The sequence below is a fragment of the Artibeus jamaicensis genome, unplaced genomic scaffold (assembly GCF_021234435.1).
Source record: "Artibeus jamaicensis isolate MK-2021 breed Jamaican fruit bat unplaced genomic scaffold, CSHL_Jam_final contig_2486, whole genome shotgun sequence".
Taxonomy (NCBI): Eukaryota; Metazoa; Chordata; class Mammalia; order Chiroptera; family Phyllostomidae; genus Artibeus; species Artibeus jamaicensis.
Window position 1 is genome coordinate 1 of NW_026521531.1, and position 70511 is coordinate 70511.

General features: G+C 40.0%; 1 protein-coding gene across 1 annotated transcript; it reads right to left on the bottom strand.

The window, feature by feature from the left end:
• Nucleotides 1-5161: 5161 nt before the first annotated feature.
• Nucleotides 5162-49937, bottom strand: LOC119056719 (cytochrome P450 3A12-like; the record flags this gene model as incomplete). Its single annotated transcript, XM_053662445.1, has 11 exons — nucleotides 49746-49937; nucleotides 47201-47294; nucleotides 45247-45299; nucleotides 43348-43447; nucleotides 24202-24315; nucleotides 23851-23939; nucleotides 22128-22276; nucleotides 15397-15524; nucleotides 14071-14137; nucleotides 8225-8385; nucleotides 5162-5388 (listed from the first exon to the last, which is right to left on the bottom strand). Coding segments are annotated over exons 1-11 (1253 nt in total), but the record flags the coding sequence as incomplete, so codon positions are not given.
• Nucleotides 49938-70511: the final 20574 nt, after the last annotated feature.

Consider the following 70511-nt stretch of genomic DNA (forward strand, 5'->3'; position numbering starts at 1 on the left):
ACAATTATATGTCAAGAAATTTGAATACCAAGGTAAAATGGACAAATTTCTAGAAAAATATAATCTCTCAAAACTGAATGAAGAAGAAACAGAAAGCTTGAACAGACCAATAACAGCTGATGAAATTGAAGCAGTAATCAAAAAACTCCCAGCACACAAAAGCCTTGTACTGGCCAGTTTTATGGGACAATTTTACAAAACTTTTAAGGAAGAGCTAACTCCTATTTTTCTCAGATTATTCCAAGAAATCCAAGAAGAGGGAAGACACTTAAACTGTTTTTACAAAGCCAGCATCATCCTAATTCCAAAACCAGATAAAGACACAACAAAAAAAGAAAACCACAGGCCAATATCATCGATGAACATTGAGGATTTAGATGCTTAAATCCTCAACAAAATATTGACAAACTATATCCAGTAGTACATTAAAAAGACCATACACCATGATCAAGTGGGATTCATCCCAGGGATGCAAGAATGGTACAATATTCACAAATTAAGAAACATAATACGGTCTTCAGGCCAAGATGGAGGCATGGGTAGATACACTGTGCCTCCTCGCACAACCAAAATAAGAACAACAAAAATTTAGAAACAAAAAAAATTAACCAGTACTGACAGAAAGTTGAACTGTATGGAAGTCCGACAACCAAGGAGATAAAGTAGACACATTCATCCAGACCAGTAGAAGGGGCAGAATCCAGTGGCTGAGTGGAGAGGGTCTCAGCACAAAAAGCTGTGGCTGGAGGACCCAGGAACCCAATGGCAGCTGGTGGACCCAGTGAGGTGGCAAATTGTGGAGGGGCATGGCACACAACATAGCTGGCAAAATGGGTGGTCCCACATTCTCACACAGATAAACCAGGCAAAACTGGGGAATGAGATAAACCCCACAACCCAGGGATCCAGTGCCGGAAATTAAAGCCTCAAGACACCAATTGAAAACACCTCCTGGACCCACAGAAGAGTGTGTTAGAGAGACCTTCAGGGATTCAGGACATACACAAACCCACCCATACAGAAATCAGCACAAGAAGGACCCAGTGTGCTTGGGGAAAGCAGAAGAAGTGACTGAAATCCAGCAGAGAGCTGAGCAAGCACCATTGTTCCCTCTCGAACCTCTCCCCCACATACAGCATCACAACCCAGCAACTGGGTTGCCCCCTGGAATGCCTAAGGCTCCACCCCCCACTACATAACAGGCATGTCAAGGCAAAAAAAAAAAAGGCCCAAATGAAAGAACAGATCAAAGCTCCAGAAAAAATACAACTAAGTGACCAAAAGATAGCAAACCTACCAGGTGCACACTTCAAAGCACTGGTGATCAGGATGCCCAAAGAACTGGTTAAATTTGGTTGCAAATTAGATAAAAAATGAAGGCTACAATAAGTGAAGTGAAGGAAAATGCACAGGGAACCAATAGTGATGGAAAGGAAACTGGGACTCAAGTCAATGGAGTGGACCAGAAGGAAGAAAGAAACAACCAAACAGAAAAGAGTGAAGAAACAAGAATTCAAATAAATGAGGAGAGGCTTAGGAACCTCCAGGACATCTTTAAACATTCCAATATCCAAATTATAGGGGTACCAGAAGGGGAAGAAGAGCAGCCACGAGTGGAAAACTTATTTGAATGCATAATGAAGAAGAACTTCTTCAATCTGGCAAAGGAAATAGACTCCCAGGAAATCTAGGAAGCTCAGAGAGTCCCCAAAAAAATTGAACCCAAGGAGGAACACACCAAGACACATCATAATTACATTACCCAAGATTAAAATGGACAGCATCCTAGAAGCAGCAAGAGATAAGGAGGCAATCACTTACAAAGGAGATCCTATCAGACTGTCAGCTGACTTCTCAAAAGAGACCTTACAGGCATGAAGGGGCTGGGAAGAAGTATTCCAAGTCATGAAATCCAAAGACCTACATCCAAGATTGCTCTATCCAGCAAAGCTTTCATTTAGAACGGAAGGGCAGATAAAGTGCTTCTCAGATAAGGTCAAGTTGAAGGAGTTCATCATCACCAAGCCCTTATTATATGAAATGTTAATGGGACTTATCTAAGAAAAAGAAGATAAAAAACATGTACAGTAAAATGACAGCAAACTCACAATTATTAACAACCATACCTAAAACAAAAACAAACTAAGCAAACAAGTAGAACAGGAAACAGAACCACAGAAATGGAGACATAGAGGGTTATCAACAAGGGAGTGGGCAGGGAGAGAGAAAAAAAAGGTATAGAGAATAAGTAGCATAGATGGTAGGTACAAAATAGACAGGGGGATGGTAAGAATAGTATAAGAAATGTAGAAGCTAAAGAACTTATGTATGATGCATGAACATGAACTAAAGGGGTGGGGGAATGTGGGTGGGAGAGGGAGTATGGGGTGGTGGGGAGTGAAGACAACTGTAATAGCATAAACAATAAAATATATTTTAAAAAAAGAAACATAATACATCACACAAACAAAATGAAAGGCAAAAATCACATGATCATATCAATAGATGAGGAAAAAGCATTTGATAATAAGGCACAGTACCTGTTTGTGATTAAAAAAAACTCAGCAAAGTGGGAGTAAAAGGAGCATACTTCAACATGATAAAGGCCATACATGAGAAATTACAACTAATATCATATTCAACAGGGAAAAAGTAAAAGCTTTCCCACTAAAATCAGGAACAAGACAAGGATGTCTGCTTTCACCACTTCAGTTCAACATAGTATTGGAAGTCCTAGCCACAGCAATCAGACAAGAAAGAGAAACAAAAGGCATCCAAATTGAAAAGGAGGAAGTAAAACTGTCACTGATTGTAGATGATATGATAGTGTACATAGAAAACCCTATACGCTCCACCTAAAAACTACTCAACCTATTAAGCAAATTTGGCAAAACAGCAGGGTTCAAAGTCAATATTCAGAAATCAAAGACATTTTTGTACACCAACAGTGAAATACCAGAAACAGAAATCAGGGGGAAAAAATCCCATTTGCCATAGCAACAACAACAACAAAAGTAGTAAGGAATAAAACTAACAAAGGAGGTAAAAGACCTGTACTTAGAAAACTAATCAACACTGAATAAAGAAATTAAGAAAGACACAAATAAATGGAAGCATATACTGTGTTCATGGATTGCAAGAATCAACATTATCAAAATGTCCATACTACCCAAAGCAATTATAGATTCAAGGCAGTCTCTCTTAAAATACCAATGACATATTTCATAGATATAGAACAAACATTTAAAAATTTATATGGAATCATAAACAACCTCAAATAGGCACAGCAACTTTGAGAAAAAAAGAACAAAGTAGGAGGGATCACAAACCTAATATCAAACTATATTATAAGGCCACTGTAATCAAAATAGTATGGCACTGGAATAAGAACAGAAATGCAGATCAATAGAACAGAATAGAGCCCAGAAATAAACCCAGGTCTTTATAGTCAATTAGTATTTGACAAAAGGGGAGGAAGCATAAAATGCTTGAAGAGTAAAAAATAACTTCTTCAAGAAATGGTGTTAGGAGATCTCTACAGCTACATGGTAAAAAAAATAAAATTTCACCACCAAATTCCACCATAAACAAAAATAAACTCAAAGATGGATAAAAGACTTAAATATAAGTCATAACACCATAAAAGTCATAGAGGAGAACATATGCAGGAAAATGTCAGCTATTTCATACAGCAAGATTTTCACCTATATGTCACCTAGAGCAAGGGACATAAATGAAAGAACAAACAAATGAGAACTCATCAAAATAAAAAGCTTTTGTATGACTAAAGAAAACATTAGCAAAATAAAAAGGGAATCAAGTGTATGGGAACATATATTTGCTAATAATACCTCTGACAAAAATTTGATCTCCAAAATACATAAAGAATTCCACTCCAAGAAGACAAATAATCCAATTTAAAAATGGACAAAGAACATGAAAAGACACTTCTCCAATTATGACATATATAAGGCCCAGAGACATATGAAAGGATACTCAGCATCACCAGCTGCTGAGACATACAAATTAAAATTACAATGAGACACCACTTCTCACTGGTCAGAATGGCCATCATAAACAAATCAACAAATGACAAGTGTTGGTGAGGTTGTGGAGAAAAGGGAATCCTAGTGCACTTTTGGTGGGAATGCAGACTGGTGCAGCCACTGTGGAAAACAGAATTTCCTTAAAAAAAAAAAAAACAACTTAAAAATGGAACTGCCTTTTGACCACGCAATTCCACTGCTGAGATTATACCCTAAGAATCCTGAAACACGCCTTAGCTGGTGTAGCTCAGTGGATTGAGCCAAGGCCTCTGAAGCAAAGGGTCGCCGATTCAATTCCCAGTCAGGGTAGATGCCTGGGTTACAGGCCAGGTCTCCAGTAGGGGACACATGAGAGGCAATACCACATTAATGTTTCTCTCCTGCTCTTTCTCCTTCCCTCCCCCTCTCTGTAAAAATAAATAAATAAAATATTTTTAAAAAAAGAACCCTGAAACACCAATGAAAAACCCTCTGCACCCCACTGTTTATAGCAGCACAATTTACAATAGCCAAGTGCTGGAAGCAACCTAAGTGGCCATCAGTGAATGGGTGGACCAAATAACTGTGGTACATTTACACAATGGAATATTATGCAGCAGAAAGAAAGAAGGAGCTCCTACCCTTCGAAACATGGATAGACCTGGAGGGCATTGTGCTGAGTGAAATAAGCCAGGCGGTAAAAGATAAACATCATATGATCTCACTTATAAATGAAACCAATCAACAAAACAAACAAGCAAGCAAAATATAACCAAAGATATTGAAATAAAGAACAAACTAACAGCAACCAGAGGGGAGGGCGGTGTGGGATAATGGGGGAAAGTAGGGTAATCGTCATCAAGGAACATGTATAAAGGATCCATGGACAAAGCCAATAGGGGAGGGGAGGGTTGAGGGTGGGAGTTGGGGGTTGGTGGCATGGGGGAGTGTGGTGAGGAAAAATGTAGACAATTGTACTTGAGCAAAATTAAAAAATCAAAAAAGAAAAGCAAAGTAAAAATGTGTACATATAAATGATTGTATGACCATAAGTTTGTCATCTGTACTAACAGACATCAATATATGTCCCAAGCAGCCCAGATCAGGAAGGTTTCCCTTTCTGAGAGGCCCAGTACCTTTCAGGTTGGAACTCCTCAGGCTCTGACCAGTACTCTGGGTCTCGGTGAAGAATAAAGCTTGGCACAATCACCACTGTCCCTTTGGGAATGAGCACCCCATTGATTTCCACATCTTTCTTACATACTCTTTCAAGTCTGCCAAGAACTGGGAATAATCGGAGAGATTCATTCAACACCATGTCAAGATACTCCATCTGGAACATGGCATCATAAGTGGGAGGTGCCTGGGAAGAAAAAAGAGATTTTGATAAATTGAGGTTTGAGATTAACTTTCAACTCAGTCTATGTAGTTCTATAGAAATGTTAGGAGCTCCAAAGGATACCTTGTATTGGTAAAGGGCTTTAGGATTTATAGACATTTTAATATCTATCATGTCCTTTTACTTGCTTAATAGTCCATTGAGATGTGTGGAGTAGTTATGTCTATGGGAGACTTTGGGACAATACTCTGAACAGGACCTGAAATCCCTCTTACTCTTAACTGAAATATGCCAACGTCACTGTACCCTTTCAAAAAGAGAGGTCACACTTCTGTACCAAGGAAAGAGAATATGTAAAAGAGCAAAATTCCTATCTGACATTAAGGTTTTTCGTTGAAAAATTATGCTTGCACAGGCATGGACAATGAGGGTGGGGATTGACTGTGGGAGTGCCAGGGTGAGGACAGAGGAGAGAAATGGGGAAAAAGGCAGGAGAGCTATAATGAAACAACAATAAAAAATAAAAATAATAAAACTTAAAAATTCTGCTTGCTAACTCTTTAGATGATATATATGATGGAACTGGAGAGCATTATGCTAAGTGAAATAAGCCAGGTGGTGAAAGACAAATACCATATGACATCACCTACAAGTGGAATCTAATCAACAAACAAACAAGCAAGCAAAATATAACCAAAAAACATTGAAATCAAGAACCAACTGACAGTAACCAGAAGGGAGAGGGGAGGGGATAATGGGGGGAAAAGGTTGAAGGGTTTACAGGAACAACTATAAAGGACACATGGACAAAACCAAGGGTGGGGGTGGAAACAGGGGAGGGAGGTGGGGAAGCCTGGGATGGTGGGCAGGGGTTGGGGGAAAAGGCAGAAAACTGAACTTGAACAACAATAAAAATTTAAAAAATTTCATTAAAATTTGGAGAGAAACACTATATTATATAGTTATAGAAACTATAAATAATTTGGAGAAAAATGAGTTCCTTTCTAAAGCAAATATGGCAGAAGGGTGGCACTGGATGCTAGCTACCAGAGCAAACAGTTCATTCTAGTAAAAGTTATAAACAGGTGGAACCCCACTCAGCCCCATGATATCTTGCTGGAGCAGTCTCCTAGTTGTTGCTTCAGGGGTTGACTGGAAACTGTGAAGATCTCAGACAAGACTCTACAGCCCCAGAGGCTAGTCTCTTTCAACCACAAAGAATTCCAGGTTTGTCAGATATCTGAAAACAGATATTTGGTGGGCAATATTTGGTATCACTTGGTGTTATATTGAAGAGGCAATATTGTAGAGGCTAAGGTGTGGTTAGTGGCCTCTTCACCACTAACTACATGACCCATGTATGAGTTATTTCACCTCTCCATAGCTCAGTTTTCTGATATGTTACATGGAGATAATTAGAGTTGACACTTCATAGATTGTGTGGCAGAGTATTCACAGCTTGCGCAATACCCATGTAGTCTCCGCATCTCTCAGCCCACTTGAAGTCAGGGAAAACCAGCTTTGAGAATGGGCTGTGAGCTGAGGTGACATATGTCAATTCAGGGTCAAAACATATGGAAACCTACTGAGCAATTACTCTAGTTCTTTATTCTTCAAACAACATGAATGGCTTGTATCCTGGAGAGTGCAGCAACAAGAAAGTGGGGCCTTTTTAGCTTATTTTTCCTAGTAACTATGTGGAGCAGAGATTCCTACTCCCATGCTCCTCTGACAATCCATGCTGGACATATAAACATTAGAAGTTACATCTTGCTATGTAAAGCCACTGAGAATTGAGGACCAATCTGTTACTGAAACATAACCTAGCCTATCTTGAGTAATACAGAATTTTTTAAAGATTAGATTCACATTAAAACAAGCCACTTGGAGACATGTATATCAAGATGCAAATTTAGCTATTAGTACTGTTTTTGTTGTTGTATTATCACTATTTAAAAGCAGAACACAGTGCTTTAGCTAGTCTCTTTCTCTTAGCGACCTTTCCATGTTATTGCTATCAAAAGAATCCCAATATGGGCTTTCCTAGAGAAGAAATATACTTTCAAAGTAGGTAGCACCTACAATCTTTACCTTATAGCTGAAAGACCTGTGGCTCAGAAAGGTCATATAACCTGTCCAAATTAGTCTGGACACAAACCCTTGTCTTCTATTTCCTACCCTATGCTCTTTCCTGTATACCAGGCTTCTCCAAGTCTGCAATGTGTACCAAGGGTGGTTGTGCCAATTCTCCACCCTTTCCTGTGTCCATGCCCTTAGCCAATCTCATTTTGTGGTACCCTCCCACTATAATGCTGGCATTGGCCATGTGGCCTGCTTTGAAGCAATGGAATGTGGCTAAGTGTGATGCAAGCAGAGTTCTGGAAGGTACCCATATGACTGGGCTTCTTGCTCTTTCCCTTGACCATTACTTGAGAACACACCCAGGTTAGTTATCTGGAGTATGGGAGACATGTGGAGGATGTATAGAGCAGCATCACCCAGCCAGATCAACTGAGGGCCAGATCAAAGAAAATCCAATCAGTATCAACACAGCTAACTATTCAGACACCTGAGCAATATATGTTTATTGTTAATTGCCACTGAGGTTTTTTGATTCTCACTTGACATTTATTGTGGTAACAGATAACTGATATGCCAGAAAAAAAGCTTTTTTCAAAGATCTTATTTTCTATAAATAGCATACATTACCCATATTTCTTTATTTTTGCTTCTTTATATCCTTCCTAATTAGCACAGGTAAAAGAATTGATGCTTATGCTCTTTGCAAAAATTTTCCTAGGAAGTGGTGAGGAGAAACTCTTTCACTTTCTCCCTCCCTCTCCAGGTATCACCCACTCACCTTATTGGGAAATGTGGCATCAATCTCCTCCTGCAGTTTCTGCTGCACATCAGGGTGAGTGGCCAATAAATACATAAGGAAGGAGAGAGAAGTGCTAGTGGTCTCATAGCCAGCAAAAATAAAGATAATAGATTGGGCAATGAGCTCCAGATCAGACAGAGCTAAAAGGAGAAGAAAGACATTTTAGGTAAATGTACATTCTCACAACTTAGATGATGATAAATCCATATGAAACTCCAAATTGTTGGTAGAAAAAAATGGATATTAGTTCAGATCAAATTGGAAGGGGTTTACACTCTCATATTTATTTTATGGATCTAGAAAAAGAAAAAAAGTCAATCTAGTTTTTGGAATGTCTGCATTATTCTTGGCCATCTGCTCTTAGTCATGTCAGTCTTGCCACTAATACAGCTGGGCAGTTCCAGAGATAGAATTTTTCTGTAACATATGCAGTACATTACTGAAAAATCCTAAAAGTAGCTCAGCTACAAGTAATATAGGGTAGCATTCTCCCCCGGGGAAAAAATTGAGATTGTTTACAATACTAAGGCTTATGTGGAGAAAAATTAAAGGATCTTTTTTCTTTGTTTGTTTCACAGAGCTTGATTTTATTTTTACTTTTAATATAGTTGCATTTTAAAAGCTTCAATAAATTCAATTATTTATATATTTAAATTTATTTAATTATTGTTCAAGTACAGTTTTCTGTCTTTTACTCCCAACCCGGCCCAGCCCCCAGTTCTCCCCACCTCCCTCCCATTTCTACCCCCCTTAGTTTTTGTCCATGTGTCCTTTACACTTGCTCCTGTAAATCCTTCCCCTTTTCTCCTGAAATTCCCTCCCCTCTTCCCTCTGGTCACTGTCCCCCTGTTCTCTATTTCAGTGCCTTTGGTAATATTTTGCTTCCTTGTTTGTGTTGTTTAGGATCCTGTTAAAGGTGAGATCATATGGTATTTGTCTTTCCCTGCCTGGCTTATCTCACTCAGCATAATGATTTCCAGTTCCATCTGTGCTGTTGCTAAGGGTAGGAGCCCCTTCTTTTTTTCTGCTGCATAGAATTTCATTGTATAAATGCACCACAATTTTCTGGTCCATTCATTTACTGATGTGTACCTAAGTTGCTTCCAACTCTTGGCTGTTGTAAATTGTGCTGCTATGAACATTGGGGTGCATAGGTTCTTCTGGATTGGTATTTTAGGGCTCTTGGGATATAATCCCAGCAGTGGAATTGCTGGGTCAAAAGGCAGATCCATTTTTAGTTTTCTGAGAAAATTCCACACTGTTTTCCATAGTGGTTGTACCAGTCTGCAACCCCACCAACAGTGAACTGGGGTCCCCTTTTCCCAACAACCTCTTCAACACTTGTTGTTTGTTGCTTTGTTTATGATGGCCATTCTGACTGGTGTAAAGTGGTATCTCACTGTGGTTTTAATTTGCATCTCTCTGATAGCTAACGATATTGAGCATCTTTTCATGTATCTCTGGATCCTCTATATATCCTCCTTGGGGAAGTATCTGTTCAAGTCCTTTGGCCACTTTTTAATTGGGTTGCTTGTCTTCTTAGAGTGGAGTCATGTAAATTCTTTGTATATTTTGGAGATTAAACCCTTGTCTGAGGCATCATTGGCAAATGTATTTTCCCATACAGTTGGTTCTCTTTTTATCTTAATACTGTTTTCTTTAGCCATGCAGAAGCTTTTTATTTTGATGAGATGCCATTTGTTTATTCTTTCCTTTATGTCCCTTGCTCTAGGGGACATATCAGTAAAAATGCTGCTGCATGAAATATCTGAGATTTTCCTGCCAATGTTCTCCTCTAGGACTTTAATGGTTTCATAGCTTATATTTAAGTCTTTTATCCACCTTGAATTTATTTTGATGTGTGGCGTAAGTTGGTACTCAAGTTTCATTTTTTTGCACGTAGCCGTCCAGTTCTCCCAACACCATTTGTTGAAGAGGCTATCTTTACTCCATTTTATGTTACTGCCCCCTTTGTTGAATATTAATTGACTGTAAAGAGTTGGGTTTATTTCTGAGCTCTCTGTTCTGTTCCATTGGTCTATGTGCCTGTTTTTATGCCAGTACCAGGCTGTTTTGATTACAGTGGCCTTGTAATACAGTTTGATATCAGGTATTGTGATCCCTCCTACTTCGTTCTTCTTTCTCAAAAGGGCAGCTACTATTCAGGGTCATTTATGGTTCCATATAAATTTTTGAATTTTTGGCTTCTCTGAAAGTTGAACATGTCACCTAAAATGTCATGTGGTGTGCTTGAGTGTGATATTGTTATGGTACAGAATTACACGCTTATGATTTTGTAATAAAGGATTTTGTAATAAAAAGGGGTGTTATTTGTGCTGGATGCTGTATATGAGATCATATTGATATAAACAAAACACAAATAAATAAATGAGATAAAATGAAAAGCTCCCCCTTACAGTGGAACATAAACTCATAAAAGTAGAAGAAATGATGAAATTAGAAAGTCATCATTTTGCAACAATCACAGTAATAATAATTCCATCAAAAACAATCTATGGATGATAAAGCTAGTAAGTGAAGGTTTGAAGAGGAACAGAATATTTTTTTAGTTCTAAAGGCATCCCCACAAGTTACTTGTTAATTACAAATAAAAAATAAAACTTTACAGCAGCTTAAGCTGGTGAACACAATTTTAATCAGTCATTAAATCAATGGAATATAATTTAGAGTCCAAGTAAAGGCACCCACAATGTGCAATGTGTGCAATGTGCTTCCTAATGTGATGAAGTCTTTTTTTCCTCTTTGTGAATAATTTTTTTAAAAAGATTTTATTTATTTATCTTTAGAGGGGAAGGGGAGAGGGAGAGAAACATCAATGTATGGTTGCTTCTAGTGCGTCCCCTGCTGGGAACTGGCCTGCAGGGAACCGACCTGCAACCCAGACATGTGCCCTGACTAGGAATTGAACCGAGATCCTCTGGTTCGCAGGCCTGTGCTCAATCCCCTGAGCTACGCCAGCCAGGGGTCCTTTTTGTGAATATTGTATGTTTTCTGGCTAGTAGCATCCTTCCTACCCTCTTTTTTATTTTATTTTATTGTTGTTCAAGTACAGTTTTCTGCCCTCTCCCCACACCTTTCCCCCTACCCCAGCCATGTCCACCATGATCCCCTGATTTTACCACTCCTTAGTTTTGTCTGTGTGTCCTTTATTGTTGTTCCTGAAAACCCTTCATCCTCCCCTGCCATTATCCCCTCCCACCTCCCCTGTGGTTACTGTCTGCTTGTTCTTAATTCCAATGTCTCCGGCTATACTTTATTTGCTTGTTTGCTTTGTTCATTAGGCTCCACTTAAAGTTGAGATGATATGATATTTGTTTTTCACCGCCTGGCTTATTTCACTTAGTATAATGCTCTCCAGTTATATCCATGCTGTTGCAAATGGTAGGAGCTCCTTCTTTCTGCTGCATAGTATTCCATTATGTAAATGCACAAGTTTTTCATATGTTTTATTGATTATGCTACTATAGTTGACCTATTTTCCCCCTTTATTCCCCTCCACCCTGCACACCCCCTCCCACCCACATTCCTCCCTTTTAATTCAGGCCCATGGGTCATACATATAAGTTTTTTGGCTTCTACATTTCCTATACTATTCTTAACCTCCCCCTGTCTGTTTTCTACCTACCATTTATGCTACTTATTCTCTGTACATTTTTCCCCTCTTTCTCTACCAAATCCCCCACTGATAACCCTCCATGTGATCTCCATTTCTGTGATTCTATTCCTGTTGTAGTTGTCTGCTTAGTTTGTTTTTGTTTTCATTTTAGGTTCAGTTGCTAATAACTGTGAGTTTGTTGTTGTTTTACTGTTCATAGTTTTGATCTTCTTTTTCTTAGATAAATGTCTTTAACATTTCATATAATAAGGGCTTGGTGATGATGAACTCCTTTAACTGGACCTTATCTGGGAAGCACTTTATCTGCCCTTCCATTCTAAATGATAGCTTTGCTGGATGGAGTAATCTTGGTTGTAGATCCTTGCCTCTCATGACTTGGAATACTTCTTTCAAGTCCCTCCTTGCCTGAAAGGTTTCTTTTGAGAAATCAGCTGACAGTCTTATGGGCACTCCTTTGTAGGTAATTGTCCCCTTTTCTCTTGCTGCTTTTAAGATTCTCTCTTTATTTTTAATCTTGGTTAATGTAATTATGATGTTCCTGTGGGGTGTGCGCTTCCTTGGGTCCAACTTCTTTGGGACTCTCTGAGCTTCCTGGGCTTCCTGGAAGTCTATTTCCATTTCTGGGTTGGGGAAAGTTCTCCTTCATTATTTTTCAAGTAAGCTTTAAATTTCTTGCTCTTCCTCTTCTCCTTCTGGCACACCTATGATTTGAATGTTGGAATGTTTAAAGTTGTCTGGAGGTTCCTAAGACTTCCCTCATTTCTTTTGAATTCTTGTTTCTTCATTCTGTTCTGGTTGAACTTTTTGTTCTTCCTTTTGTTCCAAACTGTTGACTTGAGTCCTGGTTTCCTGCCATTCACTGTTGGTTCCCTCTACATTTTCCTTCATTTCAATTTCCATAGCCTTCACTTCTTTCTCTATTTTTTACCTGTACTCAACCATTTCTGTGAGCATCCTGATTACCAGTGTTTTGAACTGTGCATCTGATAGGTTGGCTATCTCTTCGTTGCTTAGTGTTATTTTTTCTGGAGCTTTGACTTGTTCTTTAATTTGGGCGATTTTTTTTGTCTTGGTGCACCTGTTACTTAGTAAGGGGCAGAGCCTTAAGTGTTCACCACGGCAGGGCAACCAATGTTGCTATATTGTGATGCTGTCTGTATGGGAGGGGTCCAAGAGGGAACACTGCCACTTGCTCTACTCTCCACCGATTTCCAGTCACTTCACCTGCTACCCACAGTCAAATCAGGCCCTTCTGGTGCTGATTCTCAGGTGGGTTTGTGTACATCCTAGGACCCTGTGGGTCTCTCCAATGAACTATCCTGTGAGGCTGCGAGTTTCTCCTGCTGTTGCCTCAACTCCCACTGGTGTTTTCAGTCAGAGGTTTGAGGCTTTATTTCTCCATGCTTGAACTCTTGGTTGTGTGGTATGTCTCACTCCCTAGTTGTTCCTCCTGGTTTATCTGCACATGAATGTGGGACCACCCATCTGCAATCTGTCACCTTGCCTGGTTCACCAGCCACCACCTTGCCCACCAGCCACAGTCTTGCCCACCGTGGTCTGCCAGCCGCTGCCTTGCCATGAGTCCTCTCCACTTGGCTGCCTGTCTCTGCCCCTCCTACTGGTCTGGTTGAATATTTCTTCTTTAACTCCTTGGTTGTCAGACTTCCATACAGTTCAATTTTCTGGTTGTTTTTGTTTTAAAATTTGTTGTTGTCTTTCTTTTGGTTGTGTGAGGAGGGCAGTATGTCTGAAGTCCCTTTTTTCATAATTAAATTTTAGTTAATAATTTAATACTTACTAATACTTAATAATTTCATCATACATTTATTTTTTTTTGTTCAGCTACAGTCGTCCTGCCTGATGTGATGAAGTCATAATGCAAATGTCCATGCTGCTGGATGAAGCCAGAGACTAGACATTGGAAACAAGCTCCACAGAGGTCCTGATATAGGTGACCACAGGCCACTGACTGACTTCTGGGCATAAAATTCTTGTTTATGGTACCCTTCAATATTTAAACAAAGTCATACCTTCCTGCTTCTAGAAAGTGCCTCTGGCTACCATTTATACCCAAGTATCTGCCATTCTTCAATTTGGCAGAAATTCTTATCTGCATAGAAAACTTCATGCACATTTTCAGAACATTTGAGTGTCCCCATCCCTGGCCCTCTGAACATGCCTTGTTTACCTTTATGGGAGTCTATTTCGTTGGCATTCTGCGAGTTAATCATCAGCTGCAATAAATCCACTCGGTGCTGAAAGCAGAAGGAAAAATTACATTGACGTAGTCACTTGTGAAGTCAGAAATAAATCAAGAGTGCAGTACTGTATTTTTTTCTAATATTATGATCCCTGTATTTTTCTCAAATGTATTTTTCAATTACAGTTTATATTCAATGCTACTTTGTATTATCTTATGCATGCAACATAGTGGTGAGACAATCATATACTTTACAAGGTGTCCCCCTGAACATTTCCAGTACCCACCTGGTCTACAGGTATTGCTATGTTATTGACTATATTCACTATGCTGTATAATAGGCCCCTTTAAGTCCAGAAGTCTTACTACTGCTGAGTTATCAATGAGCACAAACATCCAGCTACCAATCTCGGAGAGCAGGATATTCTTCTGGGAGAAATTCAGCCAAAATTCAACTGCTTTCTGGTCCTCACTCTTTCTGGTCTCTGGCTTCTCTCACTTTTGAACACAGCTCCCTGGTCAAAAAGTTACCCCTTGTCACACCTGCTTGCTCACAAAAAAAAGTAATTGCTGACCTCAATTGTTTTCTTTAGCCTTAATTTTTTCATTAATGGCCACATAGATTAACCTCCCAACACTTGAAGAGTTTATTGGTGCTTTTTCTGTGATCAGTTTCAAATGCCCCACCATCCCAGAACTCTCCACAATGTTCAGTGAAATCCTGGGGTAACTAACCCTATCACCATGACTTGCAGACATTCTTGTGCTGGCCTCCAGGTCCATGAAGGCAAAGCTGGGTTGGCCAGCTTGTAACCTCAAGGCCCAGAGAAAACTCCTGCCCTCTCGGTCTCTGAGCAGGCTCAGACTTAACAGAGTGAGTACACTCTGTCAGGTGCCTCATGGGGCCTTCATTGCAGAATGTGTAAAGTAAGAGGCTTGGAAGTGATGATTCTGTGCCAGTTTAAGGCCTGGGGAAATGAGAATACAAGAAAAATAATTGTAAAATAGCACTTCTTTTTTCACAGTTTATTGAAAGGAAGTTGTATGTTTTATGTGAAAAAAAATCCCAAACATTTTCATGTGGTGACATACTAACCATTGTTATATTTCAAACATTGTCTCTCTGACTCATTTTCCCTTTTCCTTTCCCAAACTCTACCTTCTTTATTCCCTACAAAATTTTATATAACTTTCATCCTATAAACCTAGAGTTCTCTACCCATCCAAAATAAGAGAAGTGCACAAATTATATGTATACAGCTCAATAAATGATCAGAAAGGGAACACTGTCATGTAACCACTACCAGATTTTACCTTTTGTTTATCTTGGAGGCGACTTTCTTTCATTCTTTCTACAGATTTTATGAAAAAATCCATAACACTTTTTGGAAACAGATGAATATTTAATACTTCAAAAATTGGGGTAAGGAATGGAAAGAGCACTGTAAGAAAAAAAGAAAGCACAATGAAAATACAAATACACCTGGAGCAATTATAATTTTCTCTTCTAATCTGAACAGTAAAAGACACCAGGCTTCTTAGCAAGGAGCCATTCCCTCTATGACCTTTGCTCAGACTTTCAAGCCCATGGCTGAGCAAGGGCAAGTCCACATACAAGGACCATCACTGTAGCAGTGAGATCGGCAGCCTCTTTCTCATCTTTTGGGTGACTAAAGAAACAGTATTACATTCCTGAATGGCTTTGCATTTTATCTATTGAACAAGACTGTCCTTGAATAAACCAGACCAGAGTCTGATACTTTAATTAATCTCAGTGTTCAAGAAGTAGTCAGATGCACATGCATGGACACAGTAGAACACTAGACACCAAAATGTCAACAATGATTGTATCTGAGTGTTTAATTATAGGTGAGAAACCTATAATTACATTTTTGTTTAGGACTTCCACCAAGATGGAGGCATGGGTGGATGTGCCGTGCCTTCTCACACAACCAAGTTTAGAGACAACTAAATATTAGCAATAGAAAACACATCCAGAACACGGAAAATTGAACTTTTCGGAAGTCTGTTAACAACAAATTCTTCCGCCTGACCGGTAAGGGGAGAAACCAGCGGCTGGTGAAGCGGGGTTGCACAGGAGGACACGGTTAGATGGACTCAGGTGCGTGGAATCCAGATGTGCGGAATTTAGGCGCAGGGTTGGACCTAGTGAGCGACTGAGCGAGCGACCAGGCGAGCGACCACGGGGGAGACAGTGGGGGAGTGGGGCTGTGTGTTGACTGTGGTTGCGCATTTGTGCGCGGGTGGACAGGCGAGGAAGTGGGCGATTGGACCAGGGCCCGGCAGTCCTCACGGTAAGCTGCAGTGGAGGGCGCCCCCAGTTCCCTGCTCTGACCCAACCTCCACATACAGCATCATAACACAGCGACTCTGAGTGGCCGGGCCCAGGTGAACCACCTAAGGCGCTGATCCTCACCCAGCTGTGAGAAACAGCAGAGGGGGTAGCCATTTCCCTGCTCTGACCACGCCCCCACATGTAGCGTCACAACCCAGCGACCTGGGAGTCCAAGGCGACGCTTCTCACACTTAAAGGGCGCAAACAGACCAAAAATAGGGCAAGAAGATCTCAAAGCCCCAGAACCTATAGGTCTAAGTGATGAAGAAATAGCAAAACTCTCAGACACACAGTTTAAAACACTGGTGATCAGGATCCTCATAGAACTGGTTGATTATAGCCACAAATTAGACAAATATATGAAGGCAAAACTAATTGAAATGAATGGAATTGCACAGGACACCAATAGCAATGAAAAGGAAACTGGGACTCAAATCAATGGAGTGGACCAGAAGAAAACAAATAATGGCCAAACAGAAAAGAGTCAAGAAGCAAGAATTCAAAGAAATGAGGAGAGTCTTAGGAACCTCCAGGACATCTTTAAACGCTCCAACATCTGAATTATAGGGGCACCAGAAGGGGGAAAGGCACAGCCACCAGTGGAAAACTTATTTGAACAAATAATAAAGGAGAATTTCCCCAAGCTGGCAAAGGAAATAGACTTCCAGGAAATCCAGGAAGCTCAGAGAGTCCCAAAGAAGTTGGACCCAAGAAGGAACACACCAAGGCACATCATCATTACATTAGCCAAAATTAAAATGAAGGAGAGAATCCTAGAAGCAGCAAGAGCTAAGGGGACAGTCACCTACAAAGGAGTCCCCATCAGACTGTCAGCAGATTTCTCAAAAGAGACCTTACAGGCAAGAAGGGGCTAGAAAGAGGTATTCCAAGTCATGAAATCTAAAGACCTATAACCAAGATTGCTCTATCCAGCAAAACTTTCATTTAGAGTAGAAGGACAGATAAGGTGCTTCTCAGATAAGATCAAATTCAGGGAGTTTATCATCACCAAGCCCCTATTATATGAAATGTTAAAGGGACTTATCTAAGAAAAAGAAGTTAAAGAAACATGAACAGTGAAAGGACAACAAACTCACAGTTATTAACAACCACACCTAAAATGAAAGCAAACTAAAAGGACAGCTAGATCAGGAGTGGAAACATAGAAATGAAGATCTCAAGGAGGGTTAGCAACAGGGGAGTGGGAGGAGGAGAAAGGGGGAGAAGGTACAGAAAATAAGTAGCATAGACAGTAGATAGAAAATAGATGGGGGGGCAAGAATAGCATGGAAAATATAGAATCTAAAGGACTTGAGACACATGGTCATAAACTAAAGGGGGGGTAACGGTGGGGATGGGGGGGTAGGGTGGAGGGGAATGAAAGGGGGAATAGAACAACTGTAACAGCATAATCAATAAAAAAAATTAAAAAAATAAATTTTTGTTTAAATTTAATTATTTTTTAAACTTTTTAAATTTAAAAAGTTTTAAATTTAAAACTTGTTTTTTTGTAGAAGATAAGGTTTTATTTTTTAAATTTTTTTATTTAGTTATTTTTCAAGTACAGTTTTTTTGTCTGTCTAAATAAACTTGTTTTTAAATTTCTTTTTGAAAATTTTATAAGAAATATGCATTTATAATAATATATTAGCCAAAACATATTTTTTAATGAATTGGTAGTTAGGATAGTAATATATGGTGTATGTCTTTTGACCACAATGGAATGGAATTAGAAATCAATAGCAGACAGAAAATTGGGAAACTCACTAATACATGGAAATTTAAAAAATAGCCTTCTAAAAATCCATGGGTTGTAGAAGAAATCAAATGAGTAACTTGGAATTACCTTGAGATTAATACAAATTGAGACATAACATACCGAAATTCATAGATGTAACAATAGTGGCACTCAGAGAGAAATTTATAGCTATAAATGCCTACACTTAAAAAAAACAAACAAAGATCTCAAATCAATAACCACATTTCCCCCCTTAACACATTGAGAAAAAAGAGCAAACAAAACCAAAGAAAACAGTTAAAGGAAATAATACAGATGAGAGAAAAAAACTAATAAAATAAAGAATAAAAACAATAGACTATACTGAAATCAAAAGATGATCCTTTAAGGACATTTAGATAAATTGACCAAGAATAAAGAAAAAGAACATTTCAATTACTAGTGTGAAAAATGAAAAAAGGGAGATTACTAGTGATATTTTTAAAAGAACTATATAGAAGTATTATGAACAATTCAGATAATTTAGATGATATGGACAAATTTCTATAAATACACAAACTATAGAAACTGCCTCAGAAAAGAAATAGACAATCTGAATAAACCTATAGCATGTAATAAGATTGAATTAGTAATCAAACAACTACCCATCAAGAAAGCTAACGTCCTGATGGTGAATTCCACCAAATGTTTAAGGAAGAATAGACACTAATTTTTACAAATTCTTCTAAAGGTAAAAGGGGAATGAACACTTCTAAACTCATTGTACAAGGCCAGTATTACCCTGATACTAAAACCAGACAAAGATATCACAGGAAAAGAAAGCTACAGATGGGCATATCTTATGAACATAGATGCATTAATCCTTAACAAAATACTAGCAAACTCAATCCAGAAATATGAAAAGAAGTATACACCATAATCATTTGGGTTTATCCCAGGCTAGCAAGTTGTATAATATACTATATCAATAGAATAAAAAACAAAAACCATATGATGTTCTCGGTAGATACGGAAAAAGCATTTGACAAATTCCAATACCATTTTGTAATTTTTAAAAAGCACTTAACAAAATAAGAATAGAAAGAAATTTCCCCAGCCTAATGAAGGACATCTATGAAAAACCCATAGCTAACACCATACTTAATAGTGAAAGCCTGAATGCTTCCCCTAAGTTTAGGACCCAGGCAAGGATGCCTCTCTCACCTATTCTATTTAACATTGTACTAGAGGCTCTGACCAGTGGAAACACACAAGAAAAAAAAAAGGTATTGATATATGAAATGAAGGAGTAAAACTATCTCTTTCATCAGATAGTGTAATCTTGTATATAGAAATCCTTAAAAATCCACTAAAAACCTATTAGAACTAATTATAGTTTCAGTAGAAATTCAAAAAACAAGATCAATATGCAAGATCAATTGTATTTCTACAAACTGCAATAAACAATCTAAAAGTGAAATTAATAGTTCAATTCACAACATACAGAAAAACAGAATACTTAGAATATATACTTAAAACCAATACTTAGTACTTAAAACACTTAATTTTTTCCATTTTAATTGTTGTTCAAGTACAGTTTTCTGCCTTTTAGTAAAAAATCTTTAATGAAACAAATGCAAAACTTGTACTCTGAAAACTGCAAAACATTGTTGAAATAAATTAAAGATCTAAGTAAATAGAAAAACATCCATGTTCTCCCAACAGGAAATTTAATATTGCCAAAAAAGGCAAAACTCCCTAAATCAATCTACAGTTTTAATGCATTTCCTATTAGAATCCTAGCTTCTACAATTCTTTGTACAAACTAACCAGATAAATTTTAAATTTTATGAAATTGAAAGGGACCCAGAATAGTTAGAACAAATCTGGGGGAAAAAAAACTTTAAGTAGCAGAACTCCAATTCCAGATTTCAAATCTTACCACAAATCTATAATAATCAGTGCAATGTGGTACTGGCATAAGGACTGGCATACAGATCAATGGAGTATAATTTAGAGTCCAGAAATAAACCCCTGTGCTTATGGTCAACTGAACTCTGAGCAGGGTTCCAAGATGATTCATTATGAAAATATCATTTTAATAAATGGTGCTGTCACAACTAGATAGCTACACACAAAAGAATGAAGTTGAACTCTTACATCATATATAAAAACAATATTAAAATGGATCAAAGAACTAAAAATAAATGCTAAAATATATACATTTATAAGAAAACCAAAGGAGTAATTATTCATGACAGTTTTGGCAGTGGATTCTTAAATATGACACCAAAGCACAGTCAATGAAAGAAAAAAATATATAATTGTACACTATCAAAATTAAAAATTTTATCTTTTAAAGGACACATATCAAGAAAGTAAAGGACACAGAATAGGAAACACTTTTCAAATCACATATCTAATAAGAAATTTTATCTATAATAAATAAAGAACTCTTATGATTTAACAACAAAAAGAAACAACCCAACTAACTATATGTGGGCAAATAATTTTAATACACATTTATCTAAAAAAGATATAAAAATGGCCCCAAAACATGTAAAAAGTTACTCAATATCCTTAGTCTTTAGGGAAATGCAAATCAAAACCACAATGAGATACCATTTTATACCCACTAGAATGGCCATAATCAAAAACAGAGAAAATGTCAACCAAGCATTGGTGAGGTTGTGGAGAAACTGGAACCTTCATACATTACTGATGGGACTATAAAATGGTATAGCTAGTGTGAAAAAGAGTTTGGCAGTTCCTTATTAAGTTATATACAGAATTACTATACCATTCAGAAATTTCATCCCTGAGTAGAATAATCAAAGCCAAGAGAAACCCAAAAGAATTGAAACAGGTACACACAAAAAAATTATTGTACATAAATGTTCACAGTAGTACTATTTACAATAGCCAAGGTAGAAACCACCCAAATATCCATCAACTAATGAATAGATAAAAAAATGAGAATGTTAGAATATACACAATCCACTAGATTGTTATTTGGCCATAATAAGAAATGAAGTACTGATACATGCTACAACATGGGAAACTTTGAAAACGTTATGCTAAGTTAAAGAAGCCAGACACAAAAGACCACAAATTATGTGATTCCATATATATGAAATGTCCAGCACACACAAGTCCGGAGAGGCGTAAACTAAGAAAGTGATTGCTAATAGCTAAAGGTAGCAGCAGGTGAAAATGAAAAGGTACAGGGTTTCTAAGTTGGCAAAAATGTTCTAACAAATGATGCCATGATGGTTGCACATATCTTTGAAAGTATAAAAATTACTGTTTATTGAGTAATTGAAATACAGTACTGTATAAGTTTAAGGTATACAGCATACTAACTTGACATACACAGATTGTGAAATAATTACCACCATAAGTTTAGTTGATATCAATCACCTTATATAGTTAAAAAATTGTTTTCTCCCTTGTGATGGGAACTTTTAGAATCTACACTCCTATTGATTGTATAACTGAAAATTTATACCTTTTAACCACCTTCATCCAATTCTCCCACCCTTAACCCCTGTCTTGATAATCACAAATCAGTACTCATTCTTCTGAGTTTGGCTATATTTTTAGATCCCACATATAAGTGAGATCACACAGTATTTGTCTCTCTCTTACTTAGTCAACTTATCATAATGTTGTCAAGGTCCATTCATGTTGCAAATGGCAGCACTATAGCTGAATAGTACTCTATTGTGTGTGTTTACATATGGTATTTTTAATACATTTATCTCTTGATGGACACTGGGTTGTAAAAATGATAGAACTGCACATTTTAAATGGATGAATTATGTAGCATGTTAATTATATCTCAATAAATTTTTTAAAAAATGAAAGGAAGGGATGCTGGTAGGGTGGGAGAGGAGAGAAGAGAAGGAGGGGGGTGTGGAAGGAAGGGACATAAGGAGGGAGAGAGAAAGAGAAACATAGTAGCCCGCATACTTATTGAGAGACGCAGTGGATCAAATGAATTAAATTTTAGGAGTCTCTTGATATGTTCCACAAAAGGATCTCGTGGGTTGTTGAGGGAATCGATGTTCACTCCAAATGATGTGCTAGTAATCACATCCATGCTGTAGGCCCCAAAGATGCTGAGCAGAGAAACAAAGACATGGAAAATTAAAATCAGCAAATCTTTACTAGCCTTATTCAACACGTACAACAAGGAGGGAATGTAAATTCATATACTCAGGAAAGACAGGTAAAGAGCCACACAACTGTCAAAACCATCAACTGGATCATCTGAAAAATCTATGCTCCTGACACAATCATGAGGTACTTATCAGGTGTGAGTGATGCAGCTGGTCCTGTGCTGGGGTTGTGGGGATACCAAGGCAACTTAGACCCACCTGTGAGCACAGGGAGATTAGTCAGAGGGATGGAGACCCATAATCAGACAAACTACAATAGTATGTTTTGAGTCTGGACAACAGCAGTTGTCCTGTGTTTGAGTAGAACAAAGGGTAGATAATGAGCTCTTCCTAGTGGAAGCAAAAAAAGTGACAGCGATCTAGGTCTTGCCCCATTGTGGTATGTATATTCAAAGCTGATTCCTCTTCAGCACATTACAGAAGAGCAGCACCCTGGTCTGAGTTGCCAGAAATGTCATCCCTGCTTCTCTACACTCTTGCTAAAGCTCTAGAAAGACTCACTCTCCTGAACTCCAGTGATCTGAGGTTGCCCCGAGGGCAGATTCATTTCTTTTTTTTTTTTAATGAATAATTTGTTTGATTTTTTCCTACAAGTTTTATTTCTTTTTAGTAAGAGGGGAAGGAAGGGGGAACTAAAGGAACACATCAATGTGTGGTTGCCTGTTACACACCCCCTACTGGGGACCCATCCTGCGACCCAGGCATGTGCCCTGACTGGGAATCAAATCAGTGACACTTTGGCATGTAGGCTATCACTCAATCCACTGAGCCACATCAGCCAGGGCTCATTTATGTGAAATATAAGAACTAAGAATGATCCTGGTTTTAAAAGTCATAATAATAAGTCACTTCAAAATCAATTTGGGGAAATCCCATAGGTAAGTGATCATATGTCCCCAGGTTTCCCAGACCAGTCTCAATTTACATCTGTTGTTCCTGCATAATTTTTTTAAAAGCCTTACTTTAGACAATAAATAATATGGCCACCCTACCCCATAGTCTGTACAGGACCTTCTCTCTTTTAGATTAAAGAAAGAAGTGGTGGTAAAATTTAATGTTTAGTATTTTGCTGGTGTCCTCACCAAACTCATTAAGGGGTTTAAGTTGTTCCAATTTCCACATTGTAACTTCCCTGCCCCACCCACTGCCCACCAATAGGCACCAGTATCTTCCCCTGGTACTACTATTTCACACTCTCTACACTGGACCCTTTGGTATAATCACATTTCTTCTTTCTGAACCATGTATCTTTGTCTTCCAGAATATCCACGGTGACAATCAAGCAGACACACTAATCCTGGTTCACATACACAAGAGAAGGCATTTCCCTCCTGGCTGACCTGCCTTTATGGGTGAGCCACATCTTCTTGGGTAGCCCACTGTAGTTCTAACACCACACACCTACTTCTATTTGGTCATAGAGTAACTCAGCAGTGGGAATTTTGGCTCTGTGGAAGGCAGCTGGAGGGTCTTGGGGAAGAGCTCAGAATCCTAGCATCTGGGCTCCTACTCACTCTTTCAAGTTGATGGGTTTGCCTTTCTCTGCTTCCTTCCTCAGATTCCTCACCAACACATCTCCATACTGGCCAATGATAGGGAACATCTAGACACAAAAAATAACACTACTTGTAGTTAAACGTGAAGACCCAAGTCCTAGAAGGACCTGGCTTTCACAAGCATGGAGCAGTAAGAAATATTTTATAATGAATTTTATTAATGTCATTTCTAGGACATAAAGATAAAAGACCTTTTTTTTAGGAAGCTCAAATTCAGTAGGTTACCCTTAGAAAGAAATTATCTTATTTTCTACTTGTCTCCAGACACATTCTTTAAGTTTCAAATTAAATGTCCTCTTATACACTTACCTCCTTGAGCTTTCCACTAGTGAAGGTTGGAGACAGCAATGTTCTTATTCTCTTCCAGTTTTCATTCTGAGCCACAGTGATGGCACTTTTCATAAAACCCACTGGACCAAGAGTCTAGAATTGAAAGCAAAAGACATTTTGTCTTATATAAGTTTTGGAGGTCTTAACAATTGTTAAGTGGGCATCACTTACTCAACAAATATTTAGTGACTGTCTACTTAGTAACAAGCCCAATGCTAGATACTCAGAATACTTATCCCAAATGTCTAGGATCTCATCAAGGTGCAGGAGATATCCAGTCACTTGATGTGATATCCAGCATTTATATTCCAATCTCTTTTTCAAGGCAAATCGCCCATGTGGTAGGGAAACTGCTCTTGCAGAGGAATAGATAGGAGTTAAGACCTATTATTGGGTTGGCCAGAAAGTTCACATGTGTTTTTTCTGTAAAATAAGACACATTTATCATTTTCACCAATAACTTTATCGATTTGGGTATTTTCACTATGTTGGCTATCTCCTGTGTGGTATAATATTGACTGTTCTCAATTAATGTCTCGATTTGGTCACTATCAACTTCAACTGGTCTACCTGACCACGAAGCATTGTCTGTTTAGTAAGAAATCTCCAGCATGAAAGTCTGCAAACCACTTTTGACACATTCGATCTGTTGTGGCACCTTCTCCATACACTGCACAAATCTTTTGCCTGTGTTTGAGTTGCATTTTTACTTTTCTTCAAATAATAAAGCATAATATGCCAAAAAGTGTTGCATCTTTTCTTCCATCCTCAATATTAAAATGGCTACACAAAAATTCCCCAATTTTGATAAGTTTTTTTGAAAATGCATGCTGATATGACAGCTGTCACAATACAATCTAACAAAATTGTTTTGAATCAAGTTAAAGACAACCAAACACTACCAGAGCCACCTAATGGGGAAAACCTAATGAACTTTTTGGCCAACCCGATACATTCTCCAGAGCTGTGCGGGATAAAAAGGAATTCTTGACAGATAGCCAAGGAGCCCTGTCAAACTCAATCAGTTCTATCTTTACTTATATCTACAGCATGAACAGCTTGAAAAGGGGATAACTAATATGGTGACTTCTTATAAAATAGAAGAACATACTTAAAAGATAAGGAATCGTTTTCTATTCTGGAAAAACATATGATACAATACATGGAAATCCTCTTCCCTTATATTTTCCCACCAGAGACAGAAGAAAAAAGAAAGAGGTAATTCTATTTCTCAGTTTGGGACCGGACTATCAAGCCAACCTGCTTGACACTTTTCTTTTGTTTTTCTAACACTGTATTTTTTTAAATGGACATCTCAAATACACATTTATGATTTTTTTAAAAACCCTGGCCAACTAGAAAAGAAGGGAAACTCCCTCAACTTGATAAAAGCCATCTACAAAACCTCTGTGTAATATCATAATGAGAAAAGCCTGGAGTAACATCACTTTGTGAAGTAGAAGCCTCCTGCCTTCAATGCCCAACCTCCCCCTCAAAAAAAAAAAACCCCAAACAATTAGACAGCTATTTATACACACAAAAATAGATCTGGAAGAGCTCAGGAGTTTACTCTAGAAAATCAGCAACAGAATGGAGGAAAAAAAAACATTAGAATAACTATACAAAATGAACAGGAAGTATAGTTTATTTTGCCTGCATCAGCTAGCTCATCTCTCAGGCCCACACCACTCAGTGACAGGAGGGAACTCCAAAGCCTGGAAGACTTCCCCTTGCTGAGAAAAGAACAATAGGGTGAGTGACAATTTTCCCCACTCATTCAGGGCCTTGAACAAATGACCTGCTATGGATTCACTATACCCACTATATAGGTATAAGTGAGAAGTCTAGACACAATTAAGAACTAAGAAGAGCAGGAACTACAAGTATCAGTCATATGGCATGAGTGACCATGATTTTTTTGTCCTGCTGTGCAGAAGACCCCAAAAGCCTTTGCTGCTGAGGAAACCAATAGCCAGCACAGCCACTGTGAACATCCTGCCGATTTTACTGCTGATAGCCCCACATTTACAAATTCTAAGAGTCTGAGTGTGCCCAACCACACTCCACCCTCCAGGTTGCTGCCAAGGGCATCACTGATGTCCTGAGTCTCAGGATATGTGCCAGGAGCCAGCCCTGGCCTCTGTGACTGGCCATGTGCATAATACCAGACCAGTCCCCTGAAGATTTTCAGGTGCCTAGAGTCAGTTCTGATTGCTATTAGTGGACTACACTGCCTCATATGCCTACAGCTAACCACTATAGCCACATACCTGCACACTTTTAACCTCAATTCCATTTACCAGCCCCCACAGCTGTGCACGTGCTTGTAGGTAACTGCTATAGCTACATCAGTATACACTGATAGCCTGAACACTCTAAGCTACTATTGTGCCCACAGTTGGCCCTAGCCCATTCCACTAGAACTAGATCTCACCATTGGACAGGTAGGCTGGCAATTAGCCCCAAGAATTTACATACTGCCAAATTTGGCCATCACTGCTGCCTGCCCCAGTCCATCAACACTAGACCTGTTGATTCTGTTGAAGACCCCAACAACCCTTGCAGCCACCACAGACCATACACAACTCTTGCTGTCAAGGATCATATTGTGAACCACAGCTATATGTCCAAAAATGCCCCCAGACCTGGAGCCCCCATACACCCCTATGAGGCATCCTGTACCACTAAATGAGGGTCACAGCATGCTCCAGTGTACTCCAAGCCACAAGTAAAGATCTTTCCTTACTCAAGTTACTTTATAAAATCTGTAAGAGGACTTTATAAGTTCTGCAGCAGGACACAAAAAATCATGGCCAATCATGCTACATGGCTCATACTGGTGGTTCCTGCTCGTCTTTGTTCTTAATCGTCTCTAGACTTCTCATCTATGCCCATATAGTGGGTATAGTGAAACCACAGCAGGTCATTTATTCAATGTCCTGAATGAGTGGGGAAAATTGTCACTCACCCTATTGTTCTTTTCTCAGCAAGGGGAAGACTCCTGGGCTGGGGATTTCTCTCTTGGCACCACTGAAAAACTATAGTAATCACAAAGAATCAGGGAAACAACATCACCAAAGGAACGTAATAAACTTCTTAGCAATAAATCTTCCCACAATGGAGATCACAAATTGCCCTAGCAAAGTATTCAAAGTACTTGTTCTCAAAGCTCAGAGAGCTAAAGAAAACATATAAAAAATTTAACAAGATCATCTAGTGTCATATTCCCTGACTCTTCATGACCCCTGTAGTCTCACAGTGCTGTCTGTGTATTGCCATTAATTTTACCTCAACAAATTTAATTTTTGAAAAATTTAACAAAATCAGAAAAAAACCAAAAAGTTCAACAAAGAGATATAAAGCATAAAAATAATAAAATTTGAAGCTGAAGAGTACAATGACTGAACTCAAAAATTGCAATGTAGAGCCCTAGATGGTGTAGCTCAGTGGATTGAGTGCAGGCTGCAAACCAAAGGGTCTCCAGTTCGATTCCCAGTCAGGGCACATGCCTGGGTTGCGACCAGGTCCCTAGTGGGGGCAACAGGACACGCAACCACACATTGATGTTTCTCTCTCTTTTTCTCCCTCCTTCCCCTCTCTCTAAAAATAAATTTAAAAAATCTTTTTTTTTAAATTGCAATGTAGAGCTACATGATCAGACCAAATCAAGCAGAAGAAGTAAATTTAATGACAGATCACTTAAAATTATCCAGATACACTCTACACCTACGTGTGGTGGATAAATGTCAGGAGGGACATCTTAGCTGTGAGGGTCTCCCCTGAGGAGCAAGTGGTCTCAGCCCTACCCCAGTACCTCCAGCCCAGGGATCCAGTATCAGGAAGAGAAGTCTCCATAATATCTAGATGTAAAAACCAACAGGGACTGAGGCTGAGGGAGATGGAGGGCTTCTAGAGTCCCAGGCAGTTCCTCTGAAAGGGCTCAGAGGAACATGGACTCACTCCCTCTGAGTTCCAGCACAGAGACAACAGCTTGAAAGGCACCAGAGGCATATGGGGAGGAACTGAATTGCTCAGCATCAGGATGAGAGCTGGAAGGGGCAGCTTTCTTCCAAATAGCAGTGCTGACAGAGTTCATTGTTCCTTTGATGAGCTGTTCCCCCACAGAGTCTGCAGATGGGTGCCATATCTGAGACTCCATCTATCTGATTCACAATGTTAGCCCGTTCCTGGTGATTTCCTGATGCCCTTCCCCACCCAAATTTGGGCACACTCAAGCTGTTTCCCGAGGCTTTTTTATATGAATGGACTGTCTTGGCTAACATTTCAGATTTTTTTCTATAATCTCTCAAATAAGAAGCATCTCGACTCAGCAAACCTTGTATCACTTGCTTAGTGGCTGCAGGCCAAGCACTAGCAACAGTCGGCCTTGGTTCACAGCTTGGCCTCTCCTGGACACCTCCAAGCCCAGCACAAGTGGCAGCCATCTGCACATCACTTTGTAGCTCATGTCAGGTAGCCCCGGGGTAGAACACAGACAGTGGTTAACCATGGCCTGTACTTAACAAGATGCCCCAGAGCAAAAACACCCAGTGAACAGCTAAAGACCACACTGAAGCATCACCACCCAACTACCTCCACAAGAAACATACTCAAGAGGCAGACTCAGCAGGCAACAGAGTCCTGCTAAAGTCCTGCTCTGTGGGGTAAGCCCCAGCACAACGGATCCTCCACAGTGGTCAGAGGTGAGTGGTCAGTGGTTGTAGCCATTCCTTGTAGGTAATCAGCATGGGTGGGTAAATACCCTCCAACCATGTGCCAACAACAATCAATACTTAACTACAATAGGAGGGTGTATACAGCCCACAAAGGGGGCACATCTGGAATGCCCAATCTGGTGAATAGAAAAACAGTACCTACAGAACACCTACTGCATTAGACCACTCTACCAAGCCCAGGAGACATAGCAGCTCTACCTAATACATAGAAACAAACACAGGGAGGCTACCGAAATGAAGAGCCAGAGAAACATGCCCCAAATAAAAGAACAGAACAAAACTCCAGAAAAAGAACTAAACAAAATGGAGACAAGCAATCTACTAGAGACCAAGTTTGAAACACCAATTATAAAGATGCTCAATGAACGTAGCAGGAACTTCAACAGCATAAAAAAAGATCAGTCAGAAGAAATGAAGGGTAACAATCCAAGATGGAGGAGGAGTAAGGGAAAGCTACACTAACCTTCTCCAGAACCACTCTGGAATTAAAACTAAATTGTACAGAAATCATCTGGAATAACCAACTGAGCACAAGCTAGACAGAAGTCTTATAATGAAGGTCAGAAAGAAGAAACCACTTCACCACAGCAAGACTGGTAGGGAATGTGGAGGTGGTGGAAGAGGGCTGGCTAGGCTCCCACAGGTGGCAGCTGAAGTTCTGGAGGGACATTTCAGTGGCCAGGGGTTCCCCCTGAGAAGTGTGAGGTGTAAACCCTAAGCTGGGCTCCCCAGCCTATAGCAACAGAGCTGGAAAGGAACTCAGATAACATCCAGTTGTGAAAAGCAGCAGGGTTTCTGTCTGCCAAGAAGAGACAGCTGGAGAAAAAGAGAGCCTCTTAAAGTGCCAACACACAAAATTTCATTTGCAGACATTTACCCTGGGCTCTGGAAGAGGGAGGGCAGAGTGGACTAGAAACTCTTGAGGAGAGTCTTGGGCCAGTGGCTCTGGGGAGAGAACACAAAGAACAGCTACCAGGACCCCTATGCTGAGTCATTCCCCACACTGTAGAAGCCATCCTTCTCAGGCAGAGCACTCCTCTTCAAGTAAAGATCTTTCCTCTTCAAGTGGCATCACTTCAGGGAAAGCAATAGCCTCACTGAGGAATTACTCTGCCCCACCCTGAGATGCTTAAGTCCAGCTGCAGATTACAGCTTGATTATATCAATAACTAATAAGTTTAACAGCTGATTAGTTTAGCAGCTAAGGCAAAAAATACAAAGCAGCAGCCAAAATAGGAAGACAACAACAAAAAAGACCCCAAATGAAAGAACAAGAGAATCCTATAGAAGAACTAGATGAAATGGAAGCAAGCAATTTATCAGATAGAGAGTTTAGAGCATGATAAACTCTCTATCAACAGCATGATAAAATACATAGAAACAATAAAAAAGAACCAGTCAAAAATAAAGAATGCATATCTGAAATAAATAATACACTAGAAGGGGGAAAGCGTTTTCAGGAACAACCATAAAGGACACATGGACAAAACCAAGGCAGGGTGGGATCACAGAAAAGAGGTGGGGATGGCTTGGGTTGAGGGTAGTGTTTGGGGGTAAAATGCAGACAACTGTACTTGAACAACAATAAAATTAAAAAATAAAATAAAAAGATGGAGAAGAGAATCTTTGATTATCATATTTTTCTGTGTATAATGTGCACCCATGCTTTTGGCTCAAACTTCCAGGAAAAAAATCTTATACTTTGATTTTTTAATTTAATTTTTAATTTACATTTAGATACTTGTTTTTCTGTATTATAAAGGAATCTTAGCATTTATTTTTTAGCATATTATGGTACAAAATTTTTATGTAACAAATAACTACATAAAATTATTTGTTACATAATAACAAAAATCATTACAAAATAACTACATAAAACACAAGAACAGATACAATGTACAAGAAATTTTATTTATTTGTACCACCCATGTATAATATGCATCCTTATTTTTCCCTCGAAAATTTGAGCAAAAAAGTGCACATTATACATAGCAAAATATGTTATATTCTTTTCTTATGATAAAAATCATTACTTTAGATAAAGTGCAATGGTTTTCAAGTTTGGTTCTCAACTGGAGTATGTAAGGAGTGACAGATTCTGCTTTGTTAGGTGTGAAGTAGAACCTAGAACTTTATCAAATAATTATGAGTGAACCCAAGAGGATTCTAATCACCTCAATGATCAAGAACAATGCAGGTGTGGAAAACTCACTAGATTTAAAGTCAGGAGGCTTGATTGTATGGTACTTATCTTTGCCTGGCTTATTCACTTAGCATAATGCTCTCCAGTTCCACCATGCTCTTGCATACTTAAACAACAATTTTTAGAAAAGCAAAATAAATAAATAAATTGCATTCTGGAAAGATTATGAGACATTACCTTCCCACTTCCAACTTATGAGCTTGTCTACTATAGCACACTGATCACAAAATTGAGAATTTTTATTAAAAATAATTGTATACTGAATATTAAAAAAATAAAGTCAAGAAAAAATAACACACTAGAAGGTATAAACAGCAGGTAAGATGAAGCAGAGGGTCATCTGAGGATCACTATTTCGAAAGACAAGATAGAAAAAACACCCAAGCACAGCAGCAAAAAAATAAATAAATAAATTTAAAAAATGATTCCTCGACTTCTGGCCAAGACGGAGGCATAGGTAGACACACTGTGCCTCCTCACACAGCCAAAATAAAGACAATAATAATTTAGAAACAAAATAACAACCAGAACTGGCAGAAAATTGAACTGTATGGAAATCAGACAACCAAGGAGATAAAATAGACACATTCATCTAGACTGGTAGGTGGAGCAGAGTCAGGCAGCTGGACAGAGAGAGGTCAAGGCACAAAAAGCAGTCAGGCGCAAAAGGCACCTCGGGTGCGCAAGACAGCAGCAGGCAGACCCTAGCTGCACAGGCAGTGGCTGGCAGAACCCAGGAGCAGGGTGACAACTGGCAGACCCAGCAAGGTGGCAATTGGGAAGGGAGGCACTGTGCGCAGGGTGGCTGACCAGGCGGTCCCACATTTGCACACAGATAAACCAAGCAAAAATGGGGAGCGAGACAGACCCTGCAACCCAGGGTCCCAGCATAGGGAAATAAAGCCTCAAAACACCAATTGAAAACACCTCTGGGGGTTGAGGTGCTGGGAGAAACTCCCAGCCTCACAGGAGAGTTTGTTGGACAGACCAACAGGGGTCCTAGAACATACACAAACACACCCACATGGGAATCAGCACCAGAAGGGCCCAATTTGCTTGGGGAAAGTGAAAGAAGTGACTGAAATCTGGCAGAGAGCAGAGCAAGCAGCACTGTTCCCTCTTGAACCCCTCCCCCAAACACAGTGTCACAACCCAACAACTGGGTTACCCCACCTAGGTGAATACCTAAGCACCCCTCACTACATAACAGGTGTGTCAAGACAAAAAAAAATGGCCCAAACAAAAGAACAGATCATGGCTCCAGAAAAAAACACAACTAAGCAACAAAAACATACCCAACCTATCAAATGCACAGTTCAAAGCACTGGTGATCAGGATGCTCAAAGAATTGGTTGAATTTGGTCACAAATTAAATGAAAAAAATGAAGGCTACAATAAGTGAAATGAAGGAAAATGTACAGGGAACCAATAGTGATGAGAAGAAAACTGTGACTCAAATCAATGGAGTGGACCAGAAGGAAGAAAGAAACAACCAAACAGAAAAGAATGAAGAAACAAGAATTCAAAAAATTGAGGAGAGGCTTAAGAACCTCCAGGACATCTTTAAACACTCCAACATCCGAATTATAGGGGTACCAGAAAAGGAAGAGGAAGAGCAACAAGTGGAAAAGTTATCTGAACAAATTATAGAGGAGAACTTCTCCAATCTGGCAAATGAAAATAGACTTCCAGGAAGTCCAGGAAGCTCAGACAGCCCCAAAGAAGTTGGACCCAAGGAGGAACACACCAAGGCACATCATAATTGCATTACCCAAGATTAAAATGAAGAAGAGAATCATAGAAGAAGCAAGAGCTAAGGAGACAGTTACCTACAAAGGAGTTCCCATCAGACCGTCAGCTGATTTCTCAAAAAACACCTTACAGGCAAGAAGGGGCTGGAAAGAAGTATTCCAAGTCATGAAAGACAAGGACCTACATCCAAGATTGCTCTATCCAGCAAAGCTTTCATTTAGAATGGAAGGGCAGATAAAGTGCTTCCCAGATAAGGTCAAGTTAAAGGAGTTCATTATCACCAAGCCCTTATTATATGAAATGTTAAAGGGACTTATCTAAGAAAAAGAAGATAAGAAACTTGTACAGTAAAATGATAGCAAACTCACAATTATTAACAACTGAACCTAAAACATACTAAGCAAACAACTAGAACAGGAACAGAACCACAGAAATGGAGATCACAAGGAGGGTTAGCAGCAGGGGAGTGGGAGGAGGAGAGGGGGGAGAAGGTATAGAGAATAAGTAGCATAGATGGTGGGGAGAAAAAAGACAGGGGGAGGGCAAGAGCAGTGTGGGAAATGTAGAATCTAAAGAACTTATGACACATTGATATGAACTAAAGGGGGTGTGTAGATGGGAGGGCATGTGCAGGGTGGAGAGGAATGAAGGGGGAAATGGACAACTGTACTGGCATAATCAATAAAATATATTTAAAATGGTAAAAAATTAAAAATCGAGTAAAAGCATTTAATTATAAATAAGAACAAAGTTATCATAAAATAAATAGTTATATCTAGAAGATATTTTGTGTAAGCCTCATGGTAACCACAAAGCATGGGAGACATAGAAGAAAGAAAGAGACAGCAATCAAAGCATACTACTACAGAAAACTATCAAATTCCCCCAAAAATGACAGGAAGAAGAGAGGAGGAAGGAACAAAGAAACTTTGACACACCTGGATTAACAAAATGGTAATAGTAAGTCCTTACCTATCAATAATTCCTTTCTATATAAGTGGATAGATGATTAGGTAAAGAAAATGTTATATATATAATGGAATTTTATTTAGCCTTTAAAAAGGAGAAAATCTGGCCATTTGTGACAACATGGGTGAATCTGAAGGACAACATGCTAAGTGAATTAAGTTCAACACAGAAAAACAAGTATCACATGATCTCATTATTATGTGAAATTTAAAAGAAAACCATTAAACTCATAGTAAGAGAGAACAGAATGCTGTGTATCAGAACCTGGGAGGAAAGATAATGATAATGATCAAAAGGTCACAAGGTTTTAGTTATAAAATATATAAGTTCTGAAGATGTAATGTACAGCATGATGACTGTAATACAGTTAATACTACTGAATTTTATACATGAAATTTGCTAAGACAGTAGATCTGAAGGGTTCTTATCACACACCAAAAAAAGAAAAATAACTGAGAGGGGACTTCCGCCAAGGTGGAGGTATAGGTGGATGTCCCGTACCTTCTCACACAACCAAGTTTAGGGACAACTAAATATTAGCATCAGAAAACACAACCAGAACACGGAAAACTGAACTTTTCAGAAGTCTGCTAACAACAAATTCTTCAGCCCGACCGGTAAGGGGCGAAACCGGTGGCTGGTGAGGAGTTGCAAAGGAGGGCTCGGTCGGACCGGGCGCGGAATCCAGACGCGCGAATCCTGACGCGCAGGTTTCAGACGCAGGATTGGACCTGGTGAGCGACTGACCCACCGGGTGAGCGACTGCGGAGGAGACAGTGGGGAGGCGGTACAGCGTGTTGACTGGGGTTGCCTGATTGTGAGCGAGGGAGTGGGCGGTTGGACCGGCCACGGCGTAGAGGGCGCCGCCATTTCCCCGCTCTGACCATGCCCCCACATACAGCGTCACAACCCAGCGACCTGGGAGTCCAAGGCGCCACTTCTCACATTTAAAGGGCCAGAACAGACCAAAAATGTCGCAGGAAGACCTCAAAGCCCCAGAGATAAATCTAAGCGACGAAGAAATAGCAAAACTCTCAGACGCACAGTTTAAAACACTGGTCATCAGCTTCCTCACAGATCTGGTTGATTATAGCCACAAATTAGAGAAACATATGAAGGCTAAACTAAGGGAAATGAATGGAATTCCACAGGAAACCCATAGAGATGAAAAGGAAACTGGGACTCAAATCAATGGAGTGGACCAGAAGAAAGCAAATAATGGCCAAACAGAAAAGAGTCAAGAAGCAAGAATTCAAAGAAATGAGGAGAGTCTTAGGAACCTCCAGGACATCTTTAAATGCTCCAACATCCGAATTATAGGGGTACCAGAAGGGGGGAAAGACACAACCACCAGTGGAAAAATTATTTGAACAAATAATAAAAGAAAATTTCCCCAATCTGGCAAAGGAAATAGACTTCCAAGAAATCCAAGAAGCCCAGAGAGTACCAAAAATGTTGGACTCAAGAAGAAACACACCAAGGCACATCATAATTACATTAGCCAAAATTAAAATGAAGGAGAGAATCCTAGAAGCAGCAAGAGCTAAGGGGATAATCACCTACAAAGGAGTCCCCATCAGACTGTCAGCAGATTTCTCAAAAGAGACCTTCCAGGCAAGAAGGGGCTGGAAAGAAATATTCCAAGTCATGAAATCTAAAGACCTACAACCAAGATTGCTCTATCCAGCAAAGCTTTCATTTAGAATGGAAGGACAGATAAGGTGCTTCTCAGATAAGACCAAATTCAAGGAGTTCATCATCACCAAACCCCTATTATATGAAATGTTAAAGGGACTTATCTAAGGAAAAGAAGTTAAAGAAACATGAACAGCGAAAGAACAACAAGCTCACAGTTATTAACAACCACACCTAAAATGAAAGCAAACTAAAAGAACAGCTAGATCAGGAGTGGAAATATAGAAATGAAGATCTCAAGGAGGGTTAGCAACAGGGGAGTGGGAGGAGGAGATGGGGGGAGAAGGTACAGAAAATAAGTGGCATAGACAGTAGATAGAAAATAGGTGGGGGGGCAAGAATAGCATGGGAAATATAGAACCTAAAGGACTTGAGACACATGGACATAAACTAAAGGGGGGTAATGGTGGGGATGGGGGGGCAGGGTGGAGGGGAATGAAGGGGGGAATAGAACAACTGTAACAGCATAATCAATTTAAATAAATAAATAAATAAATAAATAAAAATAACTGAGAGGTAATGAATGTGCCAATTTTTGTAGGAGTCATTTTACAATGTATGCATAATTCTAAATACTACATTATGTACTGAAATACATACATTTTATTTTCCCCAAATAGAAATATAAGATTTTTTAAACGGTGAAAAACAGTATGCTTCCCTTTCAGATTAGGAAGAAGGTAACAATCTCTATTCACATCAATTCTTTGTAACATCAAACTGAAAGTTCTAACTATTAAGAACACCAAAAAACAAAAAGAAGAAATAAAAAGCATACAGATTGGAAAGAAAAAATATAGAAGTGTCCCTATTTTCAGATTATATAATTGTCCATGTACAAAATCATAAAAAATACAAAAAGAAAATCTCTAGATTTAATGAGTTCAACAAGGTTATAGGATACAAGAACAACATAAATATCAACCTCATTTTATACAATAACAATGAATATGTGCAAACACAATACCATTTACAATCACTCCAAGGAAAATAAAATATTTTTGGTGAAAATTTAACAAAACAGGTATAGGATGTCTGTGCTGAAAACAACAAAATATTGGTAAGAAGAATCAAAGAAAACCTAAATAAATAGAGAGATATATTGTATTCATGGATTGAAAGACTTGACCTAGTAACAGTATAGATTTTCTCCAAATTAATCATAAGATTAAATTCTTATCAAAACTCGATTAATTTATTTATAAATATAGATAAGCTTATTTTAAATTTGTATGGAAAGGCAACGGACACAAAACAGCAAAAAGAGTTCTGAAGAAAGTGAAAGGAAATCATTCTATTGACAAGATTGACTATGTAGGTACTATCAAGACAGTGTGGCACTGAGTAAGAACCTGGCAGAAATATATGAAAGGACTTCTGGCTAAGGTGGAAGTGTAGGTAGATACAATTTGCCTCCTTGCACATTCAAAAGGAAGACAACAAGAAATTTAAAAACAGAAAATAACGAAAACTTCCAGAAAATTGAACTAAGTCCAACAACCAAGGAGTTAAAGAAGAAACATTTATCCTGACCAGTAGGACGGGTGGAGACAGGAAACTCATAATTATTAACAACTTTTCTGTGGCAAGGAATGTGGCAAGGCAGGGCTAGAGGGTAGGACAGGAGATGTGGCAGCTGGTGGAATGGGCAGTCCCACAATCTTGTGCTGATAAACCAGGAGGAACAACTAGGAAGCAAGACACACCTCACAACCCAGGGTCCCAGGACAGGGAAATAAAGCCTCAAAGCCACTGACTTAAAATACCTGTGGGGGTTGAGGTTGCAGCGGGAAAAACTCCCAGCCTTACAGGAAAGTTTGTTGGAGACCCACAGGGTCCTAGAACATACACAAACCCACCCACCTGGGTGTCAGGACCAGAAGGGCCCAATTTGTTCGTGGGTAGCTGAGGAAGTGACAGAAAGACAGCAAACAAGCAGAATGGTTCCCTCTTGGACCTCTCTTTCACATACATCGTCACAACGCAGAGACACAAGTTGCCCCGCCCTGGCGAACACCTACAGCTCTGCCCCTTACTCTTGCACTGACAGAAAAAAAAAATATGGTCCAAATGAAAGCATAGATCAAAGCTCCAGAAAAAATACAACTCAGCAATAAGGAGATACCCAACCTATCAGGTGCAGAGTTCAAAACATTGGTAATCAGGATGCACACAGAAATGGTTGAGTATGGATGAAAAATAGAGGAAGAAGTGAAGGCTATGCAAATTGAAATAAAGAAAAATGTAGAGGGAACCAACAGTGAATGTCAGGAAACCAGGACTCAAGTCAATAGTTTGGAATAAAAGGAAGAACGAAAAATTCAACCAGAACAGAATGAAGAAACGGGAATTCCAAAAAATGAGGAGAGGCTTAGGAACCTCCAGGACAACTTTAAACATTCCCACATTCAAGTCATAGGAGTGCCAGAAGGAGAAGACTTGGAAGAGCAAGAAATTGAAAGCTTACTTGAAAAATAATGAGAACTTGACTTCCGCCAAGATGGAGGTATAGGTGGATGTGCCGTGCCTTCTCACACAACCAAGTTTAGGGACAACTAAATATTAGCACCAGAAAACACAACCAGAACACGGAAAATTGAACTTTTCGGAAGTCCGTTAACAACAAATTCTTCAGCCCGACCGGTAAGGGGCGAAACCGGTGGCTGGTGAGGAGTTGCAAAGGAGGGCTCGGTCGGACCGGGCGCGGAATCCAGACGCGCGAATCCTGACGCGCAGGTTTCAGACGCAGGATTGGACCTGGTGAGCGACCGAGCAACCCACCGGGTGAGCGACTGCAGAGGAGACAGTGGGGAGGCGGTACAGCGTGTTGACTGGGGTTGCCTGATTGTGGCCAGCGAGGGAGTGGGCGGTTGGACCGGCCACGGCGTAGAGGGCGCCGCCATTTCCCCGCTCTGACCATGCCCCCACATACAGCGTCACAACCCAGCGACCTGGGAGTCCAAGGCGCCACTTCTCACATTTAAAGGGCCAGAACAGACCAAAAATGTCGCAGGAAGACCTCAAAGCCCCAGAGATAAATCTAAGCGACGAAGAAATAGCAAAACTCTCAGACGCACAGTTTAAAACACTGGTCATCAGCTTCCTCACAGATCTGGTTGATTATAGCCACAAATTAGAGAAACATATGAAGGCTAAATTAAGGGAAATGAATGGAATTCCACAGGAAACCCATAGAGATGAAAAGGAAACTGGGACTCAAATCAATGGAGTGGACCAGAAGAAAGCAAATAATGGCCAAACAGAAAAGAGTCAAGAAGCAAGAATTCAAAGAAATGAGGAGAGTCTTAGGAACCTCCAGGACAGCTTTAAACGCTCCAATATCCGAATTATAGGGGTATCAGAAGGGGGAAAGACACAGCCACCAGTGGAAAACTTATTTGAACAAATAATAAAAGAAAATTTCCCCAATCTGGCAAAGGAAATAGACTTCCAAGAAATCCAAGAAGCCCAGAGAGTACCAAAAATGTTGGACTCAAGAAGAAACACACCAAGGCACATCATAATTACATTAGCCAAAATTAAAATGAAGGAGAGAATCCTAGAAGCAGCAAGAGCTAAGGGGATAATCACCTACAAAGGAGTCCCCATCAGACTGTCAGCAGATTTCTCAAAAGAGACCTTCCAGGCAAGAAGGGGCTGGAAAGAAATATTCCAAGTCATGAAATCTAAAGACCTACAACCAAGATTGCTCTATCCAGCAAAACTTTCATTTAGAATGGAAGGACAGATAAGGTGCTTCTCAGATAAGATCAAATTCAAGGAGTTCATCATCACCAAGCCCCTATTATATGAAATGTTAAAGGGACTTATCTAAGGAAAAGAAGTTAAAGAAACATGAACAGCGAAAGAACAACAAGCTCACAGTTATTAACAACCACACCTAAAATGAAAGCAAACTAAAAGAACAGCTAGATCAGGAGTGGAAATATAGAAATGAAGATCTCAAGGAGGGTTAGCAACAGGGGAGTGGGAGGAGGAGATGGGGGGAGAAGGTACAGAAAATAAGTAGCATAGACAGTAGATAGAAAATAGGTGGGGGGGCAAGAATAGCATGGGAAATATAGAACCTAAAGGACTTGAGACACATGGACATAAACTAAAGGGGGGGTAATGGTGGGGATGGGGGGGCAGGGTGGAGGGGAATGAAGGGGGGAATAGAACAACTGTAACAGCATAATCAATTTAAAAAATAAAAAAAATAATGAGAACTTCCCCAATCCAGCAATGGAAATAGACTTCCAGGAAGCCCAGGAAGCTCAGAGAGTCCCAAAGAAGTTGGACCCAAGGAAGCACACACCCCACAGGAACATCATAATTACATTAACCAAGATTAAAAATAAGGAGATAATCTTGGAGGCAGCAAAGGAAAAGGAGACAATTACCTACAAAGGAGTGCCCATAGGACTGTCAGCTGATTTCTCCAAAGAAACCTTGCAGGCAAGACGGGGCTGGAAAGAAGTATCCAAAGTCATGAGAGGCAAGGACCTACATCCAAGATTACAGCAAAGCTATCATTTAGAATGGAAGGGCAGATAAAATGCTTCCCAGATAAGGTCAAGTTAAAGGAGTTTATCATCACCAAGCCCTTATTATATGAAATGTTAAAAGAACTTTTCTAAGAAAAAGAAGATAAAGGAAATACAAACAGTAAAGTGACAAAAAACTCACCAATTAACAACTGAACCTAAAACAAAAAACAAAAACAAACTAAGCAAACAACTAGAACAGGAACAGAATCACAGAAATGGCGATCGAATGGAGGGTTATCAGTGGGGAGGGGTATGGGGGAAAAAGTAAAGGGAATAAGAAGCATAATTGGTAGGTACAAAATAGACCCGGAGAGGTTAAGTATAGTATGCGAAATGTAGAAGCCAAAGAACTTACATGTATGACCCATGGACATGAACTAAGGTGGGGGAATGATGATGGGAGAGAGCTACAGGGTGGAAGAGAATAAAGGGTAGAAAAATATGGGGCAATTATAATAGCATAATCAATTAAAAATATTTTTTAAAAAGACAATGCAGTACTGGTGGAGGATAGATATGTAAATCAGTGAACAGAACAGAGAATGACAAAGAGAGCCCCAGAAATAGGCCCAACATTTTTTTAGATTATTTATTTATTTATCTTTAGAGGGAAAGGGAAGGGAGAGAAGGAGAGAAATATCAATGTATCATTGCCTCTTGTGAGTCCCCCTGCTGGGAACTGACCTGCAACCCAGACATATGCCCTGAATGGGAATCAAACCGCAATCATGTGGTTCGCAGGCCCGTGCTCAATCCACTGAGCTACACCAGCCAGGAGGCCCAACACTTTTGACAATGGTACATAAGCGGTTCAGGAGAAGGGATAGCCTTCTACAATGGTGCTGCAGCACTCAGACATCCATAGGGGAAAAAAAGAACCTTGACCTGCATTCATACCTTATACAAATATTAACACAAAATAAATAATAAGCTTAAATTTAAAACATAAAAGTATATGTTTAGAATAAGAAGAGAAAATCTTTGGTGAAGAATGTTTAGAATTGGCACTAAAGGCCAATTTAAACCTATTTAAAAAATTAGGGGGACTTCCGCCAAGATGGAGGCATAGATGGATGTGCCGGGCCTTCTCACACAACCAAGTTTAGAGACAACTAAATATTAGCAATAGAAAACATAGTCAGAACACAGAAAATTGAACTTTTCGGAAGTCCGCTAACAACAAATTCTTCAGCCTGACAGGTAAGAGGGGCGAAACCAGCGGCTGGTGAAGGAGTTGCAAAGGAGGGCTCGGTCGGACCGGGCGCGGACTCCAGGCGCGCAATCCAGACGCGCAGATTCCAGACGCAGGGTTGGACCTAGTGAGCGACTGAGTGAGCGACCTCGGGGAGACAGCTGGGGAGCGGGACAGCGTGTTGACTGTGGTCTGCATTTGTCGAGCAAGGGAGTGGGCGGTTGGACCGGCCCCACCGCGAGCGCCATTTCCCCGCTCTGACCACGCCCCCACATACAGCGTCACAACCCAGCAACCGGGGAGTCCAAGGCGCCGCTTCTCACACTTAAAGGGCCAGAACAGACCAAAAATGTGCAGGAAGATCTCAAAGCCCCAGAGCCATAAATCTAAGCGATGAAGAAATAGCAAAACTCTCAGACGCACAGTTTAAAACACTGGTCATCAGGTTCCTCATAGAACTGGTTGATTATAGCCACAAATTAGAGAAACATATGAAGGCAAAACTAAGGGAAATGAATGGAATTGCACAGGACACCAATAGCAATGAAAAGGAAACTGGGACTCAAATCAATGGAGTGGACCAGAAGAAAGCAAATAATGGCCAAACAGAAAAGAGTCAAGAAGCAAGAATTCAAAGAAATGAGGAGAGTCTTAGGAACCTCCAGGACATCTTTAAACGCTCCAACATCCGAATTATAGGGGTACCAAAAGGGGGGAAAGACACAGCCACCAGTGGAAAACTTATTTGAACAAATAGTAAAGGAGAATTTCCCCAAGCTGGCAAAGGAAATAGACTTCCAGGAAATCCAGGAAGCTCAGAGAGTCCCAAAAATGTTGGACGCAAGAAGGAACACACCAAGGCACATCATCATTACATTAGCCAAAATTAAAATGAAGGAGAGAATCCTAGAAGCAGCAAGAGCTAAGGGGACAGTCACCTACAAAGGAGTCCCCATCAGACTGTCAGCAGATTTCTCAAAAGAGACCTTCCAGGCAAGAAGGGGCTGGAAAGAAGTATTCCAAGTCATGAAATTCAAAGACCTACAACCAAGATTGCTCTATCCAGCAAAACTTTCATTTAAAATGGAAGGACAGATAAGGTGCTTCTCAGATAAGATCAAATTCAAGGAGTTCATCATCACCAAGCCCTTATTATATGAAATGTTAAAGGGACTTATCTAAGAAAAAGAAGTTAAAGAAACATGAACAGTGAAAGGACAACAAACTCACAGTTATTAACAACCACACCTAAAACAAAAGCAAACTAAAAGGACAGCTAGATCAGGAGTGGAAACATAGAAATGAAGATCTCAAGGAGGGTTAGCAACAGGGGAGTGGGAGGAGGAGAAAGGGGGAGAAGGTACAAAAAATAAGTGGCATAGACAGTAGATAGAAAATAGGTGGGGGGCAAGAATAGCATGGGAAATATAGAATCTAAAGGACTTGAGACACTTGGTCATAAACTAAAGGGGGGGTAATGGTGGGGATGGGGGAGTAGGGTAGAGGGGAATGAAAGGGGGAATAGAACAACTGTAACAGCATAATCAATAAAATAATAAATAAATAAATAAATAAATAAATAAATAAATAAATAAATAAATAAAAAATTGGCTTTGTCAACGTGAAATATATATATATATATTTGTTCTGCTAAAGACTCTGATAAAAGGACAAGATAAGCTATACATTGTGACTCTAAAAAATAGTAAGAGGGCAACTTACAGTGGTAGTTATACAAATATACATACGCGTCAAATTGTTATAAGTAACACACACACAAATGAGTGTACATAAAACAGATAAAATCTGAGTAAGCTCTGTAAATGTGGTACCAATGTCACTCTCCTGCTGTGAATGTTGCACTGTAGTTATACAAGATATTGCCATCGGGGGAAACAAAATGAAAGGTGCATAACCTGGGATATGCCTGGATTCTTTTGGTAACTTCCTGCTCATCTATTACTATTTCAATATGAAAAAATACAATTAAATTGTTGAAAATTTAATTTAAACGAAATGGACACCTACCTGCCGGTTTGTGAAGACAGAGTAGCATTCCTTCACAAGGACTGCTTTGATCAGGTCTGGGTCAGTGATAGCTAACACAGGCTGTCGGCCATCGTAGAGCCTGTGTAGTGAAAACAGAGCTCATTCAGTTTAACAAGCCAGCTTCTGCAGCTGGAGCCACGTCTGAAAGTCCAGGCTTTCATTCTGATGTGACATAACCCATATTCCTTGTGATCATTGTTGCTGGAGTTTTCTTTTTTGTGTTTTTTAAATTCTTTAATATAAATTATATATTTCTTATCCTACTATTCTTTTTTTAATGTCATTGTTCAAGTACAGTTTTCTGCCTTTTACTCCCATCCCAGTCCACCCCCCCAGCCCTCTCCACCTCCCTCCCATTTCCATTCCCTGCTTGTTTTTGTCCATGTGTCCTTTATACTTGTTCCTGTGAACCCTTCCCCTTTTCCCCTGAAATTCCCTCCCCTCTCCCCTCTGGTCACTGTCAGCCTGTTATTGGAAATAGCATGAGAACATTTAAACCTAGGTCATGTACCTGGGTGTTTCCTATACCATTCTTATAATTTTTTGTATGCTTAAAATATTCACTATCAAAAAGGAAGTTAAGTTAGTAAGTAGATGAAGGCAAGTAAATAATCTGAGAACATAAAAATAATAAGGAGAGCCTGGGTAGGTACTCAGTCACTTAAAAATACACTTTTGGTAATGGAAAATATACCATAAACAATAAAAAGGAAGAGATACACTTTTGAAGATAATCAAAAACATAAAAATGCATATGACAGAATATTAGGTGAAAATATACACATACTGTTCACAAATATGTAAAAATGAGTCTGCAAATAAAAAAGACTTGAAATGCTCAAAAAGATATAGCAGAAATATGAATGATTTCTATGCTCTTTTTCTAAAATTCGATTACTAGTTTACAATTGCTTAAAGGAAATATTTTAACTGCTAAAGAGAGGCCCTTGGTAGAATCCAGTTTAGAAATATTTGAAACAAACAACAAAGAGAATAAAAAACACAGAGAAGCATGTATGATTCATTTACAAATATTTTCCTTTCATTACTTATATTTATTCTACATGTGGGTCATAACTGGCCCTGGGCTCCAAGCAGGCTACATCTGCCAGCAGCAGGGCAAGCCCTCTCCTGCTGCACCCACCACCCCTCCAGCAGCTCCCAACAGGAACAGCCCCAGCAACTGCCTGAGGCCACTTTACAAAGTCCTTAGGTCCATCAGCCCACCAGGGAGCAGTGTGGTTTAGAAATATCCTACATCTCTTCAAAGGTAGTAGAACAGAGTACATAAAGCAATCAATACTTGTATAAACTAAACTTCTATTGAGAAGGGTTGCTTTAAATCTTTTTAAAAACCCAAACTCCATATTTTCAGAGAAATTTTAAAAAGCTGAGCAGATATGGTTTCCCTTTCCATTTACCTATACCCACAGCCTTTTCCTAATGACATAACAAATCCAAATTTAAAATGAAGGACTTTGGCTTTTAATTAATAGTCAATCATGTGGGAAGGAGTTGTAATAGGCATTTATGAGCCTATATTGGAAGAGCCTGAAATAATGCATTTCACCCAATGGAAGGAGACCTAAGGGAGGAAAAATGGAGAAGAGGGGCATGATGAGACTGGACAGAAGGTGATGCCAGGAGTCCCTAGGCCACTGAAGTCTGGAGAGTAACAACAACCTGCAACTCTCCAACTCAATTCAGAATGCAGACCTGGACACCTGGCGACATCTGGGATCCCTGGTAGGACAAGCCTCCAAAACCTTTACCACAAGTGCTTCATCCTGAGAGGCTCTGGGCTGAGACTGTCCTCCACACCATGGGACCCTCATCATAACAGCAAGTAAATCCACTGGGAGTTTCCCCAGTACTCACCCCCACATTCTTCCATACTTTTTAAAACATTCCTGGTCAAAATCCCAAAAACCCTGCAAGGAGAAACAAAATCAGATTATTGATCTGAATGTACTGGCCTCTACCTCTCACTGGAACCAAAATGACTTGAATCCCATGAACTCAGATGGACTGTGTTTCTGTGTTTCACGCTGATAGAGGGAAGCTCTTATTCAGCAGTGTCTTGGGAAACAGAGAGGAAATAGAGGAGATATTTGCAGTGGGGAATTTAAAATCACTCTTGAATTTTCTCCAAGTAGTGTTGATACTTGACTTACCCTTGTGTTTGATACTAAGTAACTCCTGTCTTTCAGAAGGGCTTTGTTGTGCATGTATTATCTCTCAAACCCCATAACCCCCAGAATTATTACCTCCATAGACTCCTGGACTGAAGCTGAGGGAGAGTAAGAGTGGCCTGCACACTCTTTGATCTCCTGGTGCAGCATCTTTTTATTTCTCTCATCTGACCTTTCTGAATTCTAGCAGAATGAGGAACTTTATCACCAGTGATCTCTTGAAGTCTAATAGATTTACGTAAGTCTCAGGCGTGTATGTTGAGTAAGTATGTGAGTGAATGAATGAATGAATGAATGAGAAAGTACTTGCTTTCCAGTTTTATGGATCAACGTGGAAAAGATGGGGAAATGCCAGCACTACACAAGAACAGAGCAAATTAAAATGCTTTCTTTGAGTTTTAAATTCTGTAATTAAAAAAGAACACATCTTGCTATTGCTAAGTTTTAGTTGTGAAATTTGATATTTTAACTATACAAAAGAAGTTCCAGAAATGTGGGCCCTGGAGTGCATCTGTAAGGAGTTGACTGGGAATGGTAGAGAGGAAAATATTGCCTTATCGGAGGCAAAAATCTATGGGAAGTTCTTAGACTAAGAGGCAGTGAGATCCCAGCTGGGAGAATTAGAATCTGAGAATCAAGCCTCTCCCTTGAGGGAAAGAAAATCTGAGGCACAGAGCAACCTGCACACAGGCTCTGCCTGCTGGCCTAAGGAAGCTCTTAGCTCTCCGTTCAAGGGTTGCCCCCTGGGCAAAGGATCAGGACTGAATCAACCATGAAGGTTTTACCAAAATTCACAATCCATGAAGTTCTGAATTCATTTCTTTCAGATAAACTAAAATTTTAATAACTTTGTCAAATCATCTTCTCTCTAATGGCTTTATATAAGTAACTGCTTTTTTTAAAAAACCCCACATGACTCTTTAGGAGGTTGAAGAGACAAACACCATCTTTCATCAGTTATAACCACTCCCTCTCAGACTCAGCCATAAGCTTCCTCCTTTGAACGCAGAGAGATAAAGCATAAGCTCTTGTTCCATCTTTCAAGTCCCACAAAGACATCATGAGAACCAAAGTGTGAGTTAGAACCATGAAAATATCAGCAGGGATTTAGCCATTCTTGAGAGAATTCAAGGATGTATGTACAAATTACCCAATGGTGAGTACTTGGGCTACCTCATACACTGAAGTTTCACAGCTGTCCAGGAGGAAGAAGGAAAAAAAGGCTACCCAGAACATATCCTAGGAACAGGAACGTCTGACTCTGGCATAGTCAACCTCATGAGGCACTACCAGGCACCTCTTCATGCATTTGTCCTAATACTCAGCATGATTATATCTTCCTGGGAACCTGCACCTGGCAGAAGGAAAATCCTCCTCTGGATGCACACAAGTTGGAATATTAAATCATGTCCTGAATCAGCCAGAGAGCTCTGCTGCCCAACCAAGACAAAATGTGAGGCTCTGAACAGCTGACATAGAGCCCTGGGTAAACCTGGTGATGGGCTGGGTGGTGCCTAAGCTGCCCTTTCTGAAAAGCATGAAACCACTGAACTTCCCCTTGAGGACAGCCCTTTTGCTATGGAACTCAGCTGCAATTTGTAATCATAAGAAGCAAAAGAGGAATCCCAAACAACACTCACCCTACGATAGCCCAGAACGGTTCCCACAAACGGGAGGGGTGTTGGCCCAGGAATTCCTAGCTTCTTAAAAGTTCCATGTGTATGGGTCCCATATCTTTAAAGTGAAGGAGAAAAACATGTTATGGGGTTAATGGAACAGGTGCAGAGTCTGGCCATTCACTGACTCACAACTGGACCAGTCAAGCTAGGGAATGAACATGTAAGCCATCAATAATAACAGCAACTCCAACAGCAGTAATTACATTCTCTTCTCACCTCTTTTCCCATTTCTACTGTGAGACACGCAAAAAGTAACAATTAGAAAAAAGTGGCTGAAGTTTCATGGACCATAGAGGCAAATTAGAAAAGTATGGCTGATGAGGAGGCTCTGTATAACCGTTCAACATGCCCTATCAGCACTTTCTGCTAAAGGGGCCTTTCAGACTTCTGCACCTTCCTGTTTATTGCAAAAAATGTGCTATACAACATAAAATATGTTTTAGAAAGCTGAATTAAAACTTTGTCCCCTCTTCTTTAGAGGTTTCCCTTTAAGAAAGTATAGGTTTCTAGCATTCCCTGCAATATTAATAATCTTATAATAAGTGATGAAAATGGTAAAATAATGTGTAAAAGAACTCATGCTCAAGGACAGCAGAGGAGCCTGAGCTGGGCCCAGGTGGGTGTGCGGATCCTTCCTCCAGAAACTTGGTGAAGTTATGTGCACTGACTGTTGAAACCTGGGGTACCTTTGGATAGTCCCAACCCAGTTCTTCCTTGGCCATGACATCCATGGCAAATCAATTAAACCCATTTCTGCTTCTGAACTTCAGCACTTGAGTGAATGCATCAGCAATGTTCATCCCTCGAGGGACCTGGTCTGGTGTCTAAACTCATATGATCCATAGCAAGGCAGAGGATGGGCTGTGTGAATTCCATGGCTTCTTTCCAGCTTTCCCTTTTTGGTAGAGCAATGCTGCTTTTGGTAAAGCCAGTCATTTCTATTGCACTTACATTGCGTTGCCATAAGAGGGCATGGTCTATCTACAGCAATGACTCACAGCTGTACCAGTGTCTCCTAAGGCACCAAATTTGTTTATCCAGTGGTGAAAGCATCTAGTGACAGGCCCACTGCCACACAGACCACACAGTGTGACTTAGATGGTGTCCCTCTCCCCAGGTTCAGGCAGAAGAGATGCCTACCCTGCTGTCCTGTGAAACCAGGGTTTCTGGGAGAAATATCCTCCTACTCCTTCCAGAAGGCCTCGCTTACCCTCACTGCATCACAATCTCACTTACCTGCACTATGAGATTAAAATAACCAGTTATGCATATCTATCTATCTATCTATCTATCTATCTATCTATCTATCTATCTATATACAATCTATGTCATGCATGTATGTATTTGTACAATGGACTCATATTTCAGATATTATTCTAGTTGGGTGAGGTTACTTACACACCTTTGTAGTCACAAATCTTGTACCAATAGCCTCTTTTATTCTACAGAAAGGACATGCCAGAAATAGTCTTATGTCAGTAAAAAAAATCTAATATTAAATAGAATAAAATTTAACACTATCAAGTTATTCTAAAATGTCATCAGATGGAAACTATATTGCCCTGATATGCTGTATTCATAACATTTCTTTCAATTAATTAAAATAATGTTTATATTTTCTATATTCAAGTCATCATGATTCCTACTCTTCATGAAAGTGAAATTGAGATAGAAGTCACACAGGACATGGAGGGGGCCTTCCCTACCCACATGTCCAAAATACCTCCTATCCCAACCTGCTACGTAATGGCAGAAATCCCACTCTTGAAAGGAATTCCTCTGCTAGATGGCTTGGTTTATCCTCCTGTACTGCAACTTACTGGAAAAAATATTTAAATGCACATTGGCTTGTGGGTTTGTGCCTTTACAGGCTGTTAGCAGATTTCATGTCAGGAGGAAAATAAATCTCTATAATAATGCTAACCCTCTGTGAAGACTAGAAGATGAAGATGAAATAAAAGAATACAATGTCAAAATTGCTGCAACTTTCTTCTGCTCTAGTTTCTCATGAAGGGAGAATACTTCAATAGTTCTGCCTATTATAGGGTGATGGAACTGAGTGTTAGGAGGAGAGTGTCAGGAGAGAGACACTGAATAAAGGGAAGAGCTAGTGTGAAGAGAAGGGGCCGTGTCCAGCACCCCATACATAGCCCACACTCAATCCACTGAGCTACACCAGCCAGGGCCCAGAAGCCCATTGTTTTTGATCTGCCTCTGCTGAACTCCTAGGGTCATTCAGACTAGGTCTGGAATCACCCTAGGAGCAAATAATTTCACCAAAGCATGTGGGCTACAGAAATTGGGAGTTGGGGGCAGATGGGATATTACTCCTCAAAAGATCAAAGTCAGATCAATAATAACCCCTTTGGTGTTTGTAGACCCCCAAATTTAAACAACTTTTCCTTTACTGACTGTTGGATCATCAAAACAGAGAAGGGAAAGGGGGGCCTGATGAGCTCCCCAAGTCCAAGATTACAGAGGACATGAGTCTGGACAGTTTACTCACAGATAGATGAGCACCAGGCTGGTAGCCAGGAGAACCCAGGTTTCTGTGGAAAAGCTTGGGATCAGGTCCATGGCCACTTTCCTCCCGAGATTCTCTCCTCTGAATTTTCCTTGCAGCACCGTGTGCTCTTCTCAGCAGGCCTGTGTGTGAGAAATTTCCCTTCCCACCCAGTGGATATTCAATGAGACTGGCTATTTATATAGTGGGAGAGGGGGTGGGGCCAGATCTGACCCAGCAGAAATGCCATCTGTGCTCAAACTTCAGGTGACCTCTCAACTTAATATTTGGCAAAGCCTCATGGAAACTCCCACTTTGACCACCCTTGAGTTCATGTTCTGTGAGTAATCAGTGAACAACTCACTTCATTTTATCAGTATGCCCAAAGGTTACAGAAACTCAGGTAAGGCACTGGCCTTAAATCTCTAACCTGTCCTCGACTCCATGGCTGCCTGCACTAAGAAACACTTGAAATCCTTCAAACAAGCTAAGTCTCAAGATCTTTACCCCTACAGTTTCCTCTACCAAGAAATGTCTCTGTGCCCTAGAAGATTCCTACTCATCCTTCAAAACTCAACTCAGACAGAAACGCTTCTTTTGGAGTCTTTCCTAATGAATCTCCTTGAACAGTTATCACTGCTTCTTCCTCTAGGTAACTTAAAAATTAACTATTGAGGAAGATGGCAGCGAGGTAGGTGGGAGTGGAGCCCACTTCCCCCTGCACACAGGTAAAACACCTAGCTGATCTACTGAGGAACAGAGTGAACAGCCAACAGTACCCAGCATGTATGAAAATAGAAGACCAAAAATAGTAGAGGGCATTGAAAAACTAGACAGGAAGGAGAGTGCTTCAGGACAGTAAGGTCCCTGGGACCAGTGCAGTGGCTGCAGCCCCTGGTCCAGCACTGACAGGTCTGCCACAGGGTTCTTGGGAGCAGGCTGGGTTAACAGCTCCCTCCCCTTCCAAACAAGGCTTGGGCAGCACTGGGAGAGACCTGGTTGCTTGAAGTTGTAGAGAGAGAAATAAGGACTAAGAGGCAAACACACAGGGGCTGTGAGTACTCACTGAGTGTGTGGATGCAGGCTGAGGAAAGTTGGACCATGATGGGCCCTGACCTGGATGTTCTTGGTTTGGATGGAGAATTGGGCTGTGTGAGAGGCCAGGCCTCCATATGGAGTGGCAGGCTTAAGCAGGAGGAATTTCTCAAAAAGAAAAAGTGAAAAAAGAGACACTGGCAACTGTTTAGGACATTCTCCTGCAGCAGCCACTTTGGACTCCTCCCCACCCAGCAGCGCTGTTCTTGGGAGGTGGTGTGGAAGGTCCTGGGAACACTCCTATAAATTGGGAAGAGTGTGTGCCTGAACCTGAGGGATGGGAGGCTACTGGGGAACTGGGCTGGAGGCTGACTAACTGCAGATCAGGAATAGAGAAAAACTAAATCAATCAACCCTCAGCCAGCTGCAGGCAGAAAGAACAGAAAAACTGGCTTAGCCAGTTTGAAGCCAGCAGGAGGCTTTTTTATTCTTTTAAGTAATTCTTGATTATTTAAAAAAATTTAACTCCTTCTTCCTGTCTTTCCTTCTTTCTTGTTTTATTCCTCTTCTCTTCTTCCCCTTTTATCTCTTCCTCCTTCCTTCTTTTTCTTTTTATATTACCCACAAGTGAGGCAAACAAAAAACAAACAAACAAAAAAACCCCAAACATCTTGAAACTGTGAAAAGACCAGAGTAGTTGGACCCAAAGAGGGGGCATCCCAACAGCTGAGAAGGTGAGAAGAATTTCACTTGGCTACTACAGAGAATTTGCAGGTTATTGCATATTTCTATTATTATTTTCATTACTCTTACATCTTTTACTTTATGAGTGTTTTTGTATGCCTCATCTTTCAGATTAGTCTTCCTCACTTGGCTGGTTATCGCATTGTTCGACTGGTTTCCCTTGGTTCTCTCTTTCATAGTGTATTGTTGATTTACTGCCTCTCACTTCACTTGTGTTCCATTAGTACACTACTCTGAGTCCTATATTTCCAATTCTGGTTATCCAGATCACATAGATTCTGTCATGTGATTGTTGCTCTATTATTATTGTAAATAATAGCTGCTCTATACAATTGAAACACTACACAACACCACTCCCACCTCTTAGCGCCCTTCATAGTTTCCTGAACTCTATTACTGTTGTAGTTAATTCTATTCTCTTACACACTAAACCTATTTTCTATCCTTTACTCTCACTTTACCTCAGAATCTGACCTCCAACAAGCTCTCTGCTCTCTAGACCCAACTCATAATCCTCTCACCCCCACCATAAAAGTCTTATCTCCTTTCCATCATTTCTAAAAAGTGGCCTGTTGGGGGGAATATCACGGTTAACACTATATATAGCCAAAGGATCTCCTATCTCTTGTCTACCAGCTGCTACTGTAAATATCATAGAATACTCTCTTGCTGTCTTAAAACATTTTGCCTTCCCCCTCCAACTGCTCACAAAAAAGAGTAGGTGGAAGCTGTCAACACCAGGATACCTGCTGGAAGAGGAAACCCAACAACAAAGGAACCACCAACAGATAACAACAGAAAAAGGTGAAGGAAGGAGCAGAAGGCACACTAGCCTCAATTCAGGACCTATCTGGAAATACAACTAAATAGTGGAGAAATTACCCAGAACAAACAACTGAATAAAAGCAAAAGAGAATCCTCCAAACCTTGTACACATGGAAGAACCAGCTTCAACACACCTGCCCACACCTGCACAACAGAATACAAGAGGTGGTGGACAGAGTGACCCTCAGTTAACCAGCTGGTGAATAGGACCCTCCAAAGAAAGACCTAACAACAATAGAAACCCAAAGACAAACACAGAGCCAACTTAAACGACAGTCCAAGACCAGTGAGCTTGAGAGATCAAGGAAACTACACCACTGAATCTCACAGGTATTCTGCCATAGAAGTTCACACCATAAACCCAGGGAATCAGAAAAGATAATTTAGGAAGCAGAGGCTAACAAGAAGAGTCTCACAAACAATGGGAAGACAGAGAAACAATTCCCAAATGAAAGAAAAGGAGAAAGCCTCAGAAAGAATGCTAAATGAAATAGAGGCAAGTCAACTATCAGATATTGAGTTCAAAGCAGTGGTTATCAGGAAGTTCAATGAGCTCACAGTGAATTACCAAAAACTACAGGGAAACTACAATGAACTCACTGCAAACTACATCAAAATGAAACAGGAAATAGAAACTATCAACAAGGGCCAAGAGGAAACGAAGAATACAATTTCTGAACTGAAGAACACAGTAGAAGGAATCAAAAGCAGGCTCGATGAAGCAGAGGATTGGACCAGCAAGCTGGAGGACAAGGTAGAAAAAAACACCCAGAACAATGGAGGCAAGGAAAAGAGGCTTCATTCTAAAGAATGAAGAGGGATTAAGGGAAATGCAGAACAACATGAAATGTAATACTATCCATATAATAGGGATTCGAGAAGAAGAAAAAGGGCAAGGGGTAGAAAACCTGTTTAAAAAAGTGATGATGGAAAACTTCCCTAATTTGATGAGAGAAAAAGTCACACAAATCCAGGAAACACAGAGAGTCCCAATCAAGAGGAACCCAAAGACGCCCACTTCAAGACACATCATAATTAAAATGGCAAAATTCCCAGACAAAGAGAGAATCTTAAAGACAGCAAAGGAAAAACAGAAAGGAACATGCAAGGGAGCCCCAATACAACTAGCAACTGGCTTCTCAGTGGAAATGCTCCAAGCCAGAAGGGAATGGCAAGAAATATTCCAGGTAATGAAAACCAGAGGCCTGCAACCAAGACTACTTTATCCAGCAACACTCTCAGTTAAAATGGAAGGCCAAATAAGGAGCTTCCCAGACAAAAGAAGTCTCAAAGAATATGCCTCCTCCAAACCAGCTCTGCAGAAGATGCTAAAGGGATTGCTTTAAGAATAAGAAGAAAAACAGTGAAAGAGAGAGTAACATGAGTACAAAAAGTGGCAATGAATAAGTACCTATCAATAATAACCTTAAATGTAAATGAATTAAATATCCCAACTGAAAGACACAGAATACTAGAATGGATAAGAAAACATGACCCACACATATGCTGCTTACAGAAGACCAAACTCAGAACAAAAGACCAACACAGACTGAAAGTGAAGGGCTGAAAATAAATATTCCAAGCAAATGGACAGGAAAAAAAAAGCCAGGATAGCAATACTCATATTGAGCAAAATAGACCTTAAAAAGGGGTCATAAAGAAAGACCCAGAAGGTCACTTCATAATACGCAAGGGAGGAGTCCATCAAGAAGACATAAACAACCCCTGGCTGGTGTATCTCAGTGGACTGAGTGCAGGCTTGTGAACCAAAGAAGGCATAAACATAGTAAATATATATGCACCCAACATAGGAGCACCAAAATGCATAAAGAAAATCTTGGAGGACTTCAAGAAAGATACTGACGGCAACATAATTATAGTAGGTGATTTTAACACCCCACTCTCAAAAATGGACACATCTTCCAAACAAAATATCAACAAAGATATTGTGGCAATGGACAATGCCCTAGATGAAATGGACTTAACTGATATATAGAGAGCTCTTTAGTCCAAAGAATCAAAATACACATTCTTTTCAAATGCACGTGAAACATTTTCAAAGATAAACCACATGATAGGACAGAAAACAAGCCTCAACAAATTCAAGAAAATTAACATCATACCAAGCATTTTCTCCAACCACAAGGGACTGAAACTAGAAAGCAACCCCAAGGAAAAAAACCCAAAACACTCAAAATCATGGAGATTGAATATCATGCTATTAAATAATGAATGGGTCAAGAATCAGATTAGGGAAGAAATCAAAAAGTTTCTGGAAACTAACAAAAATGAACTCACAACAATCCAAAACTTATGGGACACAGCAAAGGCAGTCCTGAGAGGGAAGTTCATAGCAATACAGGACTACCTAAACAATATGGAAACATTTCAAATAAACAGTCTAACCCTACACCTACAGGAACTTGAGGAACAATAACAAAGACAGCCCAGAGCAAACAGAAGGAAGGAAATAACCAAGATCAGAGCAGAATGAAATGACGTAGAGATGAAAAGCACAATTCTAAGGATCAATGAATTCAAGAGCAGGTTCTTTGAAAAGACAAACAAAATCAACAAGCCTTTAAGCAGGTTCATCAAGAAAATAAGAGAGAGGATCCAAATAAACACAATCAGAAATAAAAGAGAAGAGATTAAAATTGATACCACAGAAATACAAAGGCTTGTATGCCAAGGAATTTGAAAACCTATGTGAAATTAACAAATTTCTAGAAAAATATAGTCCTCCAAAACTCAAAGAAGAAGAAGCAGAAAGCCTGAATGGACCAATTACAGCAGATGAAATTGAAGCAGTAATCAAAAAACTCCGGACACACAAAGCTCTGGACATGATGGTTCCACAGGAGAATTCTACAAAGCATTTAAGGAAGGGCTAACCCTTATCCTTCACAGACTATTCCAAAAAATCCAAAATGATAGAAGACTCCCATACTCTTTTTATGAAGCCAGCATCATCCTAATCCCAAAACCAGATAAAGACACAACAAAGAAAGAAAACTTCAGGCCAATATTGCTGATGAACATAGACGCTAAAATCCTCAACAAAATGCTGGCAGACCACATCTGACAATACATTTAAAAGATAATACACCATGACCAAGTGGGATTCATTCCAGGGATGTAAGGATGGTACAATATTCACAAATCAGTACATGTAATACATCACATAAATAAAAGCAAAGACAAAAATCACATGATCATATCAATAGATTCAGAAAAAGCATTTGATAAGGTACAGCACCCATTTATGATAAAAAAAAAACCACTCAGCAAAGTGGGAATAGAGGGAGCATTCTTCAACATAATAAAGGCCATATATGAGAGACCTACAGCCAACATCATACTCAGTGGGTGGGCAAAAACTAAAATCTTTTCCACTAAGATCAGGAACAAGACAATGATGTCCACTTTCACCAGTACAATTCAACATACTGCTGGAAGTCCTAGCCAAAGCAATCAGACGAGAAAAGGAAATAAAAGGCATCCCAATTGGAAAAAAGGAATAAAAACTCATTGTTTGCAGATGACATGATAGTGTACATAGAAAATTCTATAGACTCTGCCAAAAAACTGCCTAACCTAATAAATGAATTTGGCAAAACAGGTAGATGCAAAGTCAATATCCAGAAATCAAAGACATTTTTGTATACCAACAATGAAGCAACAGAATCAGAAATCAAGAAAAACATACCATTTGATATAGCAAAAAGAAAAAATAATAATAAAGTACCTAGAAATAAACCTAACCAAGGAAGTAAAAGACCTGTATTCAGAAAACTACACAACACTGAAGAAAGACACAAACAAATGGAAACATATACCGTATTCATGGATTGGAAGAATTAACATCATCAAAATGTCTATACTAGTTAAAGAAATTTACAGATTCAATGCAATACCTATTAAAGTACCAATGGCATATTTCACAGACATAGAACAAACACTTCAAAAATTTATATGGAACCATAAACAAAGAGAAAAGTAGGCAGGATCACAATATCTGATATCAAACTGTAGTACAAGGCCATTGTAATCAAAACAGACTGGTACTGACATAAAAATAAGCACATGGACCAATTTAAAAAAACAGAGAGCCCAGAAATAAGCCCAACTCTCTACAGTGAATTGATATTTGACAAAGGGGGCAGCAACAAAAAATGGAGTAAAAATAGCCTCTTCAACAAATGGTGTTGGGAGAGCTGGACAGCCATGTGCAAAAAAATTAAACTCAAGCACCAACTTACACCATACACACAAAAAAATTCAAGGTGGATAAAAAATTTAAATATAAACCGTGACACCATTAAAGTCCTAGAGGAGAACATAGGTAGAGAAGGGGGTTTCAAGATGGCGGTGGACTAGGACGGAGCAGAGACCAGTTCCTAGTACAAAAGAGACAGAAATCCATCCGATCGGAGGAGGTGAGGCCAGCAAGCCAGCAGATGCCAAGCATATATGAAAATAAGAGACCAGAAACCTCATCGGTCACGGAGGAACCAGAAGGTAGGGAGACAGCAGCGGTACAGCAGTCTCTGGGACGGAGCAGGGAGAAACAGCCGGTGCAGGGTAGGGGAACCAGCGCCCTGTGGCGAGAGCCCAACGGCTCCTGGGACAGCCTTCAGCGACCGGAGGGCTCCCTCCCTGGGATTCTTCTGCCGGGCAGGCCGAGTGGCCCAGGCACAGAGGTGTGGAAGAAATTTCAGCCTGCGCGCAAGTTGGGGATCTAGTAGCTCCACACGCAGTGGGGCTGGGCAACGTTCAGTGCCCGAAAAGCTCCCTCCCTAGGATTTTTGGGCCGGGGACCTGCCAAGCGGCCCAACCAAAGGGGAGCAGAGGTGATTTCAGTCTGTGCATAGCTCGGAGGTTCAGCACCTGGTGGGAACTGTGTCTGGGAGAGTGCCTAAAGGCGCCTGGGACAGCGCTCGGCGCTCGGACGGCTCCCTCCCTGGAAGTTTTCTGCCGGGCAGGCCAAGTGGCCCAGGCAAAGAGGTGTGGAAGAAACTGCAGCCTGGGCAAGTGCCTGAGGGCGCCTAAGCCACCGTTCAGCGCCCAGAAAGCTCCCTCCCTAGGATTTTTGGGCCCAGACCGGCCAAGAGACCCAACCAGAGGGGAGCAGAGGAGATTTCAGCCTTCACACAGTTCTGGGACCAGCACCCGGCCCGGTGCTGCTACATCCCTAGGGGTTTTTTGGTTTTTTTTTTTTGGCCAGAGGTTGGCCAGGGGACCCAGACAAACACAGGAGCAGAAGGGATACACACCACGCAGCGTGCCATGACGAGCACACAGAGTTTCTAGGTCTGCGCCCAGTCCTCAGATCGGCTCCCGGCTTCCAGTCTACTCCCCACAGACTATCTGGAAGCCCAGGACGCTGAGGGGTCCTGGGAAAAGAGCTGAGACCCTCAACCCCCTCCCTTTCTGGCCAAGCAAGGTGGGGGGCCAGGAGAGACTCGTTTGATAGAGTTTACAGAGAGGGTGCGGAGGACAAAGGGCCCCAACCAAAGACTCTGTGGTTGCCAGCCCAGGAGAACTCAGAGGTACAGCCTGGGGCTCTGAATCCAGTAGACACGACAGCCTGGTCTGCTTCACACCAAGCTTGGCAGCGAGCCCAGGACTGGGCAGAGGGTCTGGGGCCTCCCAACTGAACGGGGGCAGGCCTGTGCTCAATCCCGAGGGAACCAGGCAACTAGGCGGGTGCAGGTGCCTGCAAACACAGCAAACCAGACTATGGCAGTAACCCCTGGGTGGGGAGCGCTGTGAGAAAGTCCTAGTTCCCCACTGTAGGGAGCTGGGGGAGAGGCGCCAAGTGTCTGGATCCTGAGAGGGGCTGGCTGAAAAAATCACAACAATCGACCCTCAGCCAACTGCAACCAGAAAAACCGGTTCGGCTAGTTTGAAGCCAACAAGTGACATTCCTTTTTTTTGAGGTTGTTTATGAGAGATTATTGTGGTGCATTTTTTGTTTCTTGTTTTTTTTTTACTTTATTTTATTTTTATTCTTTTTTTATTTACCTTTCTTCCTTCTCCATTCCTTTTCTTTATCTTTTTGCTTTTTTAAAGTAATCTGTTATTTCTTTTAAACTTTATTACTGTTTCATCTTTCCATACTTTTGTCCTCTTTTCCCGGATTTCCTGTTTTATTTCTTTTTCTTTTCTTTCTAAACTTATTGCTCTTTCTTCCATTTCCCTATCATTTTTTTCTTTCTTCCTTTTATTTCTTTCCTTATCATTTCTTTCTTTTACCCACAAGAGTCACAATCAACTTGAAAATATAAAAAGACCAGAGCTGGACCCATAGAAGAGGCCTCCCAATAGTAGAGCCAGAGAGACAAATTGCACATTGTTGTAGGAGAGAAGCCACAAGTTGCTGCATATTTGAGTAGGTGGAAGCAGAGAACAACAGGATAACCAAAAGAGGCTGCACCATTGAAATTCACAGGCATTCCACCACAAAAGTTCATACCATAAACCCAGGGTGTCAAAACAGATTAATCTAAGAAGCTGAGGCAAACAAGAAGAGTCTCACAAACAATGGGAAGACAAAGAAACAATCCCCAAATGAAAGGAAAGGAGGAATCCTCAGAAAGAATGTTAGATGAAACAGAGGCAAGTCAACTATCAGATACTGAATTCAAAGCACTGGTGATCAGGAAGTTCAAAGAGCTCACAATCAGCTACCAGAAACTACAGGGAAGTTACAATGATCTCACTGTGAACTATATCAACATGAAAAAGGAAATGGAAATTATTAGCAAGGGCCAAGAGGAAATGAAGAATACAATTTCTGAATTAAAAAACACAGTGGAAAGCATTAAAAATAGGGTGGATGAAACAGAAGATCGGATTAGTGAATTGGAGGACAAAGTAGAAAGCATCTCACAGAAAGAACAGGAAAGGGAAAAGAGGCTCAGAAAGAATGAAGAGAGATTAAGAGAAATGCAAGACAATATGAAACGTAATAATATCCGAATAATAGGAATACCAGAAGGAGAAGAAGAAGAACAAGGAATAGAAAACATATTTGAAAGAGTAAAGAGAGAAAATTTCCCTAATTTGACAAAAGAAAAAGTCACACAAATCCAGGAATCTCACAGAGTCCCATTCAAGAGGAACCCAAAGAGGCCCACTTCAAGACACATCATCATTAAAATGGCAAACTTCCAAGACAAAGAGAGAATCTTAAAGGCAGCAAGGGAGAAAAAAGAAATAACATACAACGGCGTCCCAATAAGGTTAGCCACTGACTTCTCAATGGAAACACTCCAAGCAAGAAGAGATTGGCAAGAAATATTCCAAGTAATGAGAAACAGAGGCCTACAACCAAGGCTACTTTACCCAGCAAGGCTCTCAATCAAGATAGAAGGCCAAATAAAGAGCTTCCAAGACAAAAGAAGTCTAAAAGAATTTGCTGCCACCAAGCCAGCTCTACAAGAAATACTAAAAGGTCTGCTTTAAGGAAAGGAAGGAAAAGAGACAGACAGAGAGGAACACAGGTACAAAAATGGCAATGAATAAGTACCTATCAATAATAACCTTAAATGTAAATGGATTAAATGCTCCAATCAAAAGACACAGAATAGCGTCATGGATAAGAAAGTATGACCCACACATATGCTGCCTACAAGAGACCCACCTCAGGACAAAAGACCATCACAGACTGAAAATCAAAGGCTGGAAACAAATTTTCCAAGCAAATGGACAAGAAAAAAAAGCTGGGGTAGCAATTCTCATATCAGACAAAATAGACTTCAAAAAAAGAGCCATAAAGAGTGACCCAGAAGGTCACTTCATAATACTCAAGGGAAGAATCCACCAAGAAGACATTAACATCATAAATATATATGCACCCAACATAGGAGCACCAAAATATATAAGGAAAATCTTAGAGGAATTCAAGAAAGATATAGACAGCAACACAATTATAGTGGGGGATTTTAACACCCCACTATCAAAAATGGACAGATCTTCCAAACAAAATATCAACAAAGACATTGCGGCATTAAACAACACCCTTGATGAAATGGACCTAACTGATATATACAGAGCTCTTCACCCCAAAGAAGCTAAATACACATTCTTTTCAAATGCACATGGGACATTCTCAAAGATAGATCACATGATAGGGCACATAACAAGCCTCAACAAATTCAAGAATATTGAAATCATACCAAGCATTTTCTCTGACCATAAGGGACTGAAACTGGAAACCAACCCCAAAGGAAAAAACCCAAAACACCCAAAATCATGGAGACTGAACGGTATGCTATTAAACAATGAATGGGTCAAGAATGAAATTAGGGAAGAAATCAAAAAGTTTCTGGAAACAAATGAAAATGATCTCACAACAACCCAAAACTTATGGGATACAGCCAAGGCAGTCCTGAGAGGGAAGTTTATAGCAATACAGACCTACCTAAAGAAAACAGAAACATTTCAAACAAATGAACTTACTCTAGGCCTGCAAGAACTCGAGGAACAACAACAAAAACAGCCCAAAGCAAGTAGAAGGAAGGAAATAACTAAGATCAGAGCAGAAGTAAATGACATAGAGACTAAAAGTACAATTCTAAAGATCAATGAATCCAGGAGTTGGTTCTTTGAAAAAATAAACAAAATAGACAAGCCTTTAAGTAGGCTCATCAAGAAAAGAAGGGAACGGACACAAATAAACACAATCAGAAATGAAAGAGGAGAGATTACAACTGATACCACAGAAATAGAGAGGATTGTAAGAAATTACTATGAAGAACTGTATGCCAAGAAATTTGAGAACCTAGGGGGAAATGGACACATTTCTAGAAAAATATAATCTCCCAAAACTCAATGAAAAAGAAGTAGAACACCTGAATAGACCAATAACAGCAAAAGAAATTGAAGCAGTAATCAAAAAACTCCCATCACACAAAAGCCCCGGACCAGATGGATTCACAGGAGAATTCTACAAAGCATTTAAGGAAGAGCTAACCCCCATTCTTCACAGACTATTCCAAAAAATCCAAAAGGATGGAGAACTCCCTAACTCCTTTTATGAAGCCAGCATCATCCTAATTCCAAAACCAGATAGAGATACAACAAAGAAAGAAAACTTCAGGCCAATATCGCTGATGAACATAGACGCTAAAATCCTCAACAAAATATTAGCAAATCGCATCCAACAATATATCCAAAAGATTATACACCCTGACCAAGTGGGATTCATCCCAGGGATGCAAGGATGGTTCAACATTCGCAAAACAGTAAATGTAATTCATCACATAAACAAAAGCAAAGACAAAAACCACATGATCATATCAATAGACGCAGAAAAAGCTTTCAATAAGGTACAACACCCATTTATGATAAAAACACTCAGCAAAATGGGAATAGAGGGAACATTCCTCAATATAATAAAGGCCATTTATGAGAAACCTACAGCCAATATCATACTCAATGGACAAAAACTAAAAGCTTTTCCACTAAGATCAGGAACAAGACAAGGATGTCCACTTTCACCACTCCTATTCAATATAGTATTAGAAGTTTTGGCCACAGCGATCAGGCAGGAAAAGGAAATAAAAGGCATCCAAATAGGAAAGGAGGAAACAAAATTGTCACTGTTTGCAGATGACATGATAGTGTACATGGAAAATCCTATAGACTCTACCCAAAAACTGCTGAAACTAATTAATGAATTTGGCAAAACAGCAGGATACAAAGTCAATATCCAGAAATCAAAGGCATTTTTGTATACAAACAATGAATCAGCAGAAGCAGAAATGAAGGAAAAAATCCCATTCGATATAGCAAAAAGAAAAATAAAATATCTGGGAATAAACCTAACCAAAGAGGTAAAAGACCTGTATGCAGAAAACTACACAGCACTGAAGAAAGAAATAAAGGAAGACACAAACAAATGGAAACATATACCGTGTTCATGGATTGGAAGAATTAACATCATCAAAATGTCCATACTACCCAAAGCAATATACAGATTCAATGCAATACCTATTAAAGTACCAATGGCGTATTTCACAGACATAGAACAAACACTTCAAAAATTTATATGGAATCATAAACGAGCCCGAATAGCAGCTGCTCTTTTGAGAAAGAAGAACAAAGTAGGAGGGATCACAATACCTGATATCAAACTGTATTACAAGGCCACTGTAATCAAAACAGCCTGGTACTGGCATAAAAACAGGCACATAGACCAATGGAACAGAACAGAGAGCCCAGAAATCAACCCAACCCTCTACAGTCAATTAATATTCGACAAAGGGGGCAGTAACATAAAATGGAGTAAAGATAGCCTCTTCAGCAAATGGTGTTGGGAGAACTGGACAGCTACGTGCAAAAAAATGAAACTTGAGCACCAACTTACACCATACACCAAAATAAATTCAAGGTGGATAAAAGACTTAAATATAAGCCGTGACACCATTAAAGTCCTAGAGGAGAACATTGGCAAGAAAATCTCAGATATTCCACGCAGCAACATTTTTACGGATATGTGCCCTAGAGCAAGGAATATAAAGGAAAGAATAAACAAATGGGATCTCATCAAAATAAAAAGCTTCTGCATGGCTAAAGAAAACAGTATTAAATTAAAAAGACAACCAACTGTATGGGAAAACATATTTGCCAATGATACCTCAGACAAAGGTTTAATCTCCAAAATATACAAAGAACTTACACGACTCCACTCTAGGAAGACATCGAACCCAATTAAAAAATGGGAAAAGGACTTGAACAGACACTTCTCTAAAGAGGACATACAGAATATCCAGAGACACATGAAGAGGTGCTCAATATCGTTAGCTATCAGAGAGATGCAAATTAAAACCACAATGAGATACCACTTTACACCAGTCAGGATGGCTATAATAGACAAAGCAACAAACAACAAATGTTGGAGAGGGTTTGGGGAAAAAGGGGACCTTAGTTCACTGTTGGTGGGATTGCAGACTGGTACAACCATTATGGAAAACAGTATGGAATTTTCTCAGAAAAATAAAAATTGACCTGCCTTTTGACCCAGCAATTCCACTGCTAGGATTATTCCCCAAGAATCCTAAAACATCAATTTCAAAGAACCTATGCACCACAATGTTCATAGCAGCACAATTTACAATAGCCAAGAGTTGGAAGCAACCTAGGTGCCCATCAGTAAATGAATGGATCCAAAAATTGTGGTACATATACACCATGGAATTTTATGCAGCAGAGAGAAAGAAGAAACTACTACCTTTTGCAACAACATGGATGGAACTGGAAAGCATTATGCTGAGTGAAATAGGCCAGGCATTGAAGGACAAATACCATATGATCTCACCTTTGACAGGAAGCTAAAGAATAAAACAAACAAGCAAACAGAATAAAAACAAAGACGCTGAAATAGAGAACAAGTGGGCAGCGACCAGAGGGGGAGAGGGAAGGGAACTTAAGGGGAAAAAGGGGGAGGGATTTTGAGGAACAAGTATGAAAGACACAGAGATGAGGACTGGGGGGGGGGGAATGGGAGGGAGGGGGGAGACCGGGCGGGGGGGGGAAGAGAAAAGAAAAAATATATATACTTGAAAAGTAACTAAATAAAATTAAAAAAAAAAAGAACATAGGTAGAAAAAACTTAGATATTTCCCACAGCAACATTTTTACTAATATGTCCCTTAGAGCAAAGGACTTAAAGGAAAGAATAAACAAATTGATCTCATCAAAATGGAAAGCTTCTGCACAGCTAAAGGAAATAATATTAAAATAAAAAGAGCACCAACTGTATGGGAAAACATATTTGCCAATGATACCTCAGACAAGAGTTTAATCTCTAAAATATATAAAGAACTTACAGGACTCCACTCTAAGAAGACAAGCAACCCAATTAAAAAGTGGGAAAAGGACTTGAACAGACACTTCTCCAAGGAGGACATATAAAAGATCCAGAGACACATGAAAAGATGCTCAATATCTCTTGCTGTCAGAGAGATGCAAATTAAAACCACAGTGAAATACCACTTTACACCAGTCAGAATGGCCATCATAAACAAAGCAACAAGCAACAAGCATCAAATGTTGGAGAAGTTGTGGAGAAAAGGAGACCTTAGTTCACTGTTGGTGGGATTGCAGACTTGTACAACCACTATGGAAAACAGTATGGAATTTTCTCAGAAAACTAAAAATTGATCTGCCTTTTGACCCAGCAATTCCACTGCTAGAATTATATCCTAAGAGCCCTGAAACACCAATCCAAAAGAACCTATGCACCCCAATGTTCACAGCAGCACAATTTGCGATAGCCAAGTGGTGGAAGCAACCAAGGTGCCCATCAGTAAATGAATGGATAAAAAACTATGGTACATTTATACACTGGAATGCTATGCAGCAGAAAGAAGGAAGGAGCTCCTACCCTTTGCAACAGCATGGATGGAACTGGAAAGCATTATGCTGAGTGAAATAAGCCAAGTGGGGAAAGACAAATACCATATGATCTCACCTTTAACAGGAACCTAAACAACAAAAGAAACAAGCAAAATATAACCAAAGACACTGATAGAGAACAGGCTGACAGTGACCAGAGGGGCGAGGGGAGGGAATTTCAGAGAAAAGGGGGATGGGTTTACAGGAATAAGTATAAAGGACACATGGACAAAAACTAAAGGGGGTGGAAATGGGAGGGAGATGGGGAGGACTGGTGGGGCTTGGCCTGGATGGGAGTAAAAGACAGAAAACTGTACTTGAAAAACAATTAAAATAAAATAAAGAAAAAAACAGACATAGATAATTGAAACAGAATAGACAGCCCAGTAATAAACCCATGTCTCTATAGTCCAATTAATATTTGACAAAGGGTGCAGGAGCATACAATGAAGTTAAAAACAGCCTCTTTGAAAAATGACGGTGGCACCAGTCAGAATGGCCATAGTAAACAAACCAATGAACAAGTGTTGGAGAGGATGCAGAGAAAAGGCAACCCTAGTACACTGTTGGTGAGAATGCAGACTGGTGCAGCCACTGTGGAAAACAGTATGGAATTTCCTTCGAAAACTAAAAATGGATCTGCCTTTTGACCCAGCAATTCTGCTGCTGGGATTATACCCTAAGAGACCTGATACACCAATCCAAAAGAACTTAAGCTCATAGCAGCACAATTTACAATAGCCGAGTGTCAAAAGTAACCTGAGTGCCTATGAGTAAATGAGTGAGTAAATGAGTGGGTAAAAAAACAGCAGTACATTTCCACAATGGAATACTACACAGTAGAGTGAAAGAAGGAGCTCTTACTTTCAGCATGGATGGAACTGGAGAGCATTATGATAAGTGAAATAAGCCAGGCGATGAGGGACAAATACCGTATGATCTCACCTTTAACTGGAACATAATCAACAAAATGAAAAAGCCAACCAAATATAACCAGAGTCCTTGAAATTAAGAACAATCTAAGAATAACCAGAGGGGAAAGGGGAGGGAGCAATGGGGGGAAGGGTTCTCAGGAACTTCTGTAAAGGACACAGGACAAAACTAAGGGGGGAGGGTGGAAGCAAGGGAGGGAGGTAAGTTTGGCTGCCGGAGGGGGTGGGAAATAGTGGGGGGAAATGCAGAAAACTGTAATTCAACAACAGTAAAATTATTTTTAAAAATGCTGTTGGGATAACTGGACTGGTACATGCAAAAAAGTGAAACTAGACCACAACTTACACCATATACCAGAATAAACTCAAGATGGAGAAAAGAATTATAAGTCTTGCCACCATAGAAGTCTTAGAGTAAAACATAGAGAGTAAAATTTCATATAGCTCACCCAGCAACATTTTTACTAATAACATCTCCTAGGGCAAGGGAAATAAAGAAAAAAGAAAAATGGGAACACATGAAGTTAAAAAACTTCTGCATGGCTAAAGAAATGATCAGCAAAACGTAAAGGGATCTGACCATGTGGGAGAACATATTTGCCAATGATACATTGGACAAGGGTTTGGTCTCCAAAATATATAAAGAACTCATATGACTCAACATCGGGTAGAAACACAATCCAATTAAAAAAATGAGCAAAGGACCTGAATAGGCACTTCTCTAAGGACATACAGATCACCCACAGACATAGGAAAAGATGCTCAACATTAGTAGCCATCAGATTGTTGCAAATTAAAACCACAGTGAGATATCACCTCACACCTGTCAGAATGACCATCATTAATAAATCAACAAAGAACAAGTGCTGGTGAAGATGTGGAGAAAGGGGAACCCTAATGCACTGTTCTTTGGAATGCAGACTGGTGCAGCCACTGTGGAAAACAGTATTGAGTTTCCTCAAAAAATTAAAAATGGAACTGCCCTTTGACCCAGCAATTCCACTTCTGAGAATATACCCTAAGAAACCAGAACACCAATTCAAAAGAACTTATGCACCTCTATGTTCATAGCAGTGCTATTTACAATAGCCAAGATTTAGAAACAGCCTGAGTGCCTATCAATAGATGAGTGGATCAAAAAATTGTTCTACATTGACACAATGGAATACTATGCAACAGAAAGAAAGAAGAGACTCCTACCTCTAATGACAGCATGGATGGAACTGGAGAATATTGTAAATTAAGTGAGCCAGTCAGTGAAAGACAAATACCACATGATCTCACTTATAAGAGGAATCTAATGAACAAAATAAACTAATGAGCAAAATATAACCAGAGGCATGGAAACATGGAACAGATTGACAGTGGCCAGAGGGGAAGGAGGAGGGGGGAAAATACTGGAAAGAGGGTAAGGGACTAGTCGAAGAACATGTGTGAATGACTCATGGACATGGACAATGATTTGGGGAATTGGACTGGGGACGTCAGGGGCAGTGCTGGGTGGAGGAGGGCAAAGGGGGAAATTGGGACGACTGTAATACAATAACAAAAAAATTTAAAAATAAAGAAACAAAATAGAAACAGAGAACAGACTGATGGATGGCAGATGAGAAGCAGGTTGGGGCTGGGTGGAAAGGAAAAGGGATTAAGAAATACAAATTGAGAATTATAAATTAGTCATGGTGATGTAAAGTGAATCTTAGGGAATATAGTCAATAATATTGTAATAACTATGTGTGGTGCCAGGTGTATACCAGAAATATCAGGAGGACCACTTTGTAAAGTAGATAATTGTCTAGCCATTGTTCTGTACACCTGAAACCAATACAAAATTATGTTGAGTGCAAACTGTAATTAAAAAATAAAATTTAAAAAATAAAGGGAATGAAGTACTGATACATGATAAAATAAGAATGAACCCTGAAAATTTACACAAAAAGAAAGAAACCAGGTATAAAAGGCCACATATGCATGATTACATTTGTATAAAATATCTAGAAGGGCTAAATCTATAAAGCCAGTATGTGCATTTGTAGCTCGGGAGAGCTGAAAGCAGGGAGGCATTGCTTGATGTGCAAGGGATTTTATTTTTGGTGCAATGAAAGTGTCTTGGAACTGGATAGAGGTAGTAGTTATGCAACATTGTGAATGTACTAAAAGATAATGAACTGCTTATTCTAAAATGACTAACTTTATGGTAGGTGGATTCTACGTCAGTCAAATATTTTTAATACCAGAAATGTACCCTAGTAAGTGCAATACAGATCACGATGGGGCCTGCCAAACCCAGTGGCTATTTCCAGAGTATTTGCCCCACCTTCAGCACCCTGCTGACTTGTCCAGGGCTGAGCCTCGGGCCTAGAAGCAGAAAATCCCCAGCTGTGCCTGTGAAGTGATTACTTCCTTACTAGCAGTAATAAAGGTTGGTATGTTACAACACTGTACTTTGCAACCAAGGAATGGTAGACACACTCAACAATGATAATGATAAGCTAGGCCATTCTTGCAGCCTGATATACCCTCTCTCCTCTTATTCTGTCAAAAAAAAAGTCCTCTGTCCATGGTAGTGCAAGCAGAGTGTCACCTCCTCTGAGAAGCCCACCCACAGATCCAGGTGGCTCCAGATTCCACTTAACTCTGCCTTCCTCAAGCTCTCAATGCCTTTGGGTATGTCTGCCCTCAATGGAGCACCTTGCTTATGTCCTCTTCGTAAGTGACATTTGCATTGGTTTTGTTTACACCTTGTCTTCATGGTGTATCACAGCACTGGGCACAGTGAAGGCACAATGCAGATAGGCCCTGCCTAATAGGCAGGGCTCCATGGCTCTGGGGACAACCCTATGACTGGAATAGGGCATCGTGTGCTGGAGTTCAGGAGTGGGATGAACTTGACTGGCCCCTGGCAAAAGTTACTGGTATTGGCAGGTGCCGGGGCAACACGTCTCTTTGGGAACCCCTTGGAACTGCATGGAGAATGATCAGTGTTTGTTTATTTTCTGGGGTGACTGTTCATTACCTTTATCAATCAAAGGATCCCATGATCTGACTAAAGGTCAACAGTTTTAACTCATGAACTTAGGTGCTCCCAGCTGAATGAATTGCTGGCCCTCTTCCTCCCCACTTTTTCTTCCTGCCCTTAAATCTGGTCAGTTCACATAGCCTCATAAGGGAGAAAACTATTTAATGTTTTCAGTGATTTTCAAACTATCCACCTGGGAATCCAAAAGCAAGATTTCTTACAAAGGGCATGTAATGACCTTCTTTCCATTTACAGCAAAAATAAAGTTAATTGATAGGATTATCTTTATTTACGAAAAATTACTATTTTTGAAAAGGCTATATGTTCACAAGGTAACATATTAAAGCAGTATGAGGATAATGGTTTTATACTATAAAGAATGATGTTTTGGGGATAGATGCTTTTATCAGATTAAGAAACTTTCTGCTATGAGTGGTTTAAGTTTTTTTAGTATCATAAATGGTAGTTGAGTATTATCAAATGAAACTATTGAAATGATATGGCATTTCTTTTTTAATTAGTTAATGTGATAACTGATATTTATATATATTTTTCTGTTAACCCCCTTTGAGTTCCATGGTCCAATTCAACTTGGTCATGGTGTATGAGCACTTCTGGATTTGGCTTGTTACTACTTTATTTAGCATTTTTGCATTGAAGTTCCTGAGTGTGACTGGCATTCAATCTTCATTTCCTGTCCCATTTTGTCTGAATTAGATCAAGTTGATACTGTCCTCATAGAATGCGCTAGGCATGGAGTGTTCCTTTTCAATTCTTTGAATTGATTTTATATGACTTTTTAAAATGTGAAACACAGAGTTTATTCTTTTTAAAATGTCTTCTTTTAATAGTTGGTTTTATTGTATGTTTTTCCATTACCATTCATCTCCTTTATATCTTCTAGATTCTCTCAGCTTCACCCTGTGGTTGCATCCTCTGAAATGGCAGCCCATGGTCCCTGCCTCCTAGTAGTTATGCTTCTGTTTAATCACATCCTCTTAGTGTGGGCCAGACCATGTGACTTGCTTCTAATGAATAGATTAGGGCCAAAGACATGATATGCCACTTTTGAGATTAGGTTATAAAAGGTCTGTGGCTCCCATCCTGGGCATCTGCTCTCACTCACTCACTCACTCACTCACTCACTCACTCTAGAAAGCCAGCTGCCATGTTATAAGCTGCCCTATGAAGAGATCCAGGTGGCAAAGAACTGAGGGTGGCCTCTGTCCAACATGCAGTGATGGACTGAGTCTATGAGCTTGCAAGGAACTAAAACCTGCCAACGACCACCTAAGCAGACTTGAAAGTGGATCCTTCACCAGTCAAGTCTTTGGATGGGACTGCAGCCCATCCTGACAGGAATGCAACCTCATGAGGGAACTTGAGCCAGAGGATTCTAGCTAAGCCACACTTGGATTCCTAAACAAGAAATTGTGAGAGTAGGGGGGCTTTCAAGATGGCGATGGAGTAGGACGGAGCAGATACCAGTTCCTAGTACAAAAGGGAGAGAAACCTGTCCAATCGAAGGAGGAGAAGCCAGCAAACCAGCAGTTGCCAAGCATATATGAAAATAAGGACAAGGCCACCAGTTGCCAAGCATATATGAAAATAAGAGACCAGAAACCTCGATGGTCATGGAGGAACCAGATGGTAGGTAGACAGCAGCGGTACAGTAGTCTCTGGATGGAGCAAAGAGGAACAGCAGGGATCTCTGCCGGTGCTTGGTTGGGGGACTAGTGCCCAGTGGCGAGTGCCCAATGGCGCCTGGGACAACGTTCAGCACCCGGACGGCTCCCTCCCTGGGATTTT